Below are 72,089 nucleotides of genomic sequence, written 5' to 3' on the forward strand. Positions count from 1 at the left end.
AGTGGAACCAAGAAAGGTTTCATTACTCCTTCTTCTGACCCAAAAGAGGCTGAATGCTTCTATTGCCATGAAAAAGCTCATTGGAAGCGGAACTACCCAAAGTACCAGCAGGATGTGAAGGATGGGAAAGTCAAACCCAACCATGCAGGTATTTACACTATCATTTCTAATAACTCACCCCATTCGAAATCTTGGGTCCTTGATACCGGTTGTGGTATTCATATTTGTTGTGACTTGCAGGGACTAAGAAGAAGTGAGGATGTGGAGCAAGGAAGAATAAACTTGATCATGGGGAACAGGAAAGCTTCACCTGTCACCAAGATTGAAGTTTATACTTTATCGCTAAGTAGTGGGTTTAGTTTAGATTTGAATAAGTGTTGTTACTCGCCAGAAATGGCAAGAAATATTATTTCCTTTCATGCTTTGTACAAACAAGGGTTTACCTTTTCGTTTAATAATGAAGTTGGTTCTATTGATGCTTTCTTTAATAATGTTCTTTATTTTAAAGCATTACCTTGTGATGGTGTGTATGAAGCTGTGTCTGTTGTAGATAACTTAGGAAATAATGTTTTGTGTATTGATTCTACTAATAATAATAACTTGGATAAAGCATCATTATGGCATTGTCGTCTTGGACATATAAGCAAGAAACGCATAGGCCAACTCTAAAAGGATGGTGTCTTGGAGTCGTTTGACCTAAAGTCAGATGATAGTTGCGAATCATGCTTACTTGGAAAAATGACAAAGTCACCCTTCACAGGCTTGTGTGAAAGAGGTGAAGGTTTGTTGGACCTTATACATACGGATGTGTGTGGACCATTCAAACATGCCACAAGGGATGATAATCGTTATTATTTGACTTTTACTGATGATTACAGTAGATATGGATATGTCTACTTAATCAAGCATAAGTCAGAGACTTTCGAGAAGTTTAAGGAATTTAAACAGGAAGTCGAGAATCAATTGGGCAGGAACATTAAGATGCTTCGATCTGATCGAGGTGGTGAGTATCTTAGTTCAGAGTTCCTCGACTATCTAAGGGAATGTGGGATTGTCTCACAATTGACACCTCCCAGGACACCTCAGTTGAATGGTGTGGCTGAGAGGCGTAATCGAACCTTGTTGGACATGGTTCGTTCCATGATGAGTCGAGCTTCGCTACTAATCTCATTCTGGGGGTATGCCTTAGAGACTGCCGCCCATATCCTTAATCTTGTCCCTACAAAGAAAGTTGCCAAAACTCCTCACGAGATGTGGACAGGTAAAGTACCTAAACTAGACCACATCAAGATTTGGGGTTGCGAGGCTTTCGTGAGACGCGAGACTCATGATAAGCTCGAACCTCGAAGCGAGAGGTGTATTTTCATCGGCAACCCACAACAATCCTTTGGTTACCTCTTCTACAGACCTAGTGACAATGTGGTCTTTGTAGCAAGAAGAGGAGTCTTTCGAGAAAGAGAGTTTATAAGCCAAGGAGACAGTGGGAGGCAAATTGATCTTGAAGAAATTCAAGAGTCAAGTGGTGAAGGAACTTCAAACTCTAGCCCTCAACTTGAGGAGGAAACTCCTGTTGAGCCAATTGACGAATCTGTACCTCTGAGACGTTCCACGAGAGTTAGGAGTGCACCTGAGCATTACTATGGATTCCATATTACTGCAGAAGGTGAGACACTTATTAGTGATGGGACACTAGTAAGTCAAGATGACCCTAACAGCTACGAGGAAGCCATGGCAGGCCCCGAGTCTGCTAGTTGGAAAGAGGCTATGGATAGCGAGATACAATCCATGTATGACAATCAAGTCTGGAACTTGGTTGAGAATGTACCAGGTCGTAAGATTGTAGGGTGCAAATGGGTCTTCAAGAAGAAGACCGACATGGATGGTAAAGTACAGAATTATAAGGCTAGACTGGTTGCAAAGGGCTTCTCTCAAATTCCTGGAGTGGATTATGATGAGACCTTTTCTCCGGTAGCCAAGATTAAGTCTACTCGGGTTCTGTTAACCATAGCTGCATTTCATGACTATGAAATTTGGCAAATGGATGTCAAAACCGCTTTCCTTAATGGAAAGTTGACTGAAGATGTTTACATGAGTCAGCCAGAGGGTTTTGTCAGCAACGAGTACCCCAATAGAGTGTGTAAGCTTGAGAAATCCATCTATGGGTTAAAGCAAGCACCTCGCAGATGGAATCTTTGCTTTGATGAAAAGGTCAAGGAATTTGGCTTTTCTAGAAGTGAAGATGAATCCTGTGTGTATGTCAAGGCTAGTGGGAGTATAGTTAGCTTCTTGGTATTGTATGTGGATGACATACTACTCATAGGAAACGACATTCCAACCCTGCAGGAAGTAAAGTCCTGGCTTGGAAAGTGTTTCGCTATGAAGGACCTTGGTGAAGCTGCCTATATTTTAGGGATAAGGATCTTGAGAGATCGGAGTAAAAGACTAATTGGACTTAGTCAAAGTACCTACTTGGATAAGGTGCTGAAGAGATTTAGCATGCAGGACTCCAAGAAAGGAGAGTTGCCCATCCAGAGTAACGCCAAACTGAGTAAGACACAAAGCCCTAGCACTGAGGCTGAGATAGCAGAAATGAGTCGAATACCTTATGCTTCGGCTGTAGGTTCGATCATGTATGCTATGACGTGTACTCGACCTGATGTAGCCTTTGCCTTGAGCATGGTTAGCAGGTTTCAGGGGAACCCTGGCAAGGCACACTGGACTGCGGTAAAGAATATTCTCAAGTACCTACGAAGGACTAAGGACTGTGTCCTTACCCTCGGTGGGAGTGATGACTTGAGAGTTGTAGGGTATAGCGATGCTAGCTTCCAGACTGATAGGGATAATTTCCGCTCTCAATCGGGCTGGGTCTTTACCCTAAATGGAGGAGCAATTTCTTGGAAGAGTTCCAAGCAAGAGACAGTGGCAGATTCTACTTGTGAATCAGAGTATATTGCAGCTAGCGAGGCGGAAAAGGAGGTGTTATGGCTGAGGAACTTCATTGGAGACCTTGGAGTTGTACCAGCTATTAAAGAGCCAATGGAAATTTTATGTGATAGTGAAAGTGCTGTTACCTTAGCAAAGAAACCAAGGGATCACGGGAGATCCAGACACATCGATAGAAAATACCATTTCATCAGACATCGGATCGAAGAAGGACTCCTCGTGGCAAAGAGGGTATCATCAGATGAGAATCTGGCAGATCCCCTCACAAAGGGACTGACTTGGGTTAAGCATCTTCAGCATGCTCGGAGCATAGGGCTGAAGGATGATATTAGCTTTAGTAGTTAGATAACCTCGAAATTTGTAAAGTGTAATTGACATCTGATGATGAATAAAAATGTTTTATTTATGAGTAAAATGTTGCTATCTCATGTCAATCGTTTACTATATTTTCTTTTGCATGTTTTAACTTCCAGAATAATTTTGTTTGGTATAACATATTATTCAAACCTCCACAGTCGGTCATATGTCGGAAGTAGGTATGAATCAAGACTATCATGTTTGGTTGTAGAGGTCTTGGACAAGGCTACAACAATCATGAGTGCTCATAAGTTCTGAGCATTGGACTCAACCCACGCTCACTGGAATCACTTCATGGAATTCTATCTCGAGTGATCGTGAGACGGTAATATTGTATAAGTCTTCAAACCTAGAGATATGATTTGTTACTTACAAGTTGGTTATGCATTGATTGTACGAAAACGCATTGGTAACTCGATGTTATAAAACGTGCTCTTGTGTGTAATTCAATGAGTGGTAGAACAAACATATGAGTCGAAGTTTATCTGTTCCTTCTTGGATTAGAAGCTGATATCTGGGCCCCTCGATGATATTGTTTTGACCCATGTACCGGGCCCGGTCAGAACTAAGTTGATGTGTTCAATTAAGTTCTTTGTCAAACAAATCGGAAATCGGGAAACAAACTGTTGGACAATAAGTAAGACATTGTTCCATGTATTTGTCCGACTGATATCTAGAACAGAGGATTATATGATCACTTATCTTAAATGGCGTACCATCATCTTCTCAGTTCCGACAAACCTTGTAAAGAGCTACGATTGCCGATCGGTTCCTGAAGTCATACTTGCAGTAATAGTTATTAGACTTATCCAAGTGGGAGACTGTTGGATAAGGTGTCTAAGTCCATAACTATTTCTGGTATGTACTTGACCCGACCCGGCATGGTCCATTTGGGTTGCATGGCACCATGCAATTGGATAGACTAAATGAGAGAAATAACACTTGGAGATTATTAATATATTATAAGTTCTAATATATTAATAATATTATTTGATTAGTTTGATCAATAATTAATTTAGAATTAATTAAGTGGTCAAAAGAGAACTAATTAAATATATGGGTTGATTATGTAAATCATCCATATCTTGTATAGTGGGCTAAGAGGCTCCATGGATTATCAAGTTGGGTTCCACCCATAGGATGCTCCATGGATGCTCCATGGGAGTTACAAACCCATGGGTCATGGAAATGAAGAGTCATGACACATTAGGGTTTAACCCTAGATGTGTCAACACTATATAAGAAACATGTTCTCCACCTTAAATCGGCTACACTAAGAAACAAGAGGGCTTGGCCGATTTTTGAGAAGTGTGTGTTCTCTCATAAGTTCTTCCAAGAGCATTTGGTGTTGTGTGAAGCATTTGAGGCATCACACTTGGGGTGCTAGGCTCACAAGGATTCAAGGAACACAAACAACGACAAGGTAAGTTATTCTATCTATACTTTAAGTTAAAATTGTTCCCCATGTATGCTAGATAGGAATATAACCTTGGAATTCAACTTTGCATGATAATTAGACAAACATAGATCCAAGGTTATTAGGGTTGCATGTACACTTAGGAAGTGTTAGAATGCTCAAAACCCATTAAAAGCCATCAAGATTCAAACTTTATGCTTTCTGGACCTAGATCAACATGATTAGGGCTTGGATCTTCATGCTCCAAGCAAGCAATGCTTCCTCAAGGAACTCCTTCTTCCACAATATGCACCACAACTCCGTAAATCACCAAAATGCTCAAGAATCACTCAAATGGAGGCTTAGGGTTGATTTCTAGGGTTTAGAGGGATGGAGGCTGAAGATATTAGGGTTAGGTTATGAGATAAGGAGCTTAAATAGGGCCCAAGACCCTAAAATAGCGTTCAGGTCCGATTGGCGTACGCCCAATGTTCATATAGTACGCCCAACATACTGTGGAGAACATTCCCGACCACCTCACGTTAGTACGCCCAACATACTCCAAAATTACGCCCAGCATACTAGTACGCCCAGTGTACACGTTGTGTATGCTCAACGTACTCGGCTAAGCCTGCAATCCTCAAAACTTTTAAAGGCCATAACTTCTTTGTTATAAATCTGTTTTTGATGATCCTTATATCCACGAAAAGGTAACAAGAAGCCCTACACTTCTATCGACTTTATTCCTCCTGAAGCACACTCGAAGTCAGATCCAAAATTCATGAAAAGCCCGCACTAGCTCCTTTAACAATACATTTGGGCTCTAAAGCACAAACGAAACTCTTTTATTACACAACCTACCTTACATATATCCCAAAAAGGCCTAAACCTTTCTCCTTCAAAGCCTCAAAACCTTCTCATACTCGGATTAAGGCCCACGAGCTTTAAATCACAAAACAATTTGGAACAGGATGTTACACATGTAATCCATTCCATCTCCAGGTGATTCTAAGCTACTCCAATGCTCCAAACAGTAGATCTAGCCTCCTAGGGCACATTTGCCACATAAAGTTGCAAACTGTACGTGCATGCAAGACCTTACTCTTCAAAACCAAGGTAGATGCCTTTATGACAATAGAGACCTAGGGAAAATTAGATATGAAGTTACAACTTTAGATCTTGCCACAACACCTGAAATAATCCTGAAACATGCTAAAGATGGCCTTAATTCCAACAAGCAGAATATCTGGCTAATGAAAAGCCAAGGTAACCACTTTTTACCTCTAAAACGTTGCCTAAGATGAAGTAGGACTCGAATCCACAACCTCTTCTTGTTCCAAGCTCTAGTACTTCAAGCTTTTCTCACGAAAATCCACCTTCAAAGCTTAATATCACACAAAAAGAAGAGTAAACAACGATTTAGGGTTTCTGGACTCAAAAGAGGTCTGTAAGGGAGGGTAAGGGGGAAAATAACCCTTAAATAGGTTGTAAAACCCAGGGATTAGATTTTTGTCATTCCAGCTCCAACTCGCCGAGTTGGGTCTACCAACTCGTCGAGTTGGTCACTTAAACCACTTGGCCAAACCTGTCCCTGCACGACGAGTCAGAGCATAAAAATTGTAAAATTACATACCTGGGAGTTAGGGTGTTACAATTCTCCCCCACTTGAACTAGACTTCATCCTCAAAGTATGTTGTGGCGAACAAGTCGGGCTAATGCTCCTGCATCTCATCCTCCGGCTCTCATGTCCACTCGGATCCTCTCATGTGCCCCCACTTTACTTTTTCTAGAGTTACTTCCTTGTTCCTCAAAATATTTACCTTCCTATCAAGAACGGCTATCGGCCTCTCCACATAATTCAGGCGCTCGTCGACCTGTATGTCATTATTAGGATTAAAATCCTTAAGGATCGATCAGATTCAGAACAAGTAAAAGAAATAACACAATGATGAATCAAGAATGTCAAATGATTAAGCGTCACGCCTCAGAAGAACTCAATGAAGAATTTTCAGCTATAAATGCATGATTAGGGTTACAACATAATAATCAAAGTTAACAAAAATATGATGCATGCATGCACCATAAACACTCTAACCCTAGAATAAAATACAGGAGGACAGGCCCAACCCATTTACAAAATAGACATATAGAAAAGGGCCCAATGATGCAACATATAATCTTCAACAATCTCCCCCTTTGCATCAATTGAGGCAAAAGTCCATTATCCTTGAATTCACTTCTGTAATTCATAAATTTTCGAAATGAAGCTCACCAGTAGCTTGCGAATGCGAATGTACCATAAGGTCATGTCACAGAAGCACTTGAGATCCTCCTTACTATTTGGCTTGAACTTTGTCACCAAGTCCAAAATAAATTCAAGTAAAGAAGTAATGTACAGATGTTTGTTAGAAAGTAAGAAGCAAAACTTGCAAAAGTCAGCTCCAGTTGGTTCTCTAGAGTGATACACCACAAATCATCCTTCTTTATAAATCTTTCTTGGCTTTAGCTTTTCAAAATCCTTTGGAGCTTCTTTAGGAATAGCAGAAGGTTTCTTGCGCAGGACCACAACTGTCTCGACATTCATATCACCAACCTCTTAAATGTAGGATTGTAACATGATTTGGAGATGGAACATGACAGGTTCGTCCTTCTCCTTTGTCACAACTAGCAAAATTAGATTAAAATGTGAATTCCTGTACAATATAACCTCCTTGGGTAACCTTACAACATCTCATCTAGCAAACTTCAAAACTTCAGTGTCATTACAAATTCTACTTTTATACATTGACATTTAGGTCGAAACAATCTCATATAAACCTGAAACTCGATCCATAAAGCCAAGCTCAATCATTTTTGGGCCTTAACCCATAAATTCTCAACCTAAAACCCTTATTGGATCAAGACTCTCTTAGCAGGCATTATTGGGCCGTAACCAACCTTATTGGACCGTAAACCTAATAAAGAGGGCCCAATGGGTCGAAAACCTTCATATTGGGCCTCATAGTTTCGAAAATACTCAATAATGGCCCAAACGTTTCTTCTCTCTCCTTTCATTCTTGAATTTGATTGTGTGTGTGTGTGTGTATATATATATATATATATATATATATATATATATATATATATATAAGAAAAAAATAATAATAATAAGGGGTTAATGGGAGGATGATACCTCACTAAAATCCACCATACATCTAAGCCTAATACACCTCATGTAGCTATGTAATCTCATACTTCCAAGCTTCACTTCCCCCTCTCTTCTCCATCCATAAAAATCATCTAAATATATTACCACCATCCTCACTTTTCATTTCAAACACTATCACATTACCTCACTCTCTCTCAAACTCAAAGAAACTCCCTCATTCTTTCCGTCAAATTTCGTTGATGGTTTGTGTTGTTTCAAGAAGTTCTCTTCAAGCCTTCATAATTTGGTAAGTTCTAGACTAAAACTCAAGTTTTTTACTTCAAGATATGCTAAGATATTTTGTTACACCCCCGAACCAAACGGCGGAAACGTCCGAGGGCTCACGTGACTAAATTTTAATATCATCACAATGAATATACATGAATCATAACATAAGCATCACCATGCATCAATATATTACAACTGACTTTTTTCAAATCAAGTACATTATGTTAAAATTACAAATCCATAACATAAATTGTTTGATAGTTTTCAAAAGCACAACACTCTAACATAACTTGGTACTACTCCTCAGCTTACCTGTTACCTGAGAATACAAGTTATTTTGAAAACGGTCAACATATGGAATGTTGGTGAGTTCATAAGCAGTTTTGATATGAAAATGTTTTTTGTAGTTTGTAAGAAAACAATCCAGAAAATCCGATATTTTCTGAAAAGACCATTGCTGGTATAAAAGTGTGAAGATCCGTAAATATATGCATGATGATTTCAAAACGTGTATAATTGAAAAACTTAGTATCAAAAGTACCAGTGAAAGATGTTGAACTTCCCCGGAAAACCCGATGTTTTCCGAAAATAAACAAAATATCGTATAACTATTCGTATTGTTATCCCATCCCTTGAATGATTTTGATTTATCTTGATTACTTGATTAGTATTGGATTTATTTATGTGAGTCGTTATAATCATGCATGATAATGGCTAGTTCGTCTGTCTTGGAACTTTGGTGAACGCCAGAATTGATCTTAAGATTTTGTCACCCTAGATTGGCCGAGTCTAACTGTAGCGAACAGCTGAGGTGTGGGGGAGTCACCCCCATATAGATCTATACACAAATTCTCACTCTCCATCCAGGAGACTTTGATTATAACTACAGACTACGACCGACACACGTTGGTGCTATCTGTTATTACTCACTAAATCCCAATTGACTTTGATTACTATTGATTATCGACCCGTATTTGTTTACTTGGATTGATGATAGGCCTAATAAACGGGGAGAAGAGGATTACAAGATCCTACTATTCCAACATATTATTTATGGCTATTGATTATACGAAGGACACACTGACCCATTTCGCATTTGATTTACTTGGACCTTACTAGCAATGCTAATGGGCCACTAAGGCCCAATAGCACTTAAAAGCCATTGAGGGTCCCTTAAATATGAAATTGGGTCATAGAAGGCCTAATAACATTTATAATTATCCCTTGGGCCCAAAAATCATGTTAATGGGTCACAAAGGTCCAATAAGCATGTGTGGAACTTTCAAGCCCAAAGGATTTAATGTTTACTTGTTTTAGGTATAGTATAGATGTCGGAAATATTTAATTGAACAATTGTTAAATTTGTATCGATACGAGACCGGACGTCGTTTAGAACGATATTTGGAAATTTATATTCATCTTGTCATATTTCATAAGAGGTGGTTTGGAATTTTTGACCCAAATATCTTAATAATAAAATAATTGTCTCAAAATATTGGTTTGACCTTTTCACCCATTCTTTAATAAAAATGACAATTTTAGTCCCTTATATATATATATATATATATATATATATATATATATATATATATATATATATATATATATATATATATATATATAAGACATTTTAGGCCCTAAACACTATTTTCTTGTCATTTTTGACCCACAGACATTGTTTAAGTGATGGTTTTAGCTAAAAATTTACTTTTATCAGTTTCAGCCCTTCCAGAAAAGTGTTTTTCGGTTAAAGCCCAAACTTTTTGCAACTTTTACAATTTTGGTCTAAAATCTAAAAAGTTTACATTTTAATATCCTTGTTTGGAAAATACATCATTTTGACCCCTGAAATAGTTTTATTTACCATTTTTACCCCTTGTTTGAGAAGTTTATCATTTCACCCCCTTGAAAGTTTAGATTTTCTCAAGTTAGGGCTTAATGGGCCGAAAAGCCCAAAATTTGGCCCATTAAACTACAATTTACACTTCTAGCCCTTAAAAGAGTATGATATCCATAAAAACATTTAGTTTTACTGATTTGACTCTTTTAGCCCTTAAGAAAACTGTGAATGATAACTTTTCAACCCAACTTTTGTTTGTTTGACAATTTTAGCTCAAAAATGGGATTTATGTTGCAATATCTATATTTTAAATCTTAGAGGGTAATTTTTCTTGACTTGTTTTAGTGTAATACTTCTTAGATCATGTTTATCTTCCTCTTAGAGCCATAGATCTCGAGTTTCTATTCTTTTTGTTACACTTTTACCACATAAACACATGAAATCACACATAACATACACATACGCATAGATATACACATTTTACTTGTATTCTCCCCCATAAAACACATGAAAATCGAAAATAGAGGGGTATGAACTCACCTTTGAGGTTTGGATTTGGTTTTGATGAAGATTTAACAGAAGATTTCGGCCTAACAAGCTTCTTTAGAAGTCCTTGAGCTTAGATTTCTTCTAAGGAGTATGATCATGAAGTTGAATGAAATAAAAGATGATTTTTGATGAGGCATAGAAGTTAACCTTTGGAGTTAAGTATGAACTTACCAAAGATTTGTAACTTGTAGTGATTTTTGAATGAAAAAAATTCTTGGAATGCTTCTAATTCTCAAAACTTTGGATGAAAGGAAGAAGAGAGTTCTTATGTGTTTGAGAGAGATTTTTTAGAGTGTATGTGTGTGTGTATGTGTTTGAGTTGGTTTCGGCTGAGAGTTGGGGAAGGAGGAAGAAAAGAAGGGATTTTCCATAGATACATGTGATTACATTATTTTATGTTGTATATTAAGCTTGGTTGACCCCTAAACAAAAGTGAGGTATCATCTTCACCTTAATTCCTCCACTAATCTCTTTTCTTTTTTCTTTTCTTTTTTAAACTTTGGGCCGAGAGAAGGAAAGAAAGAAAAGGATGATCGGGCCTTTGCTGCTTAATTCCATCTTATGGGCCCATTTTTGATGATTGTTTTGGCCTATTAGGCTCCTATGATGAATTACAGCCCAATTTGGCAAAAATAATGGGTTTCATAGCCCATTAAAGCTAATTAGGTTAGTTATGGACCAATAAGGTCCATTAGGGTATTTTATTTCATTCTAGGCCCAATATCGCCGAAAATATTAAAATAAATGGAAGTGGGTCCAATTAGAGCCCATTTAAGAGTTCTAAGCCCAAAATAATCAAATTGGAAGCTTATTGGCCCATTAGGTCCAATAAGGAAATCCTAATCCATAATGGACTTAAACCGGGATTTCTAGGGTTTCCAATCCTTTGTTGACTATTTAAAGTGCTTGCATAGAGCGTTTGATGTAAAATTTGTTGTTATTGAATAAGCATCATACATGGTTTCACATTTTTGGTTCACATATGTTATTGTTGTTGTTGTTACATGGTATAGAATTCCTAGTTGTGACATGTTTCTTCTTACAACTCCATTTTTGTGAATATGGAGCTTAGATCCACCACCATTTCGAGATCTCTCAAAGAACTCAAGCTAGGATTTAAAAATTCTTCATCTTCTTCATCTACATCTAGAAAACCCTAAGGTGTGTTCATACCCCCTCGTTTTCAGTTTTATAATGTTCTTGGGGGAGGATAAAAGTGATTTTGTGTGTAGATCTATGTATATGTGCATGTTTATGTGTTTAACTTTTAGATCTTTACTTGAACATGAAGTTTATCACTTGGATCTTCATAAAAACCTTGAGAAAAGTATGTGCTATCACATATAATACATGTAAACTTGTAGATCTACAATTTATACACTTAAAATAGCAAAAAAAAGTGTTGTGAACAAACTTGGATAACTTAAACTCAAGAATCAACCTTTCACAGAAAAGTTTTAGTCTAATCTTGGACTGTTTTGACCCCCTTAATGGAAATATTTTTCAAAACTGTTTTACATGCAAAAATCTCAGGTCATTACCTTTAAAATGACAATTCTCACGTTTTCATACGATTTTTCTACAAGTTTTGGCGAATTCTACAAAACTGCCTATCATATTTGAAATAATCTCGAACCTGCTTGTGAAGGTGAGCAATTTCACACTTTTTTGAGGCCATTAAACATTATGAGAAACGTTTGAACAAAGTAGGCAAAATTTCCTAACTTCCAGAGTTTACAGATCCAAATTTTGACTTACGATGATTTTTCTACAAATTTTCCAACAACCGGGTCAGAAAAGTCAAAAACCAGAAAAATGTTTATTTTCACAAAAATCAATCCAAAAATGATATTTTGATAAAAATGGGTTTAAAATGTTATCTTTACCAAAAACTAGCCATAAATACAAGTTATGAACAAACAGGGGACTAAAGTGTTATTTTCACTAAAAAATGGGCTTTAATTGAAAATTTGTGGCTTATTAGGCCAAAGACATCATTTCTACAAAAGTGGACTTTTTATATTAATTTTGTAAATAATCGAGCTAACACTAGCAATATAGTAACAAATGGACTAATTAGGTTATTTTTATTTTTATTGGGCATTAGTAACGCATTAATATGTTTCATACGTCCTGAATACTATTTATATATTTGTTAGGCCTCATTGACCCATTAACATGTGCGACGGGCCTTGGATTCTATTTGCGTGTTATATGGGCTTGTAAATACCTTACATGTGAAATGGGCCTTAGTGGTCATTTTACTTATATTTTGGGCCCATGTTATATAATTTTATTCCTATCGGGCCTTCAAATGAGTTACATGTTTAGTGATGCCTTAGTGGTTCACTTACATAGTTCATTGGGCCTGGGAATGAGTTTTATATGTTTTTCTTCTTTTTCCGCATAAACTTTGATTAAGGATCTAGTGAGACGTTTCGTTTGGCACCAAATGAGTGTACAAACGTAGCCTGTAGTTATAACTAGAGTCTCCGGAGCGAGAGCGTGAGTTTGTGTATAAATCTATACGGGGATGACACCCCATACCTGGGCTGTTCGCTAAAGTTAGACTAGGCCAGTCTAGGGTGGCAAACCATACCTTAAGCAAGTTAGCGTCTAATAGACGTCATGACAGGCGAAATTTTCATTATCAAGTATGGTTATAATGACTCACTTAAAGGAATTAACATTATAAGATTTATGGGAAACCATTATATTTTCTTTTTGGGATAAAACAACAATCTATACGCACCGGTACTCAACCATGAGGGTTGAGATTCCAGCATTATCTATCGCAAACAACATCAGGTTGTCTGGAATAATTCTCTTTCTATTTTCGCAAACATTAACACACATGCATTAATATAAGATCGGACACAGATATTTCAAACCATTTCTTTTTAGAAAATATCGGATTTTTGAAAGCACTGTGAAAACTATTCTAAACAAGTACAAAAACCATTTTTATTCAAAACTGCTTATGAACTCACCAACTTTTTAGTTGACGCTTTTCAAAACGACTTGTATTCTCAGGAATTCTAGTAGCAGGTAATTAGCTCGACTATGAGATCAAGTGGTGTGACTTCAAGAAATTTTACTTTCTTACTTTTGTGTAACTGATGAACAAGTTCAATATGTAAACTATGTTAGTGTGTATTTCCAATGCATAATGTTTGTTTGCTATGTTTCATTCATATTCAATTGTTATGATACTTTACAATTACATCAACCGCCCCTGGACGTTTCCGTCGTCCCGGTTCGGGGGTGTGACATTCTTCTCCTTCAACAACATATTATAGAGTACGATCCAGTCATAAGGATTCAGACAAGGCAAATCTGCAAGTGAATTCATAGACCTGACTCGTCGATCCTCTCACAAATTTAAACTGTGCATTGGGAAAGCTATCAATCTCGATCGACCCTATGAGTTTCACACCAGTTATTTTGCTAGCACTCCATGTTTCATATTGGGGCTTCATGTGCTTTAGGTAGAAAGAAAAAAACATATGGTCTGGTCCGTTGTCTGTGATTGGAGCTTTCGCAATTTTCACAAAAGCAAGAAACCTGAAAGCCTTTGGAGTGATTGGTAGTTCCAGTAGCGAATCTTGTGTGTTTTGAAGATCAAACGACACACCTGGCTCTAACCAATACTCGCTGGGAAGATCAACCGCATCATGCTAGATACGCTTCAAGGTCCACTTTAGAAATAAAAGCTTTCTGCTCTAAAGTGTGGCCTGATCTTCTTTATCAACCCTTTCTTTTTCTTCAGCCTCATGGATGATTCGGGTGTTCTTATCCAATTCAGCTTCACGGACCTTTCATCTTTTGAGCTCATCTTCATATCGCTCTTGTTTATCTTCACTATTTTCAACGATGGGCTCATCTTCAAATAGTTTTCCTTGCCCTTAGGTTCTTGTTAGACAACTAGCTTGGTTGGAGCTTTAGGACCTTGTTTTCTTGTCATAACAGTTGACCCACCTTCTCCCATTTGTTTTAGAACAAAGGTTTGATCCAAAAAACCCTGCAATTTGTGAAGCATTGCGAAAACCAGCCTCAAATTCTCATTTAGATGCTTCCGGATAGAGATGGTGATCATGGAGTCTCTTGTTTCAATGACATCCGAGAGAAAGCTTCTAATATCAGATATACAAATTTTTGTTATAGCCTTGTCAGTAAGAAAATCTTGAACCTTTTTCTCAGCATTTTTGAGCTTAACTGAGAGAACCTTCACTCGTTTAGTTTTAGTGGCAAGAGAGTCCATAATTTTACTCTCCACTACCAGTTCTTTTTGAAGGTTCGAAATCTGAGAAGAGATGGAAGTTTGAAATGCTTCGTGATCAAACCGGAGACCTGTGCGAATCTCTTGTAACTTAGCCTTCTCTTTTTTGAAGAGAGAAACCAGATTCTGCAGAGACTTATTGGCATTCTTTGTATTGTTGTTGATGGTTGTCTGAATGTTCTCCATGAACGAAGTGGTCTCAGAATTAGTTTATCGACTTTTTTGGTCATCATCTTGCAAACTTCAGTAGAATCACCAATAGCCTTACTCATCTTTTCTACATTGGCCGCATGCTCTTTTGTTACACATTCAAATAGCGACTCAACTGCTTCTTTAGAATAAGAATCAGAAGATGATGATTTGGAAACAAGAAGTAGTTGGCCTATCTTTTCATGTAGGGACTTGAGTTGCTCTTTCGTAGCAGATGGCTCATCCTCATTTTCAGACCTAATTTTGAAGGGACTGTAGGTGAATCCTCCAAGAGCTTCATCAATATCATCATCATCCCCGAAGACCATATCTAGATCATCTTGGCTAATGGGGAAATTGGAGGTGAGACATGGCTTAAGAAACTTATGTTTTAGCCCCCGTATTAGATACGTTGACCAAAACAGGAGGTTCGGTGGAGGTAGTTGGTGGGACAGTAGAATTTGTGAACAAATGAGTAGAAAGTGGAATACTGGTTTGTGGTTGTGAGGAAACTGGTGGAGGGCATGGCGCAGTAGTAATTAGGGTTGAAGTGGTTTCAGGTGAAGGAGGAGGAGAAGGAACAAAATCATTGAAAGTTTGAGTTACCTCAGTATTGGGATTTGGTTCCTCAGTGCGAGTGTTGTCACCCTCCTCATTGTGGACATCCTCATTTCAAACTTCCTCATTATGAACAAGATGATCCTCCTTTATGTGAATATATGAGTGAGTATCACACTCATCTTCACTTTCACTTGATTTGAGGGTCTTTCTCTTGCAAGCAGGCTGCTTTCGCCTTTTAGGAGTAGCACTAGAAGAAGCGGTTTTTGCTTTTTGCTTCTTTGGTATGTTCACATGCCCATAAGGTCCTTCTTTATCAGCACATTTCTTTTCTCCCCTCTTCGCACCCTTTTCGCCTTTCTTGGGTTTATCTGCAGCAATGATTATTGTTTGCTCTTTCGGGTTTAAAGGATTAGCCCCAGATGGAGTAAATTTCATGTAGCCCTCCAGGATTTGCTAGAAGATGGAACATCATGAAACATGGATTCCAGAATTGAGCCAATTAAGGAAAACTTCGAAATGTCAAGGACGATGATGCCAATGGTGTGAAATGTTGAGATAGAGGCCATCAGTGCATCTTGCATCAGTGGGATTTGTAGCTGGTCAATGGCCCTTTGGACAATGATAGCCCAAAAATGTGCATAAGATATTTCATTGTGACATGTAGTAGAAAGTGTGTTGTGAATTACTTGAGCCCAAAGAACAAATCCATAGTTAAGATTGGAGACTATGTAGAGGCTGTAGAGAATCGCCTTGAATAGCTTGCTTGCACAATCTAATCCTGACACCCTTTCAGAAAAATCCTTGAAAAGCAAAGTGAATAGACCATTCCACTATGGAGGCAAGTTGGGTTTGCTGAACTTCAAGATGGCGGTTACGGTTTCCTTGTAACCCATCTGGTAGAACATCTCAATGAGAGCAACACTAGTAACCGTTTCTGGGTTGATTATATCTTCTATTTGAGGAATCCCTAGAAGAGAACAGAAGAAAGCTTTGGTGATGGAGGTGGTACGGTTGTGGATTTCAAACTTGATTCTTTGTACTTCCTTGACACAAAGAGCTGATGAGTAAGCTTTAGAGAGAAGCGATAATGGTACATTCTCCATCTTCTAGAGCGTAATAGTCAAAGAATAGTATTTCAAACACTCGACTATAGGAAGCATGAAGGCGTCGTACTTGCAGGGATCGAGATAAATCACCAAGTTCGGATTTTGTTTAGCGGCCAAAAATGATCAATGAACTGTTTGATCTTGAGTGGAAAGATTTTCTGAATAACCTGCCATTTTTGATGCTTGAGAGTGAAGAAGATGAACAGTAGAAGTTTGAATCGCCAGAAATCTCTTGAGAAGATTTTGTAAGAGATAATGAGAGAAGAGTCATCAAAATCTTTTTATATGATTCGATTTGTGAACAAAATCCAAAGAGAGAATGCATCGGTTACTGAAACGTCGCCTAAAATAGAGCGACTTGATAACTGTAGATGTCAGACCCGTGCGTCATACGGCAGAAAAGTACCTAGCCGTTCAAATTTTCACGCGCCTTTTTGAATTCTTATCATTCGGAATTTCCGCGTCAACATCCACCTTTCGCAGTTAACCATTCTTTGACCTGTCTATCACGAACATTCATTTTAGGAAACATGGGTTAAACCGCGAACCTGAAAGTAACATTAAGAACCGCGAACAAGACTTATGGAAGATCTCAAGGATCTTCGTGAAACACTGTCAAAGATAAAGAAACAAATCAAAATATATCTGAGGAATTTCGTGATGTCTATATCAAGACACAAAACTATTGATCCCGAGCATAGATTGCTTCCTTCGAAGTCAAGATAGACTAAGAAGTGTTTGTGTGGTTTCCCATTGATGTATGATAAGATGTTTAATAAGAAACATTGAAAGGCATCTTTTAATTTGGTTAAATAGGCGGCTAAATATCCAACCAAACAACGAACTTAATATAAGTACGAATTTCGGATGAAGTACTCATGTGGCCAATGTAGTCAGTTGAACGAGTATGCTTGGAATTATTTCAGTGGCTAGATGTGTCACACCCTCAAACCAAGGATGGCAGAAACGTTCGGGGGTGGCGAACTTCATGTATAGTATCATAACAATGAGTATAATAGTGATCAAAGAAAATACAACCATCATAAATATAATTGAAAAAGTTACACCATAGTATGTATTTACATGTTTCAAAATCAATTACATTATGATGAAAAAATGAAATGTTTGACGCTTTAGCATCCCATCCTCAAAATCTGTTGATTTCCTGTTTCATTGACTTCCTGAGAATACAAGTAGTTTTGAGAAAGTGTCAACAATTAAGTTTGTGAGTTCATAAGCTTTTGGATGTGAATTTTGAAAGCCTTTGTTTGTAATTTAATGTATACCCAAGAAAATCCAATATTTTCCCTATAAAACATTATGTAGTCTTAAATCCCAAGACCGAATATATGTGTGTGTTTCGTACTTGTAATGATGTATGCAGTTTTAAATACATAAAAAACCCTTTTAAAGTAGAATTTCCCATAAACTTTAAGTGTTGGTAACCCCCTATGTGAGTCGCTATAACCATACTATGACTAAATGAACCTGCTACAACATTTTTCAGACGTATGAATGTTATGAACTTTGTCACCCACCGGTCCAACTGTAGCTAACAACAAGGTGTGGGGTGTTAATCCTAATATAGATTTATATACAACTATCACTCTCTCCCAACGAGAGATTCTGGTTATAACTTATAGGAATTTTAACTCGTACTCTAAGAGTACAATGAAGTAGTATCTCACAATTTATGTTAACAAGTTTACGTGTCGTGTGAATGTAAAACCTTTTTTTTGGGGTGAAAATGAATCCCCTTTATGTAGTGTCTTTGTAATGAAAAATCCTTAAACTATACCTATTATAGTTTATTATACGTGTTTGAAGTGAATGAAAAACCTTATCAAGAGTGGCTAATTTCTGTTTATGATATTAAACTAACAAGAAATACATTCAACATTTAGAAACTTACTATTATACACTTTGCTCAACATGTTACAAAGTGTTATTAATATTGTAAGTTATTTAACAAGTTTTTAACTTTTCTGCACTGTTTTAGAAAAAATAATAGAAAAATCATACGGAGTTGAAAACTGAATCTATAAACTTTGAGAGTTTATAAATTGTGTCTAGTTTGTTCATAATGTTATTATGATTTTTAGTAATCTCTAACTTGTGTGAAAATGTCTATAATCACAGATAGGTCCGAAATGTTCATGGAATGATAGACAGTTTTGTAAAAATCGTCATATATTGTAGAAAAATCATATCGACATGTGCAAGTAGTCATTTTAATGTTATGAAGCTGAAATATTTTCACCTTGAATAGTTTTGAAAAATAAAAGGTTTAACATGATTAATACAATCCGTGAATGAGACCCAACGTTTCTGTGAAAAGCTGAAGAATGAGTTTAAGTTATGTTAAGGTGATTTAACTTGTATCCCCCCCCCCCCCCCCCCAACACTTGAAGAAAACATGAAAATGTAGGGGTATGAACTAACCTTGAATGATTTCTTGGGATGGATGATGAAGAAAAGAAGTTTCCAAGTCAAGAACACTTGGAAGATGTTTGAAGATTTGAAGATCTAGGAACAAATATGAAAATATTTGTATAAGAAATCCATGATTTGGATGAAAGATCATAGAATATTCAAGTGTAGGAGGAAGATACTTATCAAATGTGGAGGAAAAGCTGAACATCATCTTTGAAATCTCGAGTTTTGAGAGAGAGGAAATGAGATATATATATATATATATATATATATATATATATATATATATATATATATATATATATATATATATATATATATATATATATATTTGCTTTTGGTGAAAGAGTGAATTTCTTGAAGGAGAAGCTTGAAATGAAGAAAATGAATAAGGGAAAAGACCATTTTTGCCGTGAATTAGAAGGAAATGGGGAAAGTGGTTGGGTGGGGTGGGTGGAATGAGTTATGAGGGGTGGTAATGGGGGAACATTCGATTTAATTAAAGATGTTCTACTTTTTAGGTTTTGTGTAAGTGCATAAATATGTCTTGTTTATGTTATGGAACATCATATTAACTAGTGATTTTCTATGAAAAAAGGTCAACCCTTTATAATTTCTTGATATTTTTATAAAAATGGTGGTGTTTTATAAAATAAATATGGTATAAAGGATGTATAAAATATTTAATTTCAATTATAAATATTCAAATTATTATAACAAGCATTATCATCAAAATAATAATACATTATATGAAAGTTAGGTTAAATTTACAATTTTCGATTCGTTAAAAATTTGATCTAATTGAATATATTTATTAATTAATAAGATAATTGTTTCCTTATAAGATAATTGATTAATTATTTTGATTAAATTGATAAATAGTTTTGCAAGAAATCATTAAACAAATCAAATATGGATAATTATGTAATTAAATGTTAGTTTAGATTATTTATTATTTGATCCTTGTTGTTATGAAAAGTTTCATATTTTACCCTTTAGGTTTTATCGTTTAAATCTGAACCCAAAGGTTTTGTTGTTTTGAAATTTAAATAATTGAAACCCTAATGTTTATGAAATGTTTCAAAACTTACCCTCAAGTTTTGGAATTTAAAAGTTGATTAAAAGTTAATTAGGAATGTTAAATTCTAAAACCCTAGTAATGTTTTGAAAAGTTCAAATACACTCTTATGGTTTTAGTAAGTAATTAAGGAGTATAATTACAAGAGACATAATAAATCCATAAAAGTCAAGGTTAACCATTTAATTGAATTAAAAGTGTAATTGTTAAAGTTAACCACCTAATATTTTAAAAGTGTAAAAATGCACCCTATACTATATATAACATTAAAGTCTAACATTATATATATGTATGAGTAAAAGTCAGTCTTACCGTTAGTAGGCCTCATTCACGAAGCTGGTCTATAAGGGGTATTTAAGGAAATTGCCTATAAAATGGCAATTGAATAGGTATCCACTCTTACCCACCGCACTTTTGACTAGTGGAGGGTCATTAGCCGAACGGGTAGGATAGGACGAAACCTTCCATTATAAGTATAATGAAATACAAAAGTAACTAAATGTTTTTAAAAATTCCCAATCTTAGTTACTTAGGCAAAGTGAATTGATGCAATTCCATGAAATTACACTTTGTGCCCTTGCGAAGACGTTAGTGGAGCGTGTGTGGTTTACCGGCACATTAAATGGTTCTAAGCAAAGGTAGCAAAGGGTGACTCAATGTTTGTCATAGTTCGGTGGAGCGTGTGTGGTTTACCGGCACATCGAATAGGTGACTGTAACATGTGAGGGCACCATGTAACTTTGCATGGTTATTCACACCCGCTTTGTGATCCTCGGCATCCCCGTCACAAACGAGAGGGGCAAATCGAGATTTAAACATGCCATTGAAATGTTCAATGAATCTCAAAGGATCTAGGAGTTTTCATAGATTTAAAACTTAAATTTATTTTTTCGTTTTTTCATGGTGGAAATTAGTGAATCGTCATTCACTTACCTTCAAATATTCTGCAACTAGATTACGGCATCCTTTTTCTAGGTTGTAGCGTATTGTGTTGGGTCCTAGCCTTGGTATCTCATTTGGGTGATTTACTAAGGACTCAATCGATCAACTAACTTGAATTTGTTTTTTCCCGTTTTGTAGATGTCAAAGTTCGACAACTATGGTCTTCCCAAATCCCGTAGAACAAGCATTCCACATGAAGATGATATTCCACGATTCAATCGAGGAACAAGAAATCATGCTTCACTTCCTCCTCCTCCTCCAATTATTCTCCGTAACCCACAAGATTGTAAAATTGAAAGGTTCAATATCACTCAAGCCCTTTTGGCAAGTAAACATAAAGAAGGAAAGTCGGTGTGTGCACACGTCTTAGGGATGAAGTCACACATTGATAGGTTAAGAATGATGGGATCCATTGTCAGTGAAGAGATGGATGTTGATTGGGTGCCTCAGTCACTCCCTAAATCGTATAGTGAGTTCATGAGAGAGTACTATATGATGAACCACGACGTGACCCTTATTGATCTCACATATATGCTTATTGCTGCTGAATTAGCAATGGTTTGGCGCAATAGAAAAGCAAAGTTGATTTGTGAATCTGCCTTTAAGACCTCTATGGATATAGACAATGGCAATGAAATACATGCAATGTTCGAAAAGTTTGATCATAAGAGAAAGGCGATGTTTGAATTAGTTCCATGTGTTGTTCCTAAAGAGTCAATTTGCTTTTATTGCCAAGAGAAGGGGCATTGGAGACAAAGTTGCCCTATTTACCTAAGAGATCTAAGAGATGGGAGAGTCAAAAGTATGACTACGCTTCAGGTAAAATCCACTATCTAACTCCGTTAAGTTCCTATTCATTGATTTTTAATACATGATGTGATAAGATTGCATTTGAATGTTTTGCAGGATCGGTGAAAAGAAAGGAAGCTTGATAAGAGAGCAAGATGAATCTAATCACGAGAGATGGATCTCGATCGCATGGACTTGAAGATTGTATTTTGAGCTTAGATAGTTATGATAGAAATTTTCCTTTTACATAGTTTTCAATAGATTTTGCATTGTAAGGACAAATGTTTTTCCGCTGCTTTTATAAATCAAATAAATTTTGACTTATTTATTTGTTTACTTCCTTGCAATGAAATCGTTATGAAAATTGATGTTTGCATATTTCTACAACGAATGGATATGATTCTTAGTTATGTTATTTATGGAAATGTCGAGAATTTACCAAATAGGGAGAGTTTCTCATCTCCCAAAGTTTCAATTGAACTGAAATTTGGAATCACGCAACTTGGTTGCATGATGAACGAGAAATTTCATATTTGGAAATTAGACAAATTCATTGACAAAGTATCAAGTGAAGGACTAGGAGATCGAGTACACAAAATTGTGTGTTGGTCAAGTTCACCATAAGAGTAACAAAGATATTCGTCATGATTTACAAAAGGCTTAGTAAAAATGATTACACTTACAAGATTAAGTATAATTCAGAATTGATTAAAAGGGTTTAAATCAATAGCAAAACGAATAAGAATCAAGTAGGCAGAAAGATAAAAGTTTCTCCATTCTAAGAAGAAGGGAGAATACCTTTTATGCTTTATGATAGGTCTTTATGATTAAGAACCATATCTCAATTGATCCTTTAAGTAAGTCTTAGTACAATTGTATGTTTAAGAAGAGGAATCAAGAATTGAAGAAATGGTTAAATCAAAAGTCAATCATAATTCGTTCCAATAACAAGTCTTAAAGTTAAGATTGTGACAATGAGTGAAGAGTATTAAAGGTTTATAACATTCATCAAATGTGGAAAGTTGTGATGTCTTGGATAAGACAAAGGCCAACTAGGACCAATTTATGAAGTGTTTTGATAAAAGCTACACTAACTCTTGAATAATTGTTTGTCAAGAAATGGTTATTGACAAAAGAATCTTATATGTCAAGGAGTCAGTGGGAGTCTTAATGGTCTTAAAAGGTTTCAAGAACAAATCAAATAAACCTTATTGATCATCACTAGCACACAAGTTGAGGTTTTGCAACCTATCGTGTTGACATTATTTTGTTTTTGTGCTATTCCAATTAAGTTAATTATGTTGGAATAGTGTCTAAGGCTATAACTATATTCGATGGTGCATGGTCCTTTTGGGTTGCCTTCACCATAGCAACTTGAAGGATGATTTGTTAAGAGAGAGTAAATATTATAAGGAATAATATTTAGCTATTTGATTAATATAAGTCATAAATTAATTGGTATTAATTTGGTGACTTAAAGAGATTAATTAAATAAGAGGGTATAAACTGTCAATTGTTTGATAGTTAGACTTTAGACTATAAATCCATTAGGATACACCTTGGACGGATTCTAAGAGCTTTAGGATAGCTCAAAATCGTCCATAGGGTTATCTATGGAATGGATTTGGATAGCCTTAAGAGAAGATTATCCAATTAGGGTTTAGGGTGAAACCCTTAAGGAGTCTAATAGTATAAATAGCCCCTATGGATGAGGGAGTTCGACACATAACCTTAAGCAAGGAACCTCTGGTCGAATTCCTCCCCTCTCCCCTCTCCTAAATCATCTTGCTTGCTATTGGTGTTTGTAAGCCATTAGAGGAGTGACAATTGTGACTCTAGAAGCTCCAAGACAAACAAGATCAACAAGAAATTTAAAGGTATGATTCTAGATCTGTTTCAATATTTTTATTTAACCTAATTAGCCATTATAAGTCTTGGATTCAAAAGCATGTTTATTAGAAAGCCTAGATCCAAGCAATAGGGTTTTGCATGCGCACATAGGAAAGTTCATATGGCTAAAACCCATCAGTGGTATCAGAGACTAGATTGGTTTTCTTTAAATTGTCGCTTGAATAACTGAAACAAACCTGCAAAATTCGATTTTTTGGGTTTTGAGTCACTGACTCGGCGAGTTCCAAGGTGGACTCGTCGAGTAGGCCTGACTCGGCGAGTCCCCTTGTGCACTCGGCGAGTCCAGGCGTCAGGAATGGCCAGATTCGGGATTTTTTTCATAATTATCTTATGGAAACTTACCTTAATCATATTAGATCAATGTAAATCCGATTTTTTGATAAATATGACTATTATCTTGATCTAATTAAAGATATTTATCATCCAATAAAATATTTAATTTCCTTATATGATAATGATTAATTATTTTGGTAATTATCTTCAAAGAAATCAAGATAAATCAAATAAAGATAATTAGAATATTAATTGTTAATTGGAATTATTTGTTATTTGATCCTTCATGTTTTAAATGTTTAAAACCTACCCTAAAGTTTTGAAATTTATATTTGTGATTAAAAGTTTTAATTTAGACAACTTAAATTTCAAACTCTAGATTTTGAAAAGTTTAAAATGCAGCCCTATACTTATATGATATTAATAGAATAATATATATATATGTATAACTAAATTCTAGTCTTACCGCTAGTAGGCCTCATTCACGAAGCCGATCTATAAGGTGGGTATAAGGTTGCGGCCTATAAAATGGCGCTTAATGGGTGTACACTCACACCCACCGCTTGCTTGATTGGTGGAGGGTCGTTAGCCGAACGGGTAGGATAGGGCAACCTCATCCTCTCATTAAAAGTATAATAAGAAATACAAAGTAACTAAACTCTTTTTAAAATTTCCCAATCTTAGTTACTTTAGGAAAAGTGAATTGATGCAATCCCATGAAATTACACTTTGCACCTTGCTAAGATGTTAGTGGAGCGTGTGTGGTTTACCGGCACACTAATTGGTTCTAAGCGAAGGTGGCAAAGGGTGATTCATTGTTCGTCATAGTTCGATGAAGCGTGTGTGGTTTACCGGCACATCGAATGGGTGATCGTTACAATGAAGGCACCATGTGAATTTGCATGGTAATTCACACCCGCTTTGTGATCCTCGGCATCCTAGTCACAAACAAGAGGGGCATATCGAGATTTAAACATGCCATTGAATAGTTCAATGAATCTCATCCGAACCTAGGAATTCTCAAAAAACACTTAGGACTAATAGTTTAAGTTTTGTGATGGAGAATTAGTGAATCGTCATTCACTTACCTTCAATTTATTTGCATGTTAGATTACGGCATCCCTTTTCTAGTATGTAAATGTTATTGTTGGATCCTAGCCCTAATTTTTCTTATTGGGTGATAATTAGGGATTCTTCTTCTAATCAATCTTTGTCCTTTCTATAGATGTCAAACACAAACAACGCTGCTGCTAGTTCTTTCACGTTGATGAGCCTTTGCCAAAAGGTCACCTTCGATGGAACGAACTTTAGCGAATGGATAAGATACATTCGCACCATTGCTCGCTATGAGGATAAAGAGTATGTCCTCGATGAGAAGCTCGAGAAAATCAACCCCGAAGTTGCTACTCCCGCCGAAATCACCGCCTTTGAAACTCATGAGCGAGATGCAACGAAAGTACATTGCATCATGATCGCCACCATGAACTCCGAATTCCAAAAGTCCTACGAGGACATGTATCTATACGAGATGCATCAAGACTTGTTGGAGAGGTACCACCAAAACGCGAGACAAGAGCGTTACGAGATTTTCACTAACATGATTTCCGCTAAGATGGGTCATGGAGAATCTCTTACCGTGCACTTGCAAAAGATGCAAAGGTATGTCGACCGCCTTCGCAAGTTAAATGTTGACTTCGGCGAAGACTTGGCGATCGACATGGTGCTTCACTCTTTGCCTCCGACGTATAATCAATTTAGGATGACCTACCACATGAACAAAGAGGAGGTCACTCTAAGTAAACTCCAAGGTCTCTTGAGGGTTGCTGAGAGCAATTTCAAGGACAAGTCTGTTGCACCAACTCCCAATCCATCCGCTGCTCCTGTCTTGGCTATTGGTCAAGGGAAGGGAAAGAAGAGGAAAGCTTCTTCAAATAACTATCGAAAGGTGAAAGCCCGAGATGGTTCCTCTTCTAGTGGGACCAAAGTTGATCCCTCTAAGCCCTGCTCTAACCCGAAGGAGGTAGAGTGCCACCACTGCCACAAGATATGACATTGGAAGAGAAGCTGCCCGGATTACCTGCAAGCCATTAAGGAAGGAAAGATCAAGCCATCTTTCGCAGGTATATATGCAATCAAATCTAACGATTCTAATCATGCTATTTCTTGGGTTCTTGACACCGGTTGTGGTTATCACATTTGTTCTAATGTGCAGGGACTAAAAAGAAGTAGGGATGTGGAGCAAGGAAGGATCAATCTAATCATGGGGAACAGAAGATCGTCGCCTGTGACCAAGATTGGAGTGTATTCTTTAGTGCTTAAGAATAGTTTAGTTTTAGATTTGAACAATTGTTGCTATTCGCCAGAAATGGCTAGAAACATCATTTCATTTCATGGTTTATATAGACAAGGATTTAGATTTTCTTTTAATAATGAGAATGGTTCTATTTTGGCTTATCTAAATGGTGTCTTTTACATTGAAGCTATACCATGTAATGGAATATATGAAACTGTTATGATTGTTGATAACTTAGGAAATGATGTTTTGAATATTGATTCTTCCACTAGTATGGATAAAGCATCCTTGTGGCATTGTCGTCTTGGACATGTCAACAAGAAACGCATAGCCCAACTCCAAAAGGATGAAGTGTTGGAGTCATTCGACCTTAGGGAAGATGACACATGCGAGTCTTGTTTACTTGGAAAGATGACTAAGTCACCCTTCACGAGTACTTGTGAAAGGGGTGAGGGACTATTAGACCTAATACATACCGATGTATGTGGACCTTTTAGATCAACCACGAAGGATGGGAACCGCTTCTATGTGACTTTTACCGATGATTATAGTAGATATGGGTATATCTATTTAATCAAGCAAAAGTCAGAAACCTTTGAAAAGTTCAAAGAGTTCAAGAATGAAGTGGAGAATCAATTGGGCAGGAAAATCAAGATGCTTCGATCCGATCGAGGAGGAGGGTACCTAAGTCTTGAATTCCACGATTATCTCAAGGAGTGTGGAATAGTTTTGCAATTGACGCCTCCTAGGACACCGCAATTGAATGGTGTGGCAGAAAGGCGTAATCGAACCTTATTGGATATGGTTCGCTCTATGATGAGTCGTGCTTCACTACCTATCTTCTTTTGGGGGTATGCCATAGAGACTGCTGCCCATATCCTTAACCGAGCCCCTACTAAGAAGGTTGCCAAAACACCTCACGAGATGTGGACGGGGAAAGCTCCCTCGTTGGCACATATCAAGGTTTGGGGTTGCGAGGCTTTCGTAAGACGAGATACTCACGACAAGCTTGAACCTCGAAGTGAGCGATGTATTTTCATCGGCTACCCGCAAACTTCCTTTGGATATCTCTTCTATAGACCGAAAGATAATGTTATCTTTGTTGCGAGGAGAGGAGTTTTCCGAGAGCGAGAACTCATAAGCCAAGGAGACAGTGGGAGGCAAATCGAACTTGAAGAGATTCAACAGTCGATAGATGAAGGAACCTCTACCGCTGGCATTCAACCCGAGGAGGAAACTCCGGTTGAACCGATTGACGAATCCTTACCTCTTAGACGTTCTGATAGAGTTAGAGTTCATCCCCAGTTTTATGGTTTTCATATTACTACCGAAGGGGACACGTATATTAGTGATGGTACACTAGTAAATCTTGATGAACCTAATAGCTATAAGGAAGCCATGGCAGGCCCGGAGTCTGCGAAATGGAAAGAGGCGATGGATAGCGAGATCCAACCATGTACGATAACCAAGTTTGGAATTTGGTTGATTATGTACCCGAACGTAAGACCGTAGGGTGCATGTGGATATTCAAGAAGAAGACCAACGTGGATGGGAACGTACACACATATAAAGCGCGATTGGTTGCGAAGGGCTTTACTCAAACTCCCGGAGTTGACTATGATGAGACCTTCTCACCAGTTGCGAAGATTAAATCTATTAGAGTGATGCTAGCAATTGCCGTATTTCATGATTATGAGATTTGGCAAATGTATGTCAAGACCGCTTTCCTTAACGGAAAGTTGGCTGAGGATGTTTACATGGCTCAGCCAGAGGGGTTTGTGGATCCGAAGCATCCGAATAGAGTGTGTAAGCTTGAGAAGTCCATTTATGGACTTAAGCAAGCGTCTCGCAGATGGAATCTTTGCTTCGATAAGAAATTCAAAGAGTTTGGATTTGTACGAAGCGAAGACGAATCTTGTGTATATGTCAAAGCCAGTGGGAGTATAGTAAGCTTCCTCGTTCTATATGTCGATGACATATTACTCATAAGAAACAACATCCCGACTCTGCAGGAGGTTAAGTCCTGGCTCGGGAAGTGCTTCGCTATGAAGGACCTCGGAGAGGCTTCTTACATTTTGGGAATAAGGATAGTAAGAGAAAGAAGTAAGAAACTAATTGGACTTAGTCAGAATACTTACTTGGAGAAGGTACTAAAACGTTTTAGTATGGAAAACTCAAAGAAGGGAGAACTACCGATACAAGGAAATGCCAAGTTGAGTAAGACTCAAAGTCCGAGTACCGAAGCTGAGATAGCAGAAATGAGCCGAGTACCATACGCTTCCGCAGTTGGCTCAATCATGTATGCTATGACTTGTACTCGCCCTGATGTAGCCTTCGCTTTGAGCATGGTTAGCAGATATCAAGGGAACCCTGGCAAAGCACATTGGATTGCGGTGAAGAACATCCTTAAGTACCTTCGGAGGACGAAGGAATGGTTCTTAGTCCTTGGAGGGAGTGATGACTTGAAGGTGCGAGGGTATAGTGACGCCAGCTTTCAGACCGACAGGGACAACTACCGTTCGCAGTCGGGCTGGGTCTTTACCCTAAATGGAGGAGCAGTGACATGGAAAAGTTCCAAGCAAGAAACCGTAGCTGATTCAACGTGCGAATCAGAGTACATCGCAGCGAGCAAAGCGTCGAAGGAGGCAATATGGCTGAAGAACTTCATCGGTGATCTTGGAGTTGTGCCGGCCATAAAGGAGCCCATGGAGATTTTCTGTGATAACGATGGTGCAGTTGCCTTGACCAAGGAACCGAGGGATCATGGTAGATCTCGAAATATCAACAGAAAATATCACTTCATTAGACATCGTGTAGAAGAAGGACAACTCGTAGTGAAGAGGATATCATCAGAAGATAACCCAGCAGATCCGCTTACGAAGGGACTGAGTAGGGTTAAGCACTTGCAGCATGCTAGGAGTATTGGGCTGAAGGATGATATTAGCATAGATTAGATAGTATTAGAAACGTATAATAGATAAATGTAATTGACATTTGATGATTAAATAAAGGAGTTTTATTTATGAGTAAAGTTACTGTCACATGTTAGTTGTTTAACTATTGTTTCACTTTGCATGTTTTGACTTCCAGAATAATTGAGTTTATTAGGAATAATCGAATTATTCAAATGGTCCACAATCGTTCATATGTTGGGAGTAGATATGAATGAAGATTGTCATGAATTGGTGTGTAGAGTGTCTAAATGGTGTTAGGCATAGCAAGGGTTGCTGCAACGTTCATGAGTGCTTATGAACTGGTTTTGAGCATTGGAATAAACCCGCGCTTGCTGGAATCACCTTATGGAATACGATATAAAAGGTGATCGCGAGACGATAATATCATATGGTCTTAAAACCTAGATATATGGTTTATTATTTGTTAATTGATTGTGCATTGATAATGCGAAAACGCATCAGTAACTTGATGTTATAAAACGCATTGTTGTGTATAGTTGGTTAATGAATAAGTAAATGCATATAAGTTGAAGTTTATCTGTAAATTTTATCCTAAGAGGGTAGAAGAGATATCTTGGCCACTCGATGATTTGATTTGACTTATGTGCCGGGCCCGGTCAGAACTGAATTGATGTGTTCGATTAAGTTCTATGTCAAATAAATCGGAGATCGAGAAATCTAAATGCTAGACTAACCATTCCATAGGATTGTCAGCATGATATCTAACAGAGGACTGTACGATCCCTTATCTAAAGGACAAGATTGATTAGATCAGAGTTGACAGCGTCTTTGAGAGCTAGGATTGCAAACCGTATTGTACTTGTATAGTTACTAGACTTATCCAAGTGGGAGACTGTTGGAATAGTGTCTAAGGCTATAACTATATTCGGTGGTGCATGGTCCTTTTGGGTTGCCTTCACCATAGCAACTTGAAGGATGATTTGTTAAGAGAGAGTAAATATTATAAGGAATAATATTTAGCTATTTGATTAATATAAGTCATAAATTAATTGGTATTAATTTGGTGACTTAAAGAGATTAATTAAATAAGAGGGTATAAACTGTCAGTTGTTTGATAGTTAGACTTTAGACTATAAATCCATTAGGATACACCTTGGACGGATTCTAAGAGCTTTAGGATAGCTCAAAATCGTCCATAGGGTTATCTATGGAATGGATTTGGATAGCCTTAAGAGAAGATTATCCAATTAGGGTTTAGGGTGAAACCCTTAAGGAGTCTAATAGTATAAATAGACCCTATGGATGAGGGAGTTTGACACATAACCTTAAGCAAGGAACCTCTGGTCGAATTCCTCCCCTCTCCCCTCTCCTAAATCATCTTGCTTGCTATTGGTGTTTGTAAGCCATTAGAGGAGTGACAATTGTGACTCTAGAAGCTCCAAGACAAATAAGATCAACAAGGAATTCAAAGGTATGATTCTTGATCTGTTTCAATATTGTTATTTAACCTAATTAGCCATTATAAGTCTTGGATTCAAAAGCATGTTTATTAGAAAGCCTAGATCCAAGCAATAAGATTTTGCATGCGCACATAGGAAAGTTCATATGGCTAAAACCCATCAAATTATGCATGTGAGTTCTTTGAGTTCTCATTTTGAATGCATAAAAGGCAAGGCACCTTGATCAATGAAAGGTACATTGATAGGAAAAAGGTGAGATGCTTAACTACTTGGAAGACGTGGTGGGCAGCTGTGCTACCATAAGGCAAGAAATCAAGATTAAGAAAGTTCGGTCCATATGAATTTGAATTTGTCGTAAACTTTGGTTTCAACAAATTCACATGGATAGAAACACATAGACCGTTTAAAATCTAAGTGTCATAAGATTTCCTCCTTTATGAAAATGATTGTAAGGAAATGCTTTCACTAAGAAAGGTTTTAATAAGATAGTGATTGTAAAATTGCATTCTCGAATTCGATTATGGTCACGGTATCCCTTGACATGATTTGAATTGTGAGGTTTGGCAATTAGTCTTAATTGTTTAAGACACACATATGAACTATCTAAGGCAAAGGTGTAGAAGCCTTGATAAAAGATTATCAAATCATTAAGTATTAGAAACATGGACTTAAGAAATTCAATAGGTATTGTTTTCTGAAAGTTAAGATGTTTGTGAATACATGTCGAAGCTAGTGGGAGCATAAGTGTTATGTTTTTAAAATAATCATCATGATAGTGGGAGCATAAATGTTACGATTATATGATTATTAAGGAAAGTATTGCAAGTTGGCAATATTAATTATAGAAAAACAAGAGTTATACCTTGCAAAGTCGTAAGGGTTGTAAAGTTGTTTTGCTATAATTAAGGGAGAGAATATTATGCTTCATTTCAAATCTAAAGGCTTAGGTTGAGAAATGTTAATAAATTTAGTCAAAGGTACATAGTGTGTTCTTAAAATTTCGATTATGATTACAGAATTCCTTTTGGCAATTCGAATTTTGAGAACATAGCAAATAAAACATTGTGCATCGTGTCCCATACGCTTCGGGTATAGGATCGATTGCAAATGCTTTAATGTTTGACCATTCTAAAATTTTCCAAATGTCTAGCGCATTTAGAGGGAAAAGGGACTAGAATTGGTTTTGACCAAAATAATTAAACAACTATCAAAGGACGATCCAAAGTTTGACGAGGATTGGTTGCTTGTGAGTAGTTGGAAGCATGGTATTGGATGGACCATATTGACATTATTATGAATAGACAAGATTCTATTTAGAATGAGTTGTCAAATGGAAAATATGGAAGCGTGTCCATATTGGGAAATTGAATATTGAAAAATCTATGACTAGATTAGAAACTTTTATGCAAAAGGATGTTCAAAGGAATGTACTTTGAGTGAGAGACATCGTATCTAAGGAATTGTCTTGTAACAATCTCCGATAGAAGATTTTGTAACATCATTAGCAATAGTCTTTGTGACTTTGGTGCAGTGACATTACGAAAGAATCATTACATAAAATGTTAGAATCTAGTATATTCTATAAGTGGCAAGAATTTGATATTCTTAAACTTATGAAAAATGGATTTGGAGTTGTGAAATGAGAATGATTGGAAATGTGTCCAATGTGATCTATTTCACAAAGTAAGAACCATAGGTAAACATTATGTGCATGCTAGGAGCATGGGACAAATGTAATAATTCAAGTAAGAAGTTGATTACCCGAAACGACAAATAATGAGTAATTGATATGGTGATAAATAAAAGGTGTTTTATTTGTACTCAAAGGGTTGAGGCCATATGGTATTAGTATTATTCTTGTGTTTCACTTTGCATGTTTTGACTTCCAGAATAATTGAGTTTATTAAGAATAATCGAATTATTCAAACGGGCCACAGTCGTTCATATGTTGGAAGTAGATATGAATGAAGATTGTCGTGAATTGGTGTGTGGATTGTCTAAAAGAGTATTAGACATAAGCAAATATTTGCTGCAACGTTCATGACTGCTTATGAATATGAATTTGAGCATTGGATTAAACCCACGCTCACTTGGATCACTCCATGAATTGTATCACGAGTGATTGGTGAGACGATAACATCTTATATTCTTGAAACCGAGATGTGTGAGTTGTATCTTGCTAATTGGTTGCACATTGATAATATGTAAACGCGCTAGTAACTTGGTGTTATAAAACATATTGTTGTGTGTGATTTGGTTAGTGGGTGCAAGCAAGCATTGTATCAAAGTTAATCCGTTCCTTTTATCCAAGGTAGGATAAAAGTGATATATTTTGGGCCCCTCGATGGTTTAGTGATAACAAACGTAAACGCTCGGCCGGGCTAGGGCTAATTTGATTTGTTCAATTAGTCAGTCGTCATAAATCAGGAATCGAGAAATAGTACATAGAGAATGATTAGAAATCATGTCTTATATGATATCTAGAATGGAGGAATATAGGATCCCTTATCTAAGGACACGCGTATCTAATAGGATCAGAGTTGACAGCGGCTTTGGAAAGCTACGATTGCAGATCAGGATCTGAAGTCATACACACAATAGTTATTAGACTTATCCAAGTGGGAGACTGTTGGATTAGTGTCTAAGTCCATAACTATTTTGGTATGTACTTGACCCGATGGTGCATGGTCCGTTTTGGTTGCCTTCACCAAAGCAACTTGATTGGAGAAATAAATAAAGAGAGAGAGGTTATTATGATTTATTAATATGTTATAAGAATAATATATTAAAGGAGAAATCATATTTGTTTAATTAATATTGGTCAATAATTAATTAGGAATTAATTTTGTGATCAAGTGTAATTAATTAAACTAGAGGGGCTGATTTGTAATTATGTGATAGTTACAAAATAAGGTAAGGATTATCTTAATTATAGGGTGAACGAATCTAAGGAGATAATGCCTTAGAATTCGACTAGGATAAGGGTTTCTAAGACTTATCTTATGGTTACTTGGTGCGCAAGCAACTAGATAAGGATAAGGACTAAAACCCTAATCTTTACACCTATATAAACCCCCTAAGGGTCATGAATTCGTCTAAGGCTTCCCAAGAAGTCCTAAGGACGAATTCCTACCACTCTCCTCTCTGTTTATACCTTCTCCATTTGGTCTTGGTGTTTGTAAGCCATTAGAGGAGTGACACTTGTGACTCTAAGCATTCCAAAGTCAATTCAAGGAGGAATTAGGATTGTTATTGCTACATAACAATCAAGGTAATATCTTAAACCTAATTATATGTTAATATAGATTTCCATATGCTAGAATTAGGGTTTATAGTCTTGGATTCAAAGCATGTACGATAGAGAAACCTAGATCCAAGCATTAGGGTTTGTATAAGCACATAGGATGTCTTATGACCAAAACCCATCACTTACAGTTTTCAGTTTTGGTTTCAGGTACCTCTTCAGTGAAGGGGAAGGAGTGACCGCGGTAGTGGCATATCATACATACACACTTTGGATTTCCATATTATGAGATGTTCTGGGATTGTACTCTGACATTATTATTATTTTCTTGTTTTGGGTTTTTAGACATGTAAGATGTTTTATGAAATGAAATGATCGGATGATGTTTTGCTATAAATATTTTACAAACCGCTTATTTCAAATGAAATTTTTAGGCGTGAAAATTGGGTTGTTACATGTTGGTATCAGATCCCTGGTTTGAGGGATTCGGACACACCTTCGGGAGTGTCTGAACTCAAATCAAGGGTTTAAAGGATTTCAAAAAAAAAGTTTTCTAAAAGATTAAGTAAAGAGTTTTAAGAAAGAACGAAGTATGTAATGTGCGCGACCGGCCGAGCTCAAGTATTCCCCAAAGTACCATACAATGTAATACTATGTTTATCAGTTCCAGTAGAACAACATGCTAGAATAAGAATAAGGATCTAGGAGGATGCCTTACGTGCCTGCTTTGTGTGTTCCAGTCTTATATGAATTGCATGCTAGAAATTGAGTAGACAGCAGTAGAATAGCCTGTTTAGGTTATGCCTGATAGTATGAGTTCAGCATTGTATGCTAGTACAGTTCTTGATTATGAGAGTAGTTTGCATGAGTATGCTTCCTTTATCCGAATGTTGCTTTCTCTATGCTAGTGGGACTCTGATTGATGGGAGTTAGCCATTAGGTGAATATGCCACATCACATGTGATCAGGGGTTGTAGGGACGAGTCTTTTACTCGAAGGATTATCCGAGCCTCGTCACATGTGATGGTATTCAGGTGATGGCTAAGTTACCTTACAAGGAGGCCTTCAACAGGTGAGGATTGGTTTAAGTGGAATCAGGGATTTTCCTAGGGTAAGCCTAGGATAAAGATAGCAGTGATCAGTTATCACACCCCAAAACTGGAACGGCGGAAACGTTCTGGGGTAGATGACATCATGTCAAGTATCACAACACATGAATATAGTAATCAAAGTACAACAAAACATCGCATTAATAGTAATAATTTTACATGGTTACATTACAAGTACTCAAAGTATGCAAGTAAATATAATAAATACAGCAAGGTACTAAGCCATCTTCATCAACAGCTCCGAGGGTGTACCTGTCTAATTGCTGACCTGAGAATACAAGTTATTTGAAAAGCGAGTATCAGCATTTTTACAAATGCTGGTGAGTTCATAAGTATTTAGTGTCATTTAGTCAAATAACTTTATAAAGTAGTAGTTTAAGTGTTTTCAGTGTATTAGTGTTCTTTCCAGAAAATCCTATATTTTCTTTAATAAAAGCAGCCTTCTACCAAGACTGGTCAGTGTAATGTGGTAAGAAGAAGTTTCCCTTAATTGCTATTATTATCAAAATACTGAGTTTGATTATTAAAGAAAGAAAGAGACATCAGGGAATAACATATGCCTTAACAGTGAGGACTGCTGACTAAGGCAAAAGAATCATAGACTCCAGGAGAGTATCGAACTAACGACACTCCTGATTCAGTCTAACAAATGGAGACACAGACCCCAGAAGGTACCAAATGAAAGGTACAGCTGGTAAGGTCTAAAACAGTGAACGCAGACTGAAGACGATACCAAATGAAAGGTACATCTTGCAAGGTCAAAACAAAGACAACAGACCGCAGACAGTATCAAATGAAAGACACATCTAGGAAGGTCAAAACAGTGAAGACAGACCGTAGACGATACCAAATGAAAGGTACATCTCACAAGGTCAAAACAGGGACTACAGACCGCAGACAGTATCACATGGAAGACACATCTAGCAAGGTCAAACAGTGTAACTCTGAAAAAGCTGACATCATCATACAGTGTAAATCGTTGACGAAATACCGTTACCTTAAAGCCATGAATTATAAGGCAACCCAGGATACTCGTAACCATACTGACTAGAGTTCTAGACGCCCTACAAGCATCTATACAATGTGACATTTGTCACCCCTTGGCTTGGTAGGTCGTCGACTGTAGCTAGCAGTCAGGGTGCGGGGTTGTCAATCCCGTATAGGCCTATACACACAATGTCCGCTCTCCCTATAGGAGACTCTGGTTACCAACTAGACGACGGAGAAGGCCGCGTCCCGAAGATGCATCCCAAATAGAGGATAGTGTGTTACTAGGAGGGAGTGGGTTTCTAATGTAAGTGTAGACTAGAGGTAGAGACTCTTAACAGAACTGACTGGAGAATTTCCTGTATGTCCATACTCATATACATAGTATATAACTAATGAACCAAACGAATTTCAGACGGCCACCCAATCCCACCAGACCACATCTCAACGAAGAAAAGGAAATAGGGCGGATGAGCCTTCCTAGGTCTTTCAATCGTTACTTATATGTATCTATATAAGCACAGACGTACATCTAAGTACGACTGAGTGTGTAATAATTGTAGACATATCATCGTGGTGTGAATTCATACAGTGTGGAATAACAGAATCGTAAAGTATAAGTGTATCAAGTATAAGTGATTCTTGTGAAATAGGAATGTCTAACGAGTGAAGTAGGAGCGGTCACAAGTGAAGTAGAAGTGTCGAACAAGTATAAGCGTATCACAAAGTAGAGGCGACAATAAGTGAAGCAAAAGCGTGTCAAGTATAAGTGAAGTAGAGTCGTTATCAGGTATAAGTGAAGAAGAAATCGTATCACTAAATAAGAGCGTGAATAAGTATAAGCGTCATCAGATATACGCGACTACAAATATAAGTGAAAGCTTTACCGAGTAGGAGTGTAAAATAAGTATAAGCGAAGCAGCAGTATTTACCAAGTAAAAGTATACGTCTAAAAAGGAAATCTTTAATGAAAAGCCTTTAAGTACAGAGAAAATACCAAATTGTATTCTTTTGTAAAATATGTTTAAAAACCTTAGAGGATATTTCTTAAACCAATTTAAAATGAATTTGGATGAAACAGTATCAGTGAGAGTTTTAAAACGATTGAAAAGCCATTATAGCGTCCTACTCGATAAAACAGTGTTCAGTGGTAAAATCTGGTGCATGCGGGTTATCAATCACCTGTGATTGATATGATAACTGGCATGTTTAACTTGTATTCCTACCCCCCCTATAAAACATTTAAAAGCATTTAAAAGGTTCATTCAGGGGTGTGAACTCACCTGGTGTAAGTAGGTCCAACGAGAGTGCTGATTGGGCGTTCGGTGCCACGTAATGAATCGAACACACTCAATGACCTATTTAACATATGATAACATATGTTCATATACAATTAGTATATTTAATGCTAATTACACAAATATACGCGCTCAAAGGAGCGGAAAACACTTTTGGTTACGTGTTTGGGGTCCCGGGTAGTGTTTAAGGGTGCTAAGGGTCTCCTATCAGTTGTGGAACTTTGCTAAACTCAGATATCAAGTGTGTGAATGGGTATAAAGCGTTAACATGGACCAATTTGGAGTTTATGGTCTAACTCAAGGGAGTTTATGGCCGTAAACTCCCAAGGTCATATTCTTGGGTGTTTTATGCTTCTAGCTTGCTCATTGATTTATTCTAAGCACTTTTCCCAAAAGGCATGAGTGGGTTTGAGGCCTCTAAGGGCATGATCTATGAGTTTACGGCCAAGGAACCACTCCTAAAGGAGTTTACGGCTGTAAACTCTAATCCTTAGAGTTTTGGGAAGTTTAAAGCCCCTAATGCCTTTCTAGTGATTTCTAATGAAGTATGATGCTATTTTGGAGAATTAAAACCATCATTTGGGTGGGTTTTGGGGAGTATACGGCCTAGATAAATGCTTGGACAGTAAACTCCAAGTCATGCCTCATTTCCTTGTGTTTCAGCCTTTAAATCCTTCCTAGTATTTTATGGTAAATGTCTAAGGTCATGTGGGGGACAAAAACCAACATTTTGGCTTAGTTTGGGGAGTTTACGGCCTAAGCATGTGCTTGGGCTGTAAACTCATTTTTAGCCATCATTTTGATGTGTTTAAGTGATCTAAACCCAAAGGAATAAGCCCTTTATTTATGTGTTAAGCCCTAGTGTGGTTTGGGAGTGTTTTGGAGGCATTTAGGCAAGGTTTTGAGGGGTTTACGTCCTAAGCATGTGCTTGGGCCGTAAACACACTTTTATGCCCCAATTCATTGAGTTTTGATGTTTAAACACTCCTAGGCTAGATCCCTAATTAGTTTCTAAGCTTAAGGGCAAGTTTAAAGGCATGTTTGGCACCATTTTAGGGGTTTACGGCCCTAGAGTGTTCCTGGGCCGTAAACTCCTTATTCCATGCCTTCTTGGATGGTTTTTGGGCTATAATTACAGCTAGAAATGTTTAGAACAAACTAAGGTAAGCGGACTTACAATTTGGAAGCGTTTGGTTGCGGATTCGGGGCGAAAACGGGTCTAAAGAGAGAGTATAGAGTGAGAGTGTAAAAAGTTTCCAATAGACTCCACTCACCCTTATATAGGGTTTTGAGTCAGGGCTCCGTGGGATTTTACCCGATACTGCCGTTAAACGGGGATTTTGGTCGCACCCGATTTAGTGGTCGTAATAATAAAACTTGACATTTTCCAAATAAATGGAAATGTGTGTCGTGTGTTTTTCTTCCCTTTCATCACGACTTAACGGCATGCTTATTGCAACCAAATGGAATGTTTACTAAATTGACGCCCTCTAAGTAACGGAACTTTTATACAGTGGAATATTCCGTTAATGGTAATGGGGAATTGTAACGGAACAACTTGGGTTATCATATTATCCCCCCGTTAGAGGGATTTTCATCCCGAAATTCAAGTCTAGGCAAGGAAGTAGGTATGAATGGCCAAGCAGAGGTAAGGGAATGTTTCATATACGGCTGTCCTCTCATTCCCAAGTGATCTCTGGTCTGTGTTTGTCATTTCAACAGACCCTCGCGTACGGGATGCGGATTCCATCTTGTGTAGCTAGTGGGTTCCAACTGGTGTATCTACAAGGTTAGGGTTCTCAATGGATTCTATCAAGATGAGTGAGGCACGATGAGTGTTGTCAGGAATTCACGTATCAAGGCTAAGAAGTAGATTGATCGAATGTGAACCTTGTGGTATATCCGAAAGTAGTAGCGACCTGAAAAGGGTTGGACCATGTCTCCCTGAGGATTCTTGGATGGTCCTAAACTCTTGGAAAGGAGTAGAGCTTTTCAGTACTAAGAACATAGTGTACTTTTATGGCAAGATCAACACTGGAGTGATCGCCATTCCGAAGTTCCTAACGTTCTCACTTGTACTGGATGTGTAGTCCTTCAGATTAGTCCTTAGGAAGCTCGGGTGGTCTTCGGTTTCGTGTTTTCTTTCTACTGGTTGATAGAGACTTTCTAGATTTCCATGTGGGTTGCGTGACTATGGTTATTCGTTTGCTATACAGTGTCTATCTCGCGCTTGTGCAAAATGAACCTGCACTAACGAAGCTTGAGATACGGAAACCCTGAGGGTCGAGGAGATAGGGTTTCACTAAAGGAGCGTTGGACTATCTCGGGAGGTAGTTCTATTATCTCTGCGTGAGATAGTATTAGTGGAACACCTAATAGTCTAATGAATCTCTAAGACTGTGGTTTATTCTAGCGTGGAAAGTGCATGCTCCTGCATAACCCCTCGACTAACACCAAGGCTGGTGTCGAGTCTATAATCTCTTCGGTATCAGGGTCGCAAGACGTAACGCAACTACGTTCGCACTTAATCAAGTATTCTTGGCTGCGAAGGTTATCCTGTGGTTCTCGGTATCCTAGTGTTCACTTCGGAGGATGAAGTCTATCGTCTACAGGGCGACGACGATGTCGTCCATGCAATAGGGTGGAGGATGGTAGGCACTACCTGTCTGTAACAGGTGGACGAAGTGCCTGAGTAGTGTGGGCATATACTGCAACTACTCTTCCGAAGGTTCTGGGTTTTCTTGGTCTAGGTCGAATCTAGTGAGTATAGAGTCTTCTCACCCGGAACTTTAACAGTTCAACCCGTAGTGATTCTCTTGACTCCGGCTCCTATTTTACGGATTAGGGTGAAAGTGTTTTGCGAAGTGGTTCGTGGTAGAGCTCCTGCTTAGTCTAACCACAAATATCGGGTGTATGCGAGCAGTATACGATTGAGGTCGGCAGGACGTTCAGCTATGCGCCTCCACCCCAAACCCACAACCCAACGAGGAACAGGGAATAGGGAGGAAACACACATCTTAAATCTTTTTGATCTCTATTATATACCACCTTTATGCATATACCTATTTATAGTGGTCAGTCTCATGAGTTCTGTCTTCTGGGTTCACGAACCTGATGTGCAAGGTGCGAAGGGTTTTCCGAGGGAATCTACGGAGTATGCTTCGGTTGGTTGTTGTCTTCTGGAGTATCTTGTAGTGTGTTTCGCTTCAGTGTTCATCTGACTACGAGGGGTCGGTCGACGGCGCGTGGTACCCTTACTTGGGTACTTCGGAAGATCTGAGATAAGAGGGACTATTGACGGATCGCATTAGGTTGGTTTATTTATGTTAGGTTCAGGTTCAGAAGGACCTTTATTTTCCGATATGGCTACGGAGAAAGATCTTTTTACACAACACTAAGAATGTACACATGGTTGCACGAATTCAAACCATGATCAATAGAGTCGTCGAAGTTGGCACACTCCAACATGATATAAAGTGAAGATCGATAGAGTTATGTGCCGAACAGGCACACAAGTTCGAGGCTTCTTGGGTTTCGTCCTACGTATCACTACCGCGGATACTTGGACCGGTAGAGTCGACGCAGAACTATAGAGAGTTCTAAGTGTTTTCGAATAGAGTATCTTTTCATGAACGGATTCTCACGAGGCATTTCTATAATCGCCTCACATATACTAGTCATGTATATTTAAGGTGGGGAGGACTGTTGACTGAGTGACCCCGCCTTAAATCCACAACCAAACGAGGAACAGGAGATGAGGCGGCATTCGCTCACTCTAGGTCTGTCCATCTTAAATATACATGGTCGTAACGTATATGTTTAGCCACTATAGTTTTACCTAATGATTTTTTTTTATTTTTTTATTTTTTTATTTTATAACAGTGCTGCGACTTTTGCCTTACTGGAAAGAATTTACATTTGAATTAGTCTTTTATTGTTCTTAGTTTAGTTATTCGAGGTCGAGAGACATACCAAAATCTAATGAGTTCCTTGCCGCTTCTCCCTAAGCAGTAGTGTCAAGTTTCTTCTATGTCTTTGTCTTTCCCTTCGGTTAGGCAGTCCTTCTTGAAGTGTCCAAACTCGCCACATAGGCGGCAAACCTGAGTGGCCGCCGCATTGGCGATTGATGCAATACGTTCCACTGGAGTTCTGCATACACAAGCAGTATGCCCCTTCATGTTGCACCTAGCACAATAGAGTTCCCGCCAGACACCATGATGATGGTAGCTGCACTTGCTGCAGTGGGGGAGGTCTCCTAGGTACGGTCTCCTTGAGATCGGGAGGGAAGGGTTGACAGGAGTATAGACTGCCTCAGCTCGTTGTCCTTCTGAAGGTCCTTGAGCCGAGGTACTTCCTTCCTTAAACTTGAGTTTTCTCTTCAGTGGGTTCGGTTGAGGTTCTTTGGTGGCTGAGTATGGAAGAGTGGGTTGATGTTGTCCATTGTCAGGATTGGTATTTCCGATGGGCACCTTGCTAACGTTGGCGTTGTTAGCATTTAGGTGAGCCATGACAACTGCTACGGCTGCGGAGACTGCAACTTGGAACGTAGCTTCATCGAATAAGAGAGTGGGTTTCTTGCTTGCGGATTGGTTGCGCTTCTTCGGTGGCATGGTTTTTCCTACACGGAAAGGAATATAAGTTAATGAAAGACGATAGTTAACCTTGGACATTTCTGTCCTGAACGTATTAGGCATAATATTTTTCCCATGCCTCGGGTATTGGTTGTCTGAGTGTCGACCTACATCCCTATGAGGTAGTCCTGGTAATTGAAGTGGTTGTATGAGTATAAGAAAAAGGCCATAAGATGCGAGTCGTTCCTATTAAGTTACCTTTATACTAAGAAAGGTTTCACTCTCCGACCTGGAGAGATTTCAGAACAGTTCGGAACGAAGCTGCGGAAAGAGAGGCTCATGAGGGCTTATGGCTAAACAACCTCACAGAGGTGTGGGGATCCGCTCTAAGCGCATTACTGGCAACGGGAACAAGGCGATTTCCCTAACGCTTAGCGTGAGAAGTGTAACCACTAACTCACTAAATTGTATTATTTTATGTGTGTATTAGCGTGACGAATACGAGGAAAAGACGTTTCCCGGGTTCCATGTACTGGCTCCCTCGGTCTGCCTCGTAATCTTTGACTGGTATCGGCGTTGGTTTCCTTCGGGTAGTTTCGTAGGGATCTCTTCTCGTATGGACATATTGAATCTCTACTCCGCCTTACTCCCGAATTCGACATTGGATGTCATCACCTCATAAGGGCGACTGGGAATCTCAGAAGTTTAGGCAAATTTCGCACCGATGTCCTTAAAAGAATATAGGCACTTGGTGCATTCCATAGTCTCGACCCAGTTCACTTATTTCCGACAGGAAATCTTCTCAATGAATCTCCTCGGGGTCGGAATCAACTCTTCTGTCATGCGCTGAAGTGGGTAGGGTTTTCTACAGGGTTCGCACGAGAATAGAAATGTCTAAAGAATCTTAAAAGATTATTAACATTTCACTTTATGATCCATATCGAGTCCTACTACGATTACACAGGGTATACAAATCATATATAACTCAGATCTGATAGGCCTTCGAATATGTGATACTACTCTATATCCACATCCCAACGAGGAAAAGGAAGTAGAACGAAACCACACATTCTTATCATATGAGATCCCTATTAGATATAAACTTGGGAGTACACCCTCTGTAGTTGTAGGTATATCAACAAGGATCTTTTTAGTTATTCACGCAAGGTTGTTTATGCTTCCTAAAACACCCCTATGGTATTTTAATTCTTGTTTGTTTTCTTATCTTCTGAATGTCATTATGGGATTAGTGTGAATCTTTTAGCGCTCTAAAATACTCTTATAGTATTTTAACATTATGTTTGGCTCTAACAAATCCTAGTTGGTAGGTTTCAGACCTGTTGCACACCACAATCATTCTTGAGAACACATTCATCGCATCTCGAATAAAGGTAGTTGATCAAGTTATATTTATTCCAGCGTACGATTATATAACTGACCAGATTTGTCTGTAGAGCTCAACATCCGAAGACTTTTATTCTTGTTCTTCTTGTGATACTTGTGTTCGAGTGCTTAGATTCCGGATGTTATTATACTTTGGTAAGATATGGTTATATTTTAAAGTATAATTCTTGGTCAGAGTGTTTTATCCCTTTTGTATTTATAGGCTGTATATCTTTTATGAATTGATATACTTAGCTTACTATAAACAATGCTCTGATACCAATCTATCACACCCAAAACCGGAACGGCGAAAACGTTCTGGGGTGGATGACGTCATGTCAAGTATCACAACACATGAATATAGTAATCAAAGTACAACAAAACATTGCATTAATAGTAATAATTTTACATGGTTACATTACAATTACTCAAAGTATGCAAGTAAATATAATAAATACAGCAAGGTACTAAGCCAGTATTTGAAAAGCAAGTATTTCAACAGCTCCGAGGGTGTACCTGTCTAATTGCTGACCTGAGAATACAAGTTATTTGAAAAGAAAGTATCAGCATTTTTACAAATGCTGGTGAGTTCATAAGTATTTAGTGTCATTTAGTCAAATAACTTTATAAAGTAGTAGTTTAAGTGTTTTCAGTGTATTAGTGTTCTTTCCAGAAAATCCTATATTTTCTTTAATAAAAGCAGCCTTCTACTAAGGCTGGTCAGTGTAATGTGGTAAGAAGAAGTTTCCCTTAATTGCTATTGTTATCAAAATACTGAGTTTGATTATTAAAGAAAGCAAGAGACATCAGGGAATAACATATGCCTTAACAGTGAGGACTGCTGACTAAGGCAAAAGAATCATAGACTCCAGGAGAGTATCGAACTAACGACACTCCTGGTTCAGTCTAACATATGGAGACACAGACCCCAGAAGGTACCAAATGAAAGGTACAGCTGGTAAGGTCTAAAACAGTGAACGCAGACCGAAGACGATACCAAATGAAAGGTACATCTTGCAAGGTCAAAACAAAGACTACAGACCGCAGACAGTATCAAATGAAAGACACATCTAGGAAGGTCAAAACGGTGAAGACAGATCGCAGACGATACCAAATGAAAGGTACATCTCGCAAGGTCAAAACAGGGACTACAGACCGCAGACAGTATCACATGGAAGACACATCTAGCAAGGTCAAACAGTGTAACTCTGAAAAAGCTGACATTAGCATACAGTGTAAACCGCTGACGAAATACCGTTACCTTAAAGCCATGAATTATAAGGCAACCCAGGATACTCGTAACCATACTGACTAGAGTTCTAGATGCCCTACAAGCATCTATACAATGTGACATTTGTCACCCCTTGGCTTGGTAGGCCGTCGACTGTAGCTAGCAGTCGTGGTGCGGGGTTGTCAATCCCGTATATGCCTATACACACAATGTCCGCTCTCCCTACAGGAGACTCTGGTTACCAACTAGACGACGGAGAAGGCCGCGTCCCGAAGATGCATCCCAAATAGAGGATAGTGTGTTACTAGGAGGGAGTGGGTTTCTAATGTAAGTGTAGACTAGAGGTAGAGACTCTTAACAGAACTGACTGGAGAATTTCCTGTATGTCCATACTCATATACATATTATATAACTAATGAACCAAATGACTTTCAGACGGCCACCCGATCCCACCAGACCACATCTCAACGAAGAAAAGTAAATAGGGCGGATGAGCCTTCCTAATTCTTTCAATCGTTACTTATATGTATCTATATAAGCACAGACGTACATCTAACTACGACTGAGTGTGTAATAAGTGAAGACATGTCATCGTGGTGTGAATTCATATAGTGTGGAATAACAGAATCGTAAAGTATAAGTGTATCAAGTATAAGTGATTCTTGTGAAGTCGGAGTGTCTAACGAGTGAAGTAGGAGCGGTCGCAAGTGAAGTAGAAGTGTCGAAAAAGTATAAGCGTATCACGAAGTAGAGGCGAGAATAAGTGAAGCAAAAGCATGTCAAGTATAAGTGAAGTAGAGTCATTATCAGGTATAAGTGAAGAAGAAATCGTATCGCTAAGTAAGAGCGTGAATAAGTATAAGCGTCATCAGATATACACGACTACAAATATAAGTGAAAGCGTTACCGAGTAGGAGTGTAAAATAAGTATAAGCAAAGCAACAGTATTTACCAAGTAAAAGTATACATCTAAAAAGGAAATCTTTAATGAAAAGCCTTTAAGTACAGAGAAAATCCCAAATTGTATTCTTTTGTAAAATATGTTTAAAAACCTTAGAGGATCTTTCTTAAACCAATTTAAAATGAATTTGGATAAAACTGTATCAGTGAGAGTTTTAAAACGATTGAAAGCCATTATAGCGTCCTACTCAATAAAACAGTGTTCAGTGGTAAAATCTGGTGCATGCGGGTTATCAATCACCTGTGATTGATATGATAACTGGCATGTTTAACTTGTATTCCTACCCCCCCTATAAAACATTTAAAAGCATTTAAAAGGTTCATTCAGGGGTGTGAACTCACCTGGTGTAAGTAGGTCCAACGAGAGTGCTGATTGGGCGTTCGGTGCCACGTAATGACTCAAACACACTCAATGACCTATTTAACATATGATAACATATGTTCACATACAATTAGTATATTTAATTCTAATTACACAATTATACGCGCTCAAAGGAGCGGAAAACACTTTTGGTTAAGTGTTTGGGGTCCCGGGTAGTGTTTAAGGGTGCTAAGGGTCTCCTATCAGTTGTGGAACTTTGCTAAACTCAAATATCAAGTTTGTGAATGGGTTTAAAGCATTAACATGGACCAATTTGGAGTTTACGGCCGTAAACTCCCAAGGTCATATTCTTGGGTGTTTTATGCTTCTAGCTTGCTCATTGATTTATTCTAAGCACTTTTCCCAAAAGGCATGAGTGGGTTTGAGGCCTCTAAGGGCATGATCTATGAGTTTACGGCCAAGGAACCACTCCTAAAGGAGTTTACAACCGTAAACTATAATCCTTAGAGTTTTGGGAAGTTTAAAGCCCCTAATGCCTTTCTAGTGATTTCTAATGAAGTATGATGCTATTTTGGAGGATTAAAACCATCATTTGAGTGGGTTTTGGGGAGTTTACGGCCTAGATAAATGCTTGGGCCGTAAACTCCAATTCTTGCCTCATTTCCTTGTGTTTAAGCCTTTAAATCCTTCCTAGTATTTTATGGTAAATGTCTAAGGTCATTTGGGGGACAAAAACCAACATTTTGGCTTAGTTTGGGGAGTTTACGGCCTAAGCATGTGCTTGGGCCATAAACTCATTTTTATCCTTCATTTTGATGTGTTTAAGTGATCTAAACCCAAAGGAATAAGCCCTTAATTTATGTGTTAAGCCCTAGTGTGGTTTGGGAGTGTTTTGGAGGCATTTAGGCAAGGTTTTGAGGGGTTTACGGCCTAAGCATGTGCTTGGGCCGTAAACACACTTTTATGCCCGAATTCATTGGGTTTTGATGTTTAAACACTCCTAGGCTAGATCCCTAATTAGTTTCTAAGCTTAAGGGCAAGTTTAAAGGTATGTTTAGCACCATTTTAGGGGTTTACGGCCCTAGAGTGTTCCTGGGCCGTAAACTCCTTATTCCATGCCTTCTTAGATGGTTTTTGGGCTATAATTACAGCTTGAAATGTTTAGAACAAACTAAGGTAAGGGGACTTACAATTTGGAAGCGTTTGGTTGCGTATTCAGGGTGAAAACGGGTCTAGAGAGAGAGCATAGAGTGAGAGTGTAAAAAGTTTTGAGTCAGGGCTCCGTGGGATTTTACCTGATATTTCCGTTAAACGGGGCTTTTGGTTGAACCCGATTTAGTGGTCGTAATAATAAAACTTGACATTTTCCAAATAAATGGAAATGTGTGTCCTGTGTTTTTCTTCCCTTTCATCACGACTTAACGGCATGCTTATTGCAACCAAATGGAATGTTTACTAATTTGACGCCCTCTAAGTAACGAAACTTTTATACAGTGGAATATTCCGTTAATGGTTATGGGGAATTGTAACGGAACAACTTGGGTTGTCACATCAGTAGTTGTAGAAAGGGATCTGGTGGAGTCAAGGCAGTCCTTGAAGAACGTACAGATAGATGTGGAAGGTAGTTTGGGCCCATACTACTGAAAGCAGAGGATCCGTACCCGAACCGAGGAAGGCCAAGATAAGACCAGGGAACTTGTAGTGGATGTGGTTTCTTAAGAGGTATCAATATTGCTAACAATCATTGTTTATATATTCCAGAATGGTGGTACTACGATCGAGGCCAACAGTTGAAAGTTCAGGTTCGGGATCAGGTTCCGAGCTAGGGGATGAGAGGCTATGTATGTTCATCACATCAGAGATCACCAGGGGCAACCTTGAGTCGACTCCCATTATCTTCGGGTCGATCAAGGAAGGGATAGTTGAGTTGATGGAGGATCGCCTCAGGGCATTCAGGAGCGACATGGCATCTGGCCAGTCGAGATCACACACATTGTCCTTTAAGGACTTCAGGGGCAGTGGTGCACTAGACTTTCACAGGGCGAAGGACTCCATAGCTGCCAGGCGGTGGATTGCAGACATCGAGTCTGCACAGTTGACTAGCTTTTGCCCCAAGGGGTCGAATGTGAGATACGGAGCAGGGTGTTTGAGAGAAAGAGCTAGAGACTGGTGGGAGTCTGTTGGTGACTCATTAGGAGCCTTAGCTGTCGAGGCTATGACCTGGTCGGACTTTGTGACCAAGTTCAGGGCAGAGTTTGCACCGGCTGTTGAGCTTCAGCAGCTAGCCAGGGAGTTTTTAGATATGAGGCAGACGACGGAGACCGTGGTGGAGATCACCGCCAAGTTCCGGGAGAGGGCATTGTTAGTGCCACAGTATGTAGGTGATGAGGATATGAGGCGGACCCGCTACCTTGACATGCTGCGAGCTGACATTCGGGAGCATGTTAGTTTTTCAGCTTGCCCTACCCTGGATTCCATGATTGCCAGGGCTAGAGAAAAGGAGATTGATCTGGAGCATATACGGAAGAGGAATGCAGAGGAGGGGCAGGTTACAGGGGCTTCGGGGAAGAAGCCCTAGAGATCAAATGTTGGGCCGAAAGGCCGGTCAGGACCGGGCCACTGCAGGAAATGCGGCAGGCCACATGAGGGGGAGTGTAGACTGGGATCGTTAGGCTACTACAAGTGCAGCAAGACGGGGCATTTCAGCAGGGATTGCACTGCCACTGCACCGGTTATTCAGACGTCTAAGTTGTTGTGCTTGCACTGCAACCAGAGGGGCCACAAGAAGGCCAATTGCCCCCAGTTGATAGCAGCATCAGTGCCAATGAAGGCGCCAGCTCCAGGGACCCTACGGATCACTAATGGCCGGTAGGGCAAGGTAGAGGCTCCAGTGGTGAGGAGCCGGGCATTCCAGTTGACTACCGAGGAGGCACACGCCGCACCCGATGTGGTGACTGGTATGATTCTTTATTTATGCTTTTATGTTATCCTACTGTAATGTTGATATGTTATATGTATGTGCTCTGCTTAGGATCGTTGCATGTGAACGGTATCCCAGTTCAGGTGTTGTTCGATTCGGGGTTTGTTTCTCTTGCGCTTAGCAAGAAGTTTCCTGAGTCTTCAGGCAGGTTGGATTGCCCTTTAGAGGTGGAGATTGCCGACGATCGATCGGTGCGAGCATCAGAAGTTTTCCAGGATTGTGTATTGAGATTGTTTGAGGAGCGTTATCTGGTGGATCTGGTTCCCATACCTTTGCGGGGGAACAAGGTTATTATCGGTATGGATTGGTTAAGCCCCAATGGGGCAGTGATAGACTGCGTGCAGCAGCTAGTGCGAGTTAGAGCCCAAGTGGGGGAGAGTTAGTGATTCAGGGCGAGAGAACACAGCGAGGGCCATCCTTATGTTCAGCGGCGAGGGAAAGGCGCTACCTCCAGTAGGGTTGCGCAAGTTATGTCGCATATGTTACGAATGCCCGGGAGGCGGGTAGAGCGACGATAGACGAGGTGCCCGTAGTACGAGAGTTTGCGTATGTATTCCCTGAGGAGTTTCCTGGGATACCTCCAGAGTGTTAGGTGGAGTTCATGATCGACCTAGTCCCTGGTGCGGCTCCCATAGCCAAGGCACCCTATCAGTTGGCTCCTCCCGAGATGCAGGAGTTGTCTACGCAGCTGCATGAGCTGATAGACAAGGGATTTATCAGCCCGAACAGTTCACCCAGGGGAGCCCCGATTTTGTTTGTGAAGAAGAAGGAAAGGTCGCATCAGATGTGTATAGACTATCGGGAGCTGACCAAGGTAACAGTGAAGAATCGTTACCCACTCCTGAGGATTGATAATCTGTTTGACCAGTTGCAGGGAGCATTTTGGTTCTCCAAGATCGATTTGCGTTCAGGTTATCATCACATGAGGGTCAGAGAGGGGGATGTGCAGAAGACCGCTTTTCGGATGCGCTATGGTCGTTATGAGTTTGTGGTGATGCCGTTTGGGCTCACCAATGCTCCTGCCGCGTTCATGGACCTTATGAACCGTGTGTGCAGACCGATGTTGGATCGGTCTATGATAGTTTTCATTGATGACATCTTGGTTTATTCCAATATGCGAGAGGAGCACGAGGGGCATCTCTGAGAGGTGTTGGAGACCCTACGGAGAGAGAGCTTATATGCTAAGTTCTCCAAGTGTGAGTTCTGGTTGCGTGAGGTGCAGTTTCCCTGGGCACCTTGTCAACCAGGACGGGATTTCAGTAGACCCGGCCAAGGTAGAGGTCATGATGATATGGGAGGTTCCGAAGTCTCCATCTGAGATTAGAAATTTCCTGGGTTTAGCGGGCTAGTATCGGATATTCATCCAGGATTTATCCAAGATAGTCGTACCATTGACCAGGCTAACAAGGAAGACCGTGGTCTTTCGTTGGGGGCCTGAGCAGCAGGTAGCGTTCGAGACACTGAGATAGAGATTGTGCGAGGCGCCAATCATAACCCTTCCAGAGGGCATAAAGGATTTTGTTGTGTATTTCGATGCGTCCATCTTAGGTTTGGGCACAATATTGATGCAGAGAGGGCATGTCATCGCCTACGCATCGAGGCAGCTGAAGCCTCACGAGGAGAATTACCCGACGCATGACTTGGAGCTGGGGGATGTTGTGTTGGCCCTCAAGATTTGGCATCATTACCTCTATGGGGTTCGCTATACCATTTACACAGACCATAAGAGTTTGAGGTACCACATGGATCATCCAAATCTAAACATGAGGCAGCGTCGGTGGTTAGACGTGGTAAAGGATTATGAATGTGAGATCCTTTATCACCCAGGGAAGGCCAATGTGGTGGCTGACGCACTTAGCCGTAAGGCAGCACCGATCTGAGATATCTGCCTACAGATGACAGTAGTGACTCCGCTGTTGGAGCGGATTCGAGAGGCTCAGCAGGAGGCCATGAAGGAGGATCATCGGAAGAGTGAGCGGATTATGGTACAGGTTTCCCCCTTCGCCTATGATAGCCGAGGGTTATTGACTCTTTACCGGAGTGTGTGGGTCCCTTATCATGGTGTCATGCGTCAGGTTCTGATGGAGGAGGTGCACCAATTCCACTTCTCTATTCATCCCGGGGCAACGAAGATGTATAGGGATCTTCGTCTAGACTATTGGTGGCCCTGAATGAAATGGGATGTGGCTTGGTACATTGAGTGATGTTTGACCTGCAGGAAGGTCAAGGCCGAGCATTAGAGACCACACGACAAGATGCAGCCGTTGGACATCCCGTTGTGGAAATGGGAATATATTACGATGGATTTTATCACAAAGCTTCCCAATACTATGCGAGGAGTGGATTCAATATGGGTCATCGTGGATCGATTGACCAAGAGCGCCCATTTTATTCCAATTCAGGAGTGCATATCGGCCGAAAATTTTGCTGACATCTATATATCAAGGACATAGTGGCGTGGCACGGGGTGCCAGTATCCGTGATTTCAGATAGGGATGTGCATTTTACATCCAGGTTTCAGAAGAAATTTCATGATGAGTTGGGCACTTGTCTGCATTTTAGCACCGCCTTTCACCCGCAGACAGATGGTCAGAGCGAGCGGACCATCCAGATTCTAGAGGATATGTTGCGGGCATGCGTGCTAGACTTTGGTAGTAGTTGGGATACCTATCTTCCTTTAGCTGAGTTCTCATACAACAACAACTACCACGCGAGTATTGATCGACCTCCCTTCGAAATGTTGTATGGAAGGAGGTGTCGGACCCCGATATGTTGGGGTGAGGTTGGCCACAGGCTCATGGGGAGCACCGATGTAGTGCTCAAGACGACCGAAAAGATTCAGCAAGTTTGGAGTAGGCTTCAGACTGCACAGAGTCGGCAGAAAAGTTACGCCGACAAGCGCCGTTAAGACTTGGAATTCCAAGTCGGGGATATGGTTCTTCTGAAGGGGTCACCATGGAAAGGCGTCATCTGATTCAGAAAAATAGGCAATTTGGGCCCAAGGTACATCGGGCCATTCATGGTTGTAACCCGAGTGGGAAAGGTGGCATATAGGTTGGATCTGCCAGCCGAACTCAGCCAGATCCACAACACTTTCCACGTCTCTCAGTTGTGTAAGTGTTTGGTGGACGACTCGATAGTGGTGCCTTTGGAGGATATTAGAGTCGTTGATAGCCTGAACTACATCGAGCGGCCTGTGGCAATCCTCGACAGGAAGTCGAAGGATCTGAGGAACAAGAGGGTGGAACTCGTAAAGGTGCAATGGCAGCACCGGAAAGGATCGGAGTGGACTTGGGAGCTGGTGGAAGAAATCATGGAGCACCACCCCGAGCTATTTCAGGATCGAGCAGCAGACTTCGAGGACGAAGTCTAAAATAAGTGGGGGAGATTTGTAGCACCTGGTTCCCGGTACATATTTCTTGTAATAAAATTCTAAATTCATGCATTTTGCGTTGGACTCGGCGAGTTGAAGGACCGACTCGCCGAGTAGGAGCGGGATGAGTCGCGGGGTCTGAGCCTTAGACTCGGTGAGTCGGTTCTCCGACTCGGCAAGTAGGCCCTGTTTGGGCAAAAACCCTAACCCGAGTGTTTGCACCCTATTTAAGCCCTCTAACTTGGCCTACTTTATCCTTAACACTTAAAGAGATTTATAGAGTGAAACCCTAGCCCCCATAATGTTCTTGTGAGTGATTTTTTTTGGTGAAGGAAGTTTGGAGCTTAGAAGAAGAAGGAGGAGGTTGAAGAGTGAAAGGAGGGGAGTAGATCTGAAATCTACACTATGAGAAGCTTCCATTCATGTAGAAAAGTTCCTACCTTGATCACTAGTTCATTAAATACCATTTTTGTCCCTAATTGGTGGTTTTCAAACCTTAAAACACCAAACTCCATGTGTTTGTGCTTAATGATCGGAAAGGACTTTAGGTCTGCACCTTGTGGATGTATTAGAAGCATAAAGTTTTTGTGGTTGAAGTGATTGAGGTCCCCATTGTAGGGCCATGCATGCACGTCTTAGATTTGGTCTATATGGGAAATGATTGAGGCCCCCTTGTGGATGTATTAGAAGCATAAAGTTTCTATAGTTTTGAAGCGTTACATGTCTTAGATTTGGTCTGTATGGGAAATGGGTCAAGGGACTCGGTGAGTCCCAAAGTGGAACTCGGTGAGTTCTTTGAAGATGGCCTCAAACTCGGCGAGTTGGATGAACAACTCGGTGAGTCCTATGTAGATTACTTGGTACTAGACGAGTTGTTCTTCAAACTCGGCGAGTCAGATGAACAGTTATTGAGTATGAGGGGCTTAGATGTTGAAGGTCCAACCCTTCATATTTACACGCAGAATTAGCAATCTAATGTGTTGCAATACTCCCAGAAACCCAAATCCTCATAAGGGATGCTCTGGTGAGGATTTGGAAGCGAGTGGGAGGTCTGCTAGTATGGACTCGGCGAGTTGTTCTTGGACTCGGTGAGTTGGATCGCGAGCCGGTTCTATCATCCCAAGTAGTGAGTTAAGGGTGAATCAGTGAATGGGAAGAGGGGCTTGTAGAGTAGGATCGGGTTAGTGGGAGAAGGACTCGGCGAGTCAATACCATGACTCGGCGAGTCCAGTCAATTGGAAGTTGACTTTGACAAAGGAGTTAACCTTGGATCTGTTGGATAAGGTGTCTAAGTCCATAACTATTTCTGGTATGTACTTGACCCGACCCGGCATGGTCCATTTGGGTTGCATGGCACCATGCAATTGGATAGACTAAATGAGAGAAATAACACTTTGAGATTATTAATATATTATAAGTTCTAATATATTAATAATATTATTTGATTAGTTTGATCAAGAATTAATTTAGAATTAATTAAGTGATCAAAAGATAACTAATTAAATATATGGGTTGATTAAGTAAATCATCCATATCTTGTATAGTGGGCTAAAAGGCTCCATGGATCATCAAGTTGGGTTCCACCCATAGGATGCTCCATGGATGCTCCATGGGAGTTACAAACCCATGGGTCATGGAAATGAAGAGTCATGACACATTAGGGTTTAACCCTAGATGTGTCAACACTATATAAGTAATATGATCTCCTCCCAAATCGGCTACACACTAAGTAAGAAGAGGGCTTGGCCGATTTTGTGAAGTGAGTATTCTCTCATAAGTTCTTCCAAGAGCATTTGGTGTTATGTGAAGCATTTGAGGCATCACACTTGGGGTGCTAGGCTCACAAGGTTTCAAGGAACACAAGCAACAACAAGGTAAGTTATTCTATCTATACTTTATGTTAAAATTGTTCCCCATGTATGCTAGATAGGAATATAACCTTGGAAATCAACTTTGCATGACAAATTAGACAAACATAGATCCAAGGTTTTTAGGGTTGCATGTACACTTAGGAAGTGTTAGAATGCTCAAAACCCATCAGTGGTATCAGAGCCTAGGCTTGTTTGTTCTTATTTGTGCTTAAAAGTTGAAAAATAGAATCGAAAATTTGCTGTCTGCGAACGGACTCGTCGAGTCTATAAGGGGGACTCGTCGAGTCAATGTGTATCTTCAACCAACTCGGCGAGTCATGTTCTTGCACTCGGCGAGTAGGGTCGAATGAGTGCAGAATTTCGATTCAGTTGCTGGAAAATGAATTAGAAACATTACCCTAAACTGTTTTAGTAAATGTAAACTTGTTTTTGGTGGTGTAATGTCTTGCTAATTCATTTACAACAACTAGTTATCAAAATTACAAAGTTTTATGTAATTTTTTATTGTGTTCATATTCATGTTCTTGTTCTTATGATGTTTTAGATGATCATAGGAATTATTTGTAACCTATTTGGTAGTTTAATTCTTGATCATAATGTGTTTTAATGGAGTTCATAACTTATTCTTAAGTTATGGAAAACCAAGAGTCACACTTGAGTTAAAACCATTAAGAAAACACAAGAGTTATAAAAAATGAAGAGTCTTCATTTTATGACTCTATTAAACTCATAAGTTACAAGAAATGAAAAGTTTTGAAAGTTACAAAACTTGACCTCAAGTTTTGGAACAAGTAAAGTTAAGTTAAAACTTTAGTTCCAACACCTAGAATTTTAAAAGTTAAAATTCAACCCTTATACTTATATTATGATGATTTAATAATTATATATATATGTATAAGAACAAGTCGTCTTACCGCTAGTACGCCTCATTCACGAAGCCGGTCTATAAGGTGGGTATAAGGTTGTTGCCTATAAAATGGTGACTTAATGGGTGTATATTCTCACCCACCGCTTGCTTGACTGGTGGAGGGTCGTTAGCCGAACGGGTAAGACAAGGACTTATAAATTCTCATTCAAAGTATGATGAATATATAAAGTAACTAAATGTTTATTAAATTCCCAATCTTAGTTACTTTAGGAAAAATGTGAATAAGGTGCTAATCCATGAAATTACACTTTACACTTTGTCTGAGTCGTTGGTGGAGCGTGTGTGGTTAACCGGCACACTGACTTGGACTTAACAAGGTAGGTAAAGGGTGACTTAAGGTTTATTATAGTATCGGTGGAGCGTGTGTGGTTTACCGGCACATCGATTGAGTGATAAACTTTAAGGGTACTAAGTGATTTGCATGGTTACTTCACACCTCGTTTTGTGATCCTCGGCATCCCAGTCACAAAACTTGGAGGGCACTCCCGAGATTGAAACATGCCTTTGAAAAGTTCATTGGATCTCAAAGAATCTACGAATTTCTAAAGCCAATAAAAACTAAATATTTAATATTTCGGTTTTCGTGGTGGAAATTGGTGAATCATCATTCACCTACCTTTCAAATATGGTATAGCTTAGATTACGGCATACCTCTTCTAAGTTATATTATATTGTGATTGGAATACTAGCCTTAATATTACATTTGGGTGTTTTGTTAAGGACTCTCTTAAATCTAAACTAAACTTGTTCTTCTTTTTCAGATGTCTTCAAACAATGCTTCTGGCTCGAATCCTAATGGCTCCTTTACTCTTATGAGCCTATGTGGGAAAGTCACCTTTGATGGATCCAACTTCAATAAGTGGATCAGAAACATCAGGATGATTACCCGCTACGAGGACAAAGAATATGTCCTTGACAAGGAGCTTAAGGAAATTGACGAGTCCACTGCAACTCCCCAGGAGATCGCTGACTTTCATACTCATGAAAGAGATGCAACCAAGGTGGCTTGCATCATGTTAGCCACCATGACAGCTGAACTCCAAAAGTCTTATGAAGACTTCTACCCTTATGAAATGCACCAAGATTTGATGGAAAGATACCATCAAAGTGCACGACAAGAGAGGTACGAAGTCATCTGCTCCATGATAACAACCATGATGAAGGACGGAGAGTCCGTCACGAGCCACATGCAGAAAATGCAAAGGTATGTGGATCGGTTGCTGAAGCTCAATGTGAACTTCCCTGAGGAGCTTGGAATAGATATCATTTTGCACTCCTTACCATCGTGCTATGATCAATTCCGCATGACATATCACATGAACAAGGAAGAGGTCACCCTCAGCAAACTTCAGGGACTTCTCAAGACCGCAGAAACAGGTCTTAAGGGGAAGTCGGTTGCTATCACTCCTACTCCAGACTCAACTCCGGTCTTGGCAATCAGGCAAAGTCGAGGGAGTAAGAGAAAGAGATCTTCAAAGGGTACCAAGGCTCGGACCCTTGATGGCTCTTCTTCAAGTGGAACCAAGAAAGGTTTCATTACTCCTTCTTCTGACCCAAAAGAGGCTGAATGCTTCTATTGCCATGAAAAAGCTCATTGGAAGCGGAACTGCCCAAAGTACCAGCAAGATGTGAAGGATGGGAAAGTCAAACCCAACCATGCAGGTATTTACACTATCATTTCTAATAACTCACCCCATTCGAAATCTTGGGTCCTTGATACAGGTTGCGGTATTCATATTTGTTGTGACTTGCAGGGACTAGGAAGAAGTGAGAATGTGGAGCAAGGAAGAATAAACTTAATCATGGGGAATAGGAAAGTTACACCTGTCACCAAGATTGGAGTTTATACTTTATCGCTAAGTAGTGGGTTAAATTTAGATTTGAATAAATGTTGTTATTCGCCAGAAATGGCAAGAAATATTATTTCCTTTCATGCATTGTACAAACAAGGTTTCACCTTTTCATTTGATAATGAAGTTGGTTCGATTAATGCTTTCTTTAATAATGTACTTTATTTTAAAGCATTACCTTGTGATGGTGTGTATGAAGCTGTATCTATTGTAGATAACTTAGGAAATAATGTTTTGTGTATTGATTCTACTAATAATAATAACTTGGATAAAGCATCATTATGGCATTGTCGTCTTGGACATATAAGCAAGAAACGCATAGGCCAACTCCAAAAAGATGGAGTCTTGGAGTCGTTTGACCTAAAGTCAAATGATAGTTGCGAATCATGCTTACTTGGAAAAATGACAAAGTCACCCTTCACAGGCTCATGTGAAAGGGGTGAAGGTTTGTTGGACCTTATACACACGGATGTGTGTGGACCATTCAAACATGCCACAAGAGATGCTAATCGTTATTATTTGACTTTTACTGATGATTACAGTAGATATGGATATGTCTACTTAATCAAGCATAAGTCAGAGACTTTCGAGAAGTTTAAGGAATTTAAACAGGAAGTCGAGAATCAATTGGGCAGGAACATTAAGATGCTTCGATCCGATCGAGGTGGTGAGTATCTTAGTTCAGAGTTCCTCGACTATCTAAAGGAATGTGGGATTGTCTCACAATTGACACCTCCCAGGACACCGCAGTTGAATGGTGTGGCTGAGAGGCGTAATCGAACCTTGTTGGACATGGTTCGTTCCATGATGAGTCGAGCTTCGCTACCAATCTCATTCTTGGGGTATGCCTTAGAGACTGCCACCCATATCCTTAATCTAGTCCCTACAAAGAAAGTTGCCAAAACTCCTCACGAGATGTGGACTGGTAAAGTACCTAAACTAGACCACATCAAGATTTGGGGCTGCGAGGCTTTCGTGAGATGCGAGACTCATGATAAGCTCGAACCCCGAAGCGAGAGGTGTATTTTCATCGGCTACCCACAACAATCCTTTGGTTACCTCTTCTACAGACCTAGTGACAATGTGGTCTTTGTAGCAAGAAGAGGAGTCTTTCGAGAAAGAGAGTTTATAAGCCAAGGAGACAGTGGGAGGCAAGTTGATCTTGAAGAAATTCAAGAGTCAAGTGGTGAAGGAACTTCAAACTCTAGCCCTCAACTTGAGGAGGAAACTCCTGTTGAGCCAATTGACGAATCTGTACCTCTGAGGCGTTCCACGAGAGTTAGGAGTGCACCTGAGCATTACTATGGATTCCATATTACTGCAGAAGGTGAGACACTTATTAGTGATGAGACACTAGTAAGTCAAGATGACCCTAACAGCTACGAGGAAGCCATGGCGGGCCCCGAGTCTGCCAAATGGAAAGAGGCTATGGATAGCGAGATACAATCCATGTATGACAATCAAGTTTGGAACTTGGTTGAGAATGTACCAGGTCGAAAGACTGTAGGGTGCAAATGGGTCTTCAAGAAGAAGACCGACATGGATGGTAAAGTACACACTTATAAGGCTAGACTGGTTGCAAAGGGCTTCTCTCAAATTCCTGGAGTGGACTTTGATGAGACCTTTTCTCCGGTAGCCAAGATTAAGTCTATTCGGGTTCTGTTAGCCATAGCCGCATTTCATGACTATGAAATTTGGCAAATGGATGTCAAAACCGCTTTCCTTAATGGAAAGTTGGCTGAAGATGTTTACATGAGTCAGCCAGAGGGTTTTGTCAGTAACGAGTACCCTAATAGAGTGTGTAAGCTTGAGAAATCCATTTATGGATTAAAGCAAGCACCTCGCAGATGGAATCTTTGCTTTGATGAAAAGGTCAAGGAATTTGGCTTTTCTAGGAGTGAAGATGAATCTTGTGTATATGTCAAGGCTAGTGGGAGTATAGTTAGCTTTTTGGTATTGTATGTGGATGACATACTACTCATAGGAAACGACATTCCAACCTTGCAGGAAGTAAAGTCCTGGCTTGGAAAGTGTTTCGCTATGAAGGACCTTGGAGAAGCTGCCTATATTTTGGGGATAAGGATTTTGAGAGATCGGAGTAAAAGACTAATTGGACTTAGTCAAAGTACCTACTTGGAGATGGTTCTGAAGAGATTCAGAATGCAAGACTCCAAGAAAGGAGAGTTGCCCATCCAGAGTAGCGACAAGCTGAGTAAGACACAAAGCCCTAGCACTGAGGCTGAGATAGCAGAAATGAGTCGAATACCTTATGCTTCGGCTGTAGGTTCGATCATGTATGCTATGACGTGTACTCGACCTGATGTAGCCTTTGCCTTGAGTATGGTTAGCAGGTTTCAGGGGAACCCTGGCAAGGCACACTGGATTGCGGTAAAGAATATTCTCAAGTACCTACGAAGGACTAAGGACTGGGTCCTTACCCTCGGTGGGAGTGATGACTTGAGAGTTGTAGGGTATAGTGATGCTAGCTTCCAGACTGATAGGGATAACTTCCGCTCTCAGTCGGGCTGGGTCTTTACCCTAAATGGAGGAGCAATTTCTTGGAAGAGTTCCAAGCAAGAGACAGTGGCAGATTCTACTTGTGAATCAGAGTATATTGCAGCCAGCGAAGCGGCAAAGGAGGCGTTATGGCTGAGGAACTTCATTGGAGACCTTGGAGTTGTACCAGCTATTAAAGAGCCGATGGAAATTTTCTGTGATAGTGAAAGTGCTGTTGCCTTAGCCAAGGAACCAAGGGATCACGGGAGATCCAGACACATCGACAGAAAATACCATTTCATCAGACATCGGATCGAAGAAGGACTCCTCGTGGCAAAGAGGGTATCATCAGATGAGAATCCGGCAGATCCCCTCACGAAGGGACTGACTCGGGTTAAGCATCTCCAATATGCTCGGAGCATAGGGCTGAAGGATGATATTAGATTTAGTAGTTAGATAATCTCGAAATTTGTAAAGTGTAATTGACATTTGATGATGAATAAAAGTGTTTTATTTATGAGTAAAGTGTTGCTATCTCTTGTCGATCGTTTACTATATTTCTTTTGCATGTTTTGACTTCCAGAATAATTTTGTTTGGTATAACATATTATTCAAACCTCCACAGTCGGTCATATGTCGGAAGTAGGTATGAATCAAGACTGTCATGTTTGGTTGTAGAGGTCTGGGACAAGGCTACAACAATCATGAGTGCTCATAAGTTCTGAGCATTGGACCCAACCCACGCTCACTGGAATCACTTCATGGAATTCTATCTCGAGTGATCGTGAGACGGTAATATCATATAAGTCTTTAAACCTAGAGATATGATTTGTTACTTACGATTTGGTTGTGCATTGATTGTACGAAAAACGCATTGGTAACTCGATGTTATAAAATCGTGCTCTTGTGTGTAATTCAATGAGTAGTAGAACAAACATATGAGTCGAAGTTTATCTGTTCCTTCTTGGATTAGAAGCTGATATCTGGGCCCCTCGATGATTTTGTTTTGACCTGTGTACCGGGCCCGGTCAGAACTAAATTGATGTGTTCAATGAAGTTCTTTGTCAAACAAATCGGAAATCGGGAAACAAATGTTGGACAATAAGTAAGACATTGTTCCATGTATTTGTCCGACTGATATCTAGAACAGAGGATTATATGATCACTTATCTTAAATGGCGTACCATCATCTTCTCAAGTTTCGAGAAACCTTGTAAAGAGCTACGATTGCCGATCGGTTCCTGAAGTCATACTTGTAGTAATAGTTACTAGACTTATCGAAGTGGGAGACTGTTGGATAAGGTGTCTAAGTCCATAACTATTTCTGGTATGTACTTGACCCGACCCGGCATGGTCCATTTGGGTTGCATGGCACCATGCAATTGGATAGACTAAATGAGAGAAATAACACTTGGAGATTATTAATATATTATAAGTTCTAATATATTAATAATATTATTTGATTAGTTTGATCAAGAATTAATTTAGAATTAATTAAGTGATCAAAAGATAACTAATTAAATATATGGGTTGATTAAGTAAATCATCCATATCTTGTATAGTGGGCTAAAAGGCTCCATGGATCATCAAGTTAGGTTCCACCCATAGGATGCTCCATGGATGCTCCATGGGAGTTACAAACCCATGGGTCATGGAAATGAAGAGTCATGACACATTAGGGTTTAACCCTAGATGTGTCAACACTATATAAGTAATATGATCTCCTCCCAAATCGGCTACACACTAAGTAAGAAGAGGGCTTGGCCGATTTTGTGAAGTGAGTATTCTCTCATAAGTTCTTCCAAGAGCATTTGGTGTTGTGTGAAGCATTTGAGGCATCACACTTGGGGTGCTAGGCTCACAAGGTTTCAAGGAACACAAGCAACAACAAGGTAAGTTATTCTATCTATACTTTATGTTAAAATTGTTCCCCATGTATGCTAGATAGGAATATAACCTTGGAAATCAACTTTGCATGACAAATTAGACAAACATAGATCCAAGGTTATTAGGGTTGCATGTACACTTAGGAAGTGTTAGAATGCTCAAAACCCATCAGGATCATGGGTGGGTCAGTCATCTGACCTAAGGATGTGAATGAGTGGCTAATCTATGTTTATGATTTATAGCCGAAGGATTACCGATTCAGTAGTCAGGCGCTTAGCAAGTAGGCTTTCAACAACTACTTTTCGAGGTGAGTTACCTTTTAGTAGTGGTGGGTCTAAGGCCACAATGCCGGCCCACCAGTAGGAGACGTATGATAGATGATTGTCTTTGTGATATCATCTAGGTTGGTTACTACCTGATATGTTATATGCTAGCATGATATGTTGTATGTGATAGTAGTAGAGTTTGGTTGTTAGGACCGAAGGGTAGTTCAGGCACCACAGATATGTCTGATAGTATGCTTATGTTATGTTATATGGGATAGTAGTAGTAGGGGGTGAAATAGTCCCCGAGGTTCGGTTGTTAGGATCAAAGGGTAGTTAGCACCCCAGAATGGCATGACATGGGTAGGTCGGCACCCCAGAATTGTCGTACCGTGTAGGTCGGGCACCCCAGAAATGCCTGGCAATTTGTATGTGATATGATTGTATGGTATGTGGTACGATGGGGGGACTCACTAAGCTTTGTGCTTACAGTTTTCAGCTTTGGTTTAAGGTACCTCTTCAGAGAAGGGGAAGGAGCCGGCGCGGTAGTGGCACATCATACACACACTTTGGATTTCCGCATTATGAGATGTTCTGGGATTGTACTCTAACATTATTATTATTTTCTTGTTTTGGGTTTCAGACACGTGATATGTTTTATGAAATGAAATGATCGGATGATGTTTTGCTATAAATATTTTACAAACCACTTATTTTAAATCAAATTTTTGGGCATGAAAATTGGGTTGTTACATTAAATTTGACACATGGAAGGTCGGATGTGCATTATTAGGTTATTGTGGTAGTTGAAGTTTCTATGCCACTGGGCCAATCCTCGCAAGGATTTCAAATGGCCCAACGTACCTTGGATTTAGTTTCCCACGTTTACTGCAACACATCATTATTTTCCATGGTGTGACCTTTAGTAGAACTCGGTCACCGATCCTAAAATTCTGAGGGTTTGCGTCGCTTATCTGTGTAGCTCTTTTGTCGATCTTGAGATGTTTTCTGTCCTTCTCGAATTTGTACGATCTTCTCCGTAGTCTCCCTTATGATTTCAAGGCCAATGAGGGCGCTGTTAGGGAATTGCCCCTTTGCTAGCTATGTATTTCCCATTTCAGCCCAGTGTAGCCGTGATCTGCACTTGCGGCTATAGAGAGCTTCGAATGGAGTGACCTTGATGTTACGGTGATAGCTTTTGTTGTGTCAACATTCAATGAGTGGTAAGTGGTCATCCCACGCATTACCGAAGTCAATCACCCAAGCTCTTAGCATATCATCCAAGGTTTGAACAGTTCTTTTGCCTTGCGCGTCGGTTTGTAGGTGGTAGGCCGTGCACCTGTCTAGCCTAGTCCCTGTAAGGGCTGCCAGAATCGTGAAATGAATCTACTATCTCTATCAGAGATAATGGATATTGACCAATGTTGTAAAAATCGCTTTATGGTAGCTAAACGGTCGACTAGTGTTAAGGGATTAATTGTTCTTGGCGGGGATTAATCGAGGATTAATCGGGGACCATAGATTATCAATAAAATATTAAAATTACTTAAATATTAATATATCTTAAGAAAAAAAAGTACTTCAAAATTAGAAAATAAGAAAAATTGTAATTTGGAAATTTGAAAATACGAAAATATGAACATTTTGGCATAATATTTGAAATTATCGAGTAAAAAAAGGAAGTTGGTTTTTTGAATTAAATTTTTTTTTTTACCTTTTTTGACTCTTTTTTTTTCGACTTTTTTGACTTTTTTCGACTTTTTTGACTTTTGTTGTCCGATTAATGCCACCAACGCCGACTAATCCCACCAAATCCGATTAATCCTAAATATCCGATTAATGCCCTAATCATCGACGGTTGGAGAACGCCAAGAGATTAATCCAAGATTAATCTCCGATTAATCCTGATTTCTGCAACCATGATATTGACACACCATGCAGTCGTATAATCTCTTTGATGTATGTTCTAGTCAATTTCTCCATCTTCTCGGTTTCTCTAATTGGTAGGAAGTACGCGGATTTGGCCAACCCATCAATGATTACCCAAATGGTATCGAGACCACCCATTGTCTTGGGTAACTTGGTCATGAAGTCTGTGGTTATCCGCTCCTACTTCCTTTCGGGTATCACTGGTTTTTGTAGGAAAGTCAAAGGCTTCTGTTATTCTACCTTGACCTTGGCACAAGTCAGATGCTTGCCCTCATATGTAGCGATGTCAGCGTTCCTATTCGGCCACCGATATCACTTTTTGAGGCCTAGACACATCTTGTCTAAGCCTGGATGAATGGAGCAGCGAGTTTTGTTTGCTTCGTTCGTGACGATGTCTCTGAATCTACCAACTTTGGTGTCCAGATTTGGTTCATGGGATAACGCGCCCCGCCACTCTTCTCTTTTAGGTTCTTGTGATTGGTGAAGATTGTACATTTCATGTCGTAGAGATATTGCCTCAAGATCTCTAGGGCGAATACTACTGCTCCTAGTTCGAGGTCATGCGTGACCTAGCCGACCCTATATGCCTTTAACTGTATTGAGGCATAAGTAATGACTTCTCCTCGGAGCGCTGCATAGGGCCTTCTTTAGTTCTTAGAGGGTAGTTTGTTGCTTCTCCCTCTAAGTGATTTTTGATTCTCGTTTGTCGTTCTAGCGGATTTTCCCAATCTCATATGTTGTTTTGGATCGGTAGGGAATGTATGGGTTCGGTTTACACGATTAGACTAATTCGAATGGTAGAATGTCCACTCACACTCTTGGGTAGCCTTGTCCCGAAGTTCATGTTAGGATTCATACCTGGTCCATCTATCATTAACTCGTGCATATAGGTTGTATATAACTGATATTAGTAAGACAGTCAGATTTGTGTTTATAAGAGATGAGGGTTTCGATATTCAGTGGGTTAGGTGAAGGGTCTTTCCAGAGCACATTCAATTGGGAAGGTGAGGACTAAACTAATCCAAATCAAATGACATCATCGAACCCTCCTAGTCAAACATGTGTTAAGTTGTATTCGTATGAAATATTTGTTAGGGAGATAACGCATCTTGTGCTTCTTGCTAGTACGTTCTGTGTTGATCGGTGTTATTATTACTGCAGATGATTCGCAATGAAACAACTAGTAATGATAGTAAATGTGTTCTGATAGTTAGCGATGATACTTCATATTATGATCCCTAACAGGTCTCTCTATGATCGCTCGATGCATATAAGTGTTTTGATTTGATTGAACAAGAGAGTATTTTAACTACTCTTTTAAAGACGATAATTTTAGCAACATACCACATACATTACAAACATATGGTACTTAAATTTTATTGTTTTTGAAAGAATCCTAAATGTCCTAATAAGGTTCCTTGTTGCATCTAGTTGTTTAGTTGTCACACTCCTCCTACCCATCCTTCATTACTCTTGGTTGTACAATCCCTTTTGTAGTGTCCCGTTTCGCCGCATAGGTGGCATACTAGACTCACACTAGAATTGGCATACGAGGTGATATGTCGGTTCGGTGTCCTATAGGAACGGGCAGTGTGCCCCTTCTTGGTGTAATTTCTACAGTGCAACACCCGACAAATCTCATTGTGATGGTAGTTACACTTGTTACACTTTGAACGCATTCTAATATATCATCTGGTAGGTGCTTGAGTGACAGATGTTGTGGCCAATGTGGAGGCACGTGTGGTGACTGTTGTTGTAATTACAGGGGCAGACTCATATTATTGTCTTTTAGCATGTTCTTAAGATAGGGTGCGCTCCTTTTTGTCCCAAAACTTTCATTTCTTACTCTTAGGTTTGTGGTCTGAGGCGTCTTCATTGTTATACACATGCTGGTGTTATTGATTGTTACTGTAGTTAGTATTGCTGACACTACTTCATCTTCGCTGGTGTTGTTAGCATTAAGTTGTGCCATGAAGGCTATCATGGATGCTGTGACCACAGCTTGAAAAGTAGCAGAGTCTATCTGTAGGATTTGTGCCTTGCTAGTTGGCTGATTATCTCCTTGTGAAGATATAACTCTATTGCATGGTGAGAAACGATTTCGTGAGTAGGGATGATCATCTCTAGTTATATCCTTAAAACTTATATAAACATATATAAACTTCGCACTTTACTGAACTATTCTCGATGGGTAGCAGAAGGTGTTGTAAGAATGTTAAATTTACCCATCTTCGTTACTATCTTTTCCCAAACACACTTAGCTAAGGAGTTCTGATGGGATCTGGGGTATTAGTGCTGGTATGATCGCACCCTATAGGTCTACGAAGGAGGCACCTTTCAACCATAATGTTTAAAGGTGAGATGATAATGAGTCTTTAGAAAGGGCTATACATCGTAAGTTATCTAACTAAGTTTATCATAGTTCTAAGTGTATCGTATTCTAATTTTTATGGTGTTCTAAAACCAATTCATAATGAAAGTTTATATATAATAAACCTATGAAATTTTAGTAGTACTGTATTTAAATGAAACCTTGTAATTTGATCAAAACTAGGTCCTTCCTACCACGAATTGATGTATGCTTAGTTATATATAATTAAGACTTAATAGACCTTCGAATCTAATGGGTCTTCCCTAAGCCCATTTTGTTAATATGATTCTAGTTATTATAGTTTCAGAGGAAAGAGTAGCACCAACGCATACTCATGAACCTAAGCCCATTTTGAAATGATAGGCAGTATTGTAAAAGTCGCCATAAATTGTAGAAAAATTGTATGGAGATGTGCAAGTATTCATTTTAATGGTATGAAGCTGAGCAATTTTCACCTTGAGCAGTTTTGAAACATAAAAATTTTATCATGTTCAAAATAGTCCGTGAATGAGACCCAACATTTCTGTGAAAAGCTGAAGAATGAGTTTAAGTTATGTTAAGGTGATTTAACTTGTATTCCCCCCTAAAACTTGAAGAAAACATGAAAATATAGGGGTATGAACTCACCTTGACTGATTTCATGGGTGGATGATGAAGACAAGAAGTTTCCAAGTCAAGAACACTTGGAAGATTTTTGAAGATTTGGAGATCTAAGAACAAATATGACGATATTTGTATAAGAAATCAATGATTTGCATGAAAGATTGTAGAATATTCAAGTGTAGGAGGAAGATACTTACCAAATCTGGAGGAAAAGCTCAAGATCAGCCTTGAAATCTCGAGTTTTGAGAGAGAGGAAATGAGAGAGAGATATGTTTGCTTTTGATGAAAGAGTGAATATCATGGAGGAGAAGCTTGAAATGAAGAAAATGAATAAGGGAAAAGACCATTTTCGCCGTGAATTAGAAAGAAAGGGGGAAAAAGGTTGGGTGGGGTGGGTAGAATGAGTTATGAGGGGTGGTAATAGGGGAATATTGAATTTAATTAAAGGTGTTCTACTTTTAGGGTTTGTATAAGTGCATATATGTGTCTTGTTTATGTTGGGGAACATCGTATTAACTAGTGACTTTTTATGAAAAAAAGGTCAACCCTTTATGATTTCTTGATATTTTTATAAAAATGGTGGTGTTTTATAAAATAAATATGGTATAAATGATGTATAAAATATTTAATTTGAATTATAAATTTTCAAATTATTATAACAAGGATTATCATCCAAATAATAATACATTATATGAAAGTTAGGTTAAATTTCCAGTTTCGGTTCGTTAAAAATTTGTGTTTAGCCGAGTATATACTTTGTCGTATTTGGTGACAAATTTACCAAAAGTGTGTGTTTGTAGCCTTTGCTATGATTTTTGCCCCGTAGTCTTAGGTTTATGAACCCTACTACACTGTGTTCCGAGTATTATTTATTCCCAAATAATATATAGCTGAATTATCAAGTTTTTATGTTAATAACCCTAACTAGGGTTTATATTTGATAATTGGTAAAAAGATAGATACTTTGTATTATAATTGCAAGTTGTACATTAGGAACATTAAAAAAACATAATGCTTATCCTAAAATCTTAGTACTAGTCATGTTGACTTTGTTTGACCCAAAGTTGATAGTTGTCACAAGACGAAACTTTGAAATCTTAAAAAAAAATAAATAAATTAAAAAAATAAATAAAGAAAACTGGATCTTATGGGAAGAAGTGACTTGGTACAGGAACACTCCATAAAGATCTCGTAACATAAAAGAGATTCCTTGGTACAGACCACGAAAGTGGCTTTCGTTAATTCCATGGTGAAAATTTAGAACATTTAATTGTTCAATGTCTATTCATGTAAGTGCGTTGGATTTTGTGTTTCACTCAGTTCGTGGTAAATGAAGATAAGATCATGAACTCAGAAGTTGTGTAACCATAAATCTCAGTGGTATTGCTGAGAGTCTGAAGGTTTACATTTATGAGTGCAAAGGAAAATGGAGAAGTGAGACGGTGGTTCTAGTGAAACGAATGTACCTTTGCTCTATGAGAGTGACGAAGAAAATAACTCTTAACTCAAGGTGAGAAGATCGAGGTAGCTAATGACTAACATGATTGTAACAGCCTGTATGGGAAGAAACGAATGGTAGACTTGATTCATTAAGGCTTCACATAGAGTCTATTAATGCTTTAGCCAACATGCAGCAGCATGCTTCCAGGGGCACCTAACTAATACAGAGATAAAGAAAGTAATACCTTCCGCATCACATGAATTGAGATTAGATATGAATCTATGCCTCCATGATCTTCTTAAGGTATTTTTTATGTTTCGATAATTATGAAAAAAAAAAAACACAAATAAAATATTTTTGTCTTTTGTGATTTTCTGAAAAATAATCAAAACAGAAAAGATTGAAAAACTAAGTAATAACATACATAAAGTACAAAAGGATATTTTAAAAATATGAACCACAAATGAGAAGTAGACTACGTACTACAACGAACGCTCGCACCGATTCGCAATGTTAAAGTGAACTGCGAATGAACAGTGAACTACGAGCTACTACGGACGTTCGCACTGATTTGCAATTCAATCACTATGAGTGTGAAAGTGGTTTTGGAACAAATTCAACTTCCATCATTCCTAGGCCTTGAAGTATTCTATTGAAGGTTGTTTTAGGCAAGGCCTTTGTGAATACGTCAGCCAATTGATCAGAGGATCTTACAAAATGAAATTCAACGTTGCCGTCTTCTATGTGATCCTTGATTAAATGATACCTTAGTGCTATGTGTTTTGTCTTTGAGTGTTGCATCGGATTGTGACACATGTGAATGGAGCTTTCAGAGTCACAATATAGTGGGATTCGTTTCATGCTTAAGCCATAGTCACGAAGTTGACTTTGAATCCAAATGACTTGAGATTTACATTCGGCAGCAGCTATATATTCAGCTTCAGCTGTTAACAAGGACACACACATTTGTTTCTTAGATTGCTAACAAACAAGTTTTCCATCGAGAAATTAGCATCCTCCAGTTGTGCTTTTTCTATCTAATCTGCATCCCCCACACACAATCCACGTAATTCATATCATGTTAGTTATAAAAGCTACATATACCACATAAGCTATGCGTACATAAACCTGTAAGGATGACATAGGCTCCCCTAGGGTCTTACACCGTCATGCTATGGGCTACCCCACATGGTATTTACCTGGGAATGCCATGGGCTACCCCACATGGTCTTATATCCAATTACCACGGGCTCCTCTAGAGGTCTTTCGTGCAATAATATACATAATCAACCTAGCATATCATATCACAAAAATGTCTAAAATACTACATGCACATACATAAACCTGTAAGGATGTTGTGGGCTCCCCCATGGTCTTATACCATCGTGCCATGGGCTACCCTACATGGTCTTTACCTGGGAATACCATGGGCTACCCCACATGGTCTTATATCCAACTGCCATGGGCTCCCCCAGGGTCTTCCATGCAATAACATACAATCACTAGCATACTACTTAGCATGAAACTAACTATTATACCACATATCCCTACAAACGTTAGGGTACCACATAACATAAAATGGGCCAACCTTGGTACCTTAGACCTATTGGTATTGTGAGTAGACTCACCTCTCCCGATTGTTGAAACTGACAATCCAAGAACCATATATGTCCCACATGTTTCTCCAACTCAACTTCCTGTAAGCATCATAAGATAGACTTGTCAAAATCCTAGAATTACCCTCAATGTCAGCGCTGGTCAACCTTGGTTAAAGTCAAAGTCAAAAATCCATGTTGACCTCAACTCGTCGAGTGCATCTAGTGACTCGTCGAGTTCCTACCAAGTCCAGACAAGCTGATCAAACCCTAGCCAACTCGTCGATTTATTTCATTAACTCGACGAGTTCACTTGATATTCAAAAGGCTGGGAAACTCGATCTGACTTGTCGAGTTCCTAGAGCAACTCGTTGAGTCCCTCTTCCTATTTACTTGTTGTGATGATACACTGAATCAAGGGACTATAGGGCTTAGATTTCAAGCCCTAAGGTGTCTAAAAGGATAAAGTTTCCAACTTTACTTTCTAGAATCATTCTAAATGCTCTAAGGCCCTTATCAAAGATTAGAAAGCTCCAAAGCTTTGCCATATGGTCCAAAACCCTGGTGATCTAAAATCCCTCTTTTCCAAAAAGGTTTCTAGTCTTCCAAACGTTCCAAAGATGGAGACTTTATGGACACGCATGTCCAATGCATGTCCCTGGGTCAAAATGGACAAAAGAGGGAAATATGCCCAAAAACCCTTGCATGGTGTCCTTGCTCAACTAAAAGCCATATTTAGCCCACCTTGGGACCATTTTACTCTAGAGATTCATAAAGTTGCAAAGTTTATGAATCCCATGCATGCAATCAGCAAGAAGGGTAGGAAATGAAGAGTAAACTCAAGATCTAGCCATATTCTATGATCAAAATCGAGTCTTAAAGACTTACAGCCGTCTACAAGATGATCAAGCTCAAGGATGAGTGCTTGGTTTGCTAGATCTTCTCACTATCTCCTTCTTCTTAAGTTTCAAAGGTCACTCAAGCTCACAAAATGAAAGAGAATGGGTATTAGGGTTAGCATAGACGTTCTTAGGGTTTGGAGACTGATGGGAGGTCAGCCTCAAGGCTCTTAAGGAGATTATATAGGGTGTAAACCCTAAAATTAGGGTTTTATCATTACATCGGCTAATCATCGAGTCGGCCTTCCAACTCGTCGAGTAGGGTGTACATCCCCCATCCTTGGAAATGCCCTCTACTCGACAAGTTGGACTCCCAAGTCGTCGATTCCACACACCAAAACCCTAGATCTTAAATAGATTAAATAATACCTTGAACAGGTGTTACAGGTTACGATACTTCTCATTTACAAACCCAGGTGATTCTTCCACATATATAGTCTCTTCTAAATCCCTGTTTAAGAATGTCCATTTAACATCCATCTTAAACACCTTGAAGTTCTTATCAACTGTGTAAGCCAGGAAAATGCGAATGGATTCCAACCTTGCAACAGGTTGGATGGTTTCTTCGTAGTCGATGCCTTCTTCCTGACAATATCCCTTAACCACAAGTATCGCCTTGTTTCTTATAAGATTCCCGTTGTTATCCTTTTTTTTTTGCGAAACACCCATTTTAAATCTACAACCGATGCATTTGATGGAGTTGGCATCAGCCTCCAAACTTTTTTTTTTTTTAACTCATTGAGTTTGTCTTGCATCGCTTGCACCCAATCAGAATGATCGAGAGCAACATTAACTGTTTTGGGTTCAACCTTATAAACGAATGAGTTAAACATACAAAATTTCACTTTGGAGAATGATGCAATTTGTTTCGCTTTTATCTGAGATCACGTAAGAACACCTACAGAAGATCCACCAATAACTTGGGATTTCGGGTGATGTCTGGTCCATTTGGATGGTGGAGGATAATTTGGATCATCAGAGGGATCCAATTCAGCATTTACTTCTTCAAATTCTGATTGCACATCCGAATCGCCATTTGCATCTATATTCTCCCCCTCGAATGACGAGAGATCCTCTTCGTCAGGAGTTGAAGAATCCCTTGTGAATGGAGGCTCATGAGTCATTATGGTAGGTGAGTCATTTGGGTCAAAACAAGTATAACCCTCCCCCTCTTATGGAATGTTCGTATCATTTGTTTTTGATTGCTCCCCCTGAGAAGTTGCATTGGAGTCAGAATTCTCCCCCTGGAATATAGTGCTCGTGCCTTGATGTACTTTCGTAGTTGATGGTTGATTGTGCATGTCTTTCGCAACATCATTGATTATCTTCTTCAATTCATCTATCTTTTTGTCAAATACTTTTTTTTTGTAGATGTGATAGCCTTATCTGGCTCATCAAAGAGTAGCATGAACTCGTCATACAGATTTGAGATTGGAATAGTGGCTTGACTTGGCTTAGGAAAGATTTCCTCCGCTTGATTCTCTTTCGACTGAATCCTCTTCAAGTAATTGTTATTGAATGTAACAAAATAGGTTTCTTCTATGTTCTTTGAATGTTTTTTGAAAACTCTATATGCCTTGGAAGTCAGCGAATATCCCAAAAATATACATTCGTCAGCTTTCACATCGAATTTGTATCGTTCTTCCTTGAAGTTGAAAATGAAACACCTGGAACCAAATACATGGAAAAACTTCACATTAGGTTTAGATTATTTATGATTTCGTAGGGAGTAATAGAGAATCACTTACTCAGGATGGATCGATTTTGAG

This window comes from Lactuca saligna, chromosome 3 (genome assembly GCF_052625555.1).
Source record: "Lactuca saligna cultivar CGN05327 chromosome 3, ASM5262555v1, whole genome shotgun sequence".
NCBI lineage: Eukaryota > Viridiplantae > Streptophyta > Magnoliopsida > Asterales > Asteraceae > Lactuca > Lactuca saligna.